At 46.4% G+C, this 70,789-nt stretch overlaps 1 protein-coding gene across 3 annotated transcripts; it reads left to right on the top strand.

Annotated features, from left to right (window-relative positions):
* The first annotated feature begins 18,936 nt into the window (after positions 1 to 18,936).
* TFRC (transferrin receptor) lies at positions 18,937 to 63,598 on the top strand. Of its 3 annotated transcripts, none has more exons than XM_039363801.1 (19): positions 18,937 to 19,023; positions 26,036 to 26,101; positions 31,543 to 31,753; positions 33,829 to 34,042; positions 35,057 to 35,191; positions 36,774 to 36,867; positions 37,095 to 37,217; positions 38,787 to 38,885; positions 42,386 to 42,525; positions 43,710 to 43,873; positions 45,997 to 46,116; positions 47,124 to 47,209; positions 47,845 to 47,908; positions 48,073 to 48,140; positions 49,944 to 49,990; positions 52,461 to 52,542; positions 54,860 to 55,102; positions 58,184 to 58,324; positions 60,602 to 63,598. In XM_039363801.1, exons 1-19 carry the CDS (start codon positions 18,952 to 18,954, stop codon positions 60,842 to 60,844), a joined length of 2,412 nt encoding a protein of 803 aa, XP_039219735.1. In that variant the 5' UTR covers positions 18,937 to 18,951; the 3' UTR covers positions 60,845 to 63,598. The 3 variants fall into 3 exon arrangements, with proteins under 3 accessions (XP_039219735.1, XP_039219736.1, XP_039219737.1); XM_039363802.1 differs by lacking the exon at positions 18,937 to 19,023 and adding an exon at positions 19,068 to 19,132; XM_039363803.1 differs by lacking the exon at positions 18,937 to 19,023 and adding an exon at positions 22,376 to 22,412.
* Positions 63,599 to 70,789: the final 7,191 nt, after the last annotated feature.

The raw sequence follows: 70,789 nt of genomic DNA, 5'->3' as shown, positions 1-70,789 counted from the left end.
TCTCTCCAGTAGTTAGTAAGCCTTCCTGATATACTAATTTCAGTGCATCTTCATCATTGTTCTTCAGATATTCTTCCAAAGCCATTTTTTCTTCTTCAACCATCTGATGTACTTGTAGCATTCCACGCCCACCTATTTGCCTTGGTAGATAAAGTCTATCAATGTCACTGCGTGGATGAAGGGCATGATTCATTGTCATTATTTTTCTGGTCTGCCTATCCATTGCTTTTAGTTGTGCTTGAGTCCAGTCCACTATTCCAGCTGTGTACCTAATGACTGGGATTGCCCAGGTGTTGATTGCCTTTATGGTATTTCCTCCATTGAGTTTGGACTTTAAGATCTTCTTCACTCTCTTGATGTATTCACCTCTAATCTTTTTCTTGACTTCAGTGTGCTTGATGTTGTCAGCTTGAAGGATACCCAAGTATTTGTAGTACTCTTCCTCATCCAGACTCTTAATGTTATTTTCGTGGGGCATCTTGATTCCTTCAGTTTTCACTATTTTTCCTTGTTTGATAGTAAGTGTGGCACATTTGTCCAAGCCAAACTCCATTACAATATCTTGGCTATATATACGGACAGTGTTGAGCAGCGATTCTATTTCAGATGATGTTTTTCCATACAGCTTCAGATCATCCATATAAAGGAGGTGGGATAGTCTGGCAGATGTTTTTGATGTTTGATATTATTATTATTATTATTATTATTATTATTATTGAGGATCATCGCACAGTCAGCCAAATGTTCAGACTAGATTTGGCATTTTGTCTACCTATCGAGTCCTTACCCAGGACCTGGGATAGGCAGATGTGGATGTTTGATGGTATTACAGATATCGTCGCAGGATGGAAGCAGTTCCTAGTAAGGTTGTTGTTGTTGCTGTTGTTGTTGTTGTTATTGTTGTTGTTGTTGTTCGGTTGCAGAGATGAATGGGTCACATGCACAAACGATGCTGCCTGTTTTTGCTGTATAAAACCTCCAAAAAATTCCACATCTGTGGCAATCAATCCCATCCATGAATTGCGCCTTTCCTGACAATCGTTCCAATCCAAAAAGCCGCGTTGGATTGATTAGGCATTAAAGCGAGACCGAACTTGTCCTGGAGAAGATCAGCCTGCTGTAACCCCAGATCCAAGCACAAAGGCAGCTGCAAATGAACCGGGGGTGCGGCTTTGTTCAAATGAGTGTGAAAATGTGCAAAGCGGGCAACAGACAGGTAAGGAGGTGAAGCCCTGAGGCAAGCTTGCAAACTCGGTTTGGTCGGTTCGTTAAGCTGGGAAACTTTTCCTCCAGCTTGCAAAACGTCTGGCGAAGGATACACAAGCCGAGCCCCTCCTGTGCCTTGGAGGCAAAGTCCTCGGTTACCATTTTTGATGCTCTGCCTGGCACGTACGTCTCCAGCGTAGGAGCAGCCCTCCTCATTCGTTGATTCCTTTTCCACCGGAGGCAATGCAGGAAACATAAACAGACAGGGTGTTCTTGCAAAGATGGCTTGCAGGATCGTCCTCTGTTCCAAAAACCAGAAAAGACATCTTGGTTTGCGAATCTCCAAGTGGGCCGAGCTGCTGCAGGGCTGATGAATGCATGGATGCAAGGGGGCATTCCTACCTGAGCAGGGGGTTGGACTAGATGACCTCCAAGGTCCCTTCCAACTTGATGATGATGATGATGATTACTATGGATCATCGCACAGTCAGCCAGATGTTCAGACTGGATTTGGCATTTTGTCTACCTATCGAGTCCTTACCCAGGACCTGGGATAGGCAGATGTGGATGTTTGATGGTATTACAGATCTCATCGCAGGATGGAAGCGGTTCCTAGTAAGGCCGCCTTTTGCAATTTGTCAAGGAAGGAAGGAAAGAAGGAAAGAAAGAAGGAATAAGAGAATAACAGAGTTGGAAGGGACCTAGGAGGTCATCTAGCCCAACCCCCTGCTCAGGCAGGATACCCTATATACCATTTCAGACAAATGGCTATCAAGTCTCTTCTTAAAAACTTCCCTTATTGCAGTGGTTCTCAACTTTTCTAATGCCGTGACCCCATAATACAGTTCCCCATATTGTGGTGACCCCCAAGTGGGTGTGGCCACCAATAAGAGGGAGTAGGTCAGCTAGGGAAAAGGGAAAAAAATGGCGGACAACGTGGTTTGGCGACCCCCGTGAAATGGTCGTTCAACCCCAAATGGGGTCCCGACCCACAGGTTGAGAACCACTGCCTTATTGGAAAAGGGAGGGAGGGAGGGAGGGAGGGAGGGAAGGAAGGAAGGAAGGAAGGAAGGAAGGAAGGAAGGAAGGAAGGAAGGAAGGAAGGAAGGAAGAACAAAGTTGGAAGGGATCTTGGAGGTCATCTAGCCCAGCCCCCTGCTCAGGCAGGAATCCCTATATACCATTTGAGACAAATGGCTATCCGGTCTCTTCTTAAAAACTTCCTGTATTGGAGAAGGGAGGGAGGGAGGGAGGGAGGGAGGGAGGGAAGGAAGGAAGGAAGGAAGGAAGGAAGGAAGGAAGGAAGGAAGGAAGGATAACAGAGTTGGAAGGGATCTTGGAGGTCATCTAGCCCAACCCCTGCTCAGGCAGGAAACCCTATATACCATTTCAGACAAATGGCTATCCAGGCTCCCTCTTCTCCGGGCAAGGATGCAGGACCCCGATTAGAGGATTCCCGGCACTGGCCAGCCCTGATAGAGTTGCATGTCTCTCCTCCTCTGAACCGACGCATTTTCCCTCTTCCTCTCCTACAAGCTCACTTAGCCGGTTGGGAGGGTGTGAACCGTGTTGTCTTTGCAAACTGGAGATAACATAGCCTTTGCCTTCTCTGTCCTCCCTGACTTTCTGGAACAGCCCCAAACCAGACGGGCTTCCCATTTGGATCAGGGGTCCCAGCTTACCTACAGCTAGTCCTCCATTTACAACCGTTCTCTCAGTGACCGTCCGAAGTTACAACAGCACTGAAAAAAGGGACTTTGGACCGGTTTTCAGGCTTATGACCATTGCAGTGTTCCCCAAGGGCAAGGGTAGGCAACCTTGGCTCTTTTATGACTCGTGGACTTCAACTCCCAGAATTCCTGAGCCAGCCATGCTGAGGGGAAAGGGAGAGGTTTCCAAGCTGAGCCATGCTGCCTCAGGAATTCTGGGAGTTGAAGTCCGCAAGTCATGAAGGGTCCACAGTTTTCCCCATGCTGGCTGAGGACTTCTGGGAGTTGAAGTCCACGAGTCATAAAACAGGGGTTGCCTACCCCTGTTCTAGGTGATTCAATTAAGTGGACAGAAATGTTGGGCTCAGTTGTGGACGTAAGCCGAGGACTACCTGTGCCACATCAGACAAATTCACTTAATGACTGCGGTAAGGAAGGTCTTAACAGGGGCAAAACTCACTTAACAACGGTCTCGCTTAGTGATGAAGATTGTGGCTTGATTCTGGTGGTAAGTCAAGGACTGCCTGTATAATTAATTGTTCTAATCAGTGGAACCACCTGCCTCCAGAAGCGGTAAATGCTCCAACACTGGAAGTTTTTAAGAAGAGACTGGACAGCCATTTATCCGAAATGGTGTAGGGTTTCCTGCCTGAGCAGGAGGTTGGACTAGATGATCTCAAAGATCCCTTCCAACTTTATTATTATGGATCATCGCACAGTCAGCCAGATGTTCAGACTGGATTTGGCATTTTGTCTACCTATCGAGTCCTTACCCAGGACCTGGGATAGGCAGATGTGGATGTTTGATGGTATTACAGATATCGTCGCAGGATGGAAGCAGTTCCTAGTAAGGCCGCCTTTTGCAATTGACTAATAGCGAATTTGTCAATGCCAATGGTGTTCAAGTGGTGCTCCAGTTGTTTTGGGATTGCACCCAAGGAGCCTATACTATTGGTACTACCCTTGCTTGCTTTTGCCACAGTCTTTCTATTTCTATTTGTAGGTCTTTGTATTTTGTTATCTTCTCCAGTTCTTTCTCTTCTATTCTGCTGTCTCCAGGCACTGCCACGTCCACTATCCAGACTTTTTTGTCTTTCTTATCGACAATTGTTAAGTCTGGGGTGTTATGTTGCAGGTGCTTGTCTGTTTGAATTTTGAAGTCCCAGAGCAGTTTAATTTTATCATTTTTTATGACTTTCTCTATTTTATGATCCCACCAGTTTTTGCTTACAGGCAAATGATATTTTTTGCAGATCTTCCAATGCACCATTGTTGCTACTTTGTCATGCCGCTGCTTGTAATCAGTCTGTGCAATCTTCTTGCAACAGCTTACCAAGTGGTCCACTGTTTCTTCAGCTTCTTTGCATAGGCGGCACTTACTGTCTGTTGCTGTCTTCTCAATTTTGACTTTGTATGCATTTGTCCTTAAGGCTTGGTCTTGTGCAGCCAGAATTAGTCCCTCGGTCTCTTTCTTCAATTTTCCTGTCTTAGCCATTGCCAGGTCTTGTTATTATCTGCTTTCCCAGCTATTTTTTTAATGTATTGGCCATGTAGTGCTTTGTCTTCCCATGCCTCTATTCTGTTCTTCATTTGGTCTTTCTTGTAGGCCAGTTTATATTATTATTATTATTATTATTATTATTATTATTATTATTATTATATTTGTTGGCTGAGAAATGCTGAAAATGAAAACAATGCATGCTGGCTGGGGGATTCTGGGAACTGAAGTCCACATTTGTTGGCTGGGAAATGCTGAAAGTTGAAAATAATGCATGCCGACTAGGGAATTCTGGGAATTGAAGTCTACGCATTGATGAAAGTTAGCCCAGAAGGAAATATTAAAAAGGGCAGAAAAATATATTTTTCCTCAAAAGGACTTTTTAAAACCAAACTTGGCCCCAAATCTATCTCTCTGCCCCAAGCAAGACTTTAGCCCTATACAAATGCAAATGTAAAACCATCAGAAAGTTGGAGCCAGAGCAATCAAGAAGACAAAAGAGAAGATCTGCATACCCCACCCAAACTCTAGGAGTCATTAGCCCCATCACCTGGGAAGCAGGATATGATAACAGAATTAAACCACAGATATCAAGGCCTAGACAAACACTCAGAAACAGTCTCAAGGTTCATGCCACAGGAACAGGAAACTATTCCAAACAAAAGGCTAGGGGGGGTATAAAACCTACTGCCCATGTGCTCAATCTCTCTCTGTGCCCTTCGCTCTCTTCTCTCCTCTGCACTTTCCTGAAGAACCATCTTTCTGCAATAAACTGTAACCTTCTTCCCAAAGCAGTCACCATATTTGCTTATTTATTCCCAGCTTGGATGAACCAGGATGAAGACTTTACTTCTAACAATTTGGCACCCCGAGATGGGACTCCAAGCTAACCTCTCCAATGGACTGAGACTGGTAAGCCCCATCTTGCCGGCAGCAGACCCCCTTGTGTCTGTGGATGGGTTTCCCAGGCCTTGCCCATGTGGAGCTAGGGTAGTAAAGGGAGTTTTGAGAGTTTGAGCTCAAGGGCTGCTTTGGGAAGAAGATGAAGGTGAGTACCTCTAAATTTTAAGTTTAAAGCCCAGGGGAACAAAGAAAATGTGTGTATTTCTGTTTGTGTGAGTGAGAAGACCTTTTTTTTTTCCCAATCACAATTGGATTTTGCTCCTTCTGGTCTTTCCTAGCCGCAGAAAGGATCTGTTTGATTGGCAGAACCTGGACAGCATGGGGGTTGGCCAGAGCACAGAACCTTTTGTTAGGGAAAAGGGAGAGTGTGTGAAAATGAAATGGAATGAGTGAATGAAATAATTGGATTTGGGCAACTAGCTGGTAAGGCCCTGTAAGCAAAGCAAAGTTAGGAAAGAAGTCTCGCAAGGAGACTTCGACTGTGTAGTGCCCTTTAGGGTAGGAAAGAAGTCTCACAAGGAGACTTCGACTGTGTTAGGAAAGAAGTCTCATAAGGAGACTTCGACTGTGTTAGGAAAGAAGTCTCACAAGGAGACTTCGACTGTGTTAGGAAAGAAGTCTCACAAGGAGACTTCGACTGTCAGGAAAGAAGTCTCACAAGGAGACTTCGACTGTGTAGTGTATAGAAAAAAATAGACTTTGCTTAGGGCTTTGCTGGGAAACCAATTTGGCTAAATAAAGGCACTTAAAAAGGAAAATAAGAAATAGTGATTCTCTCTCTCTATCTCTCTTTCTCTTCTCTATGCAACCACGTGGTATGTTTAAAATGTGTGCCTTCCCTAACTTGAGTTATCTGAAATTTATGGTGGGAATGACCAGGATGTGTAAAACTAAGACTTCTGTTCGCTTGTCTTTGTGTATATATGTTTGTCAAAGTCTGTGTGTGAGAGGTAAATGTGACTGTTAACTGTTTCAAATCCAAAGGAAAAAGAATTTTAAATTCTGCTAGAAATTCTGCTTAAAATAAGCCACAAAAAGGAAATACCTCACTCTGTTTGTCTGGCCAACAAACAGAGTGATGAAAAAAGAATTGTGTTTGTTTGTTTGTTTGTTTTCCTCTTTCTCTGTGTACGCTCAAGAACAGCCTTAAGTTACCAGGAGGGATTGTTTTAAGTTTATCTGTTGGAAAAGTTTCACTTGCATTTACTGTATGTGTTTTATCTATCCTTTCCCTGAAAAATGTGTGTCTATCTACAAGAGCCTTTTGAAGCTCAAGTCTGCTTGTGTGGGGAAATAATTTTCCTAAGTTACTTTTCATATCCTAAAACTTACTGGTGAAACTACTATGAAACTTTTCTGAAACAAATAAGCATTTTCTAATCTCTAAAATGATGTGGTCTATTTTAGAATAAATGTTCTCCTACCCTTGGCAAGTTGCACATCTCAAAATATTAGGCTTTTAAAATTATTTGGAGTTTTCAGCATTTTCAAACTGCCTGCAAGCTACCCCCCCTTCCAATTCTTTTCCTGCCCTTTGTTCTCCATACCTTTTGTCTGCCTCTCCTGGTAGAGTCCACCCAGAAAGCGGGGGGGGGGGGAGACCTTGTTCTTGTATCTTTCAGCCCTGAAACCCTCTCGCAAGCCTTTGGAAGCAGAACACACAGACCCAGATGCTGCCTCCATCCATTTGAGCCATGGAATTGAGTTTTGAATCCAGCCATCCACTAAAAAGCCACCATGCAATCTGAGTGGGGAACATCTTCCCAAGTCCTACCATTTACCCAGATGCCTGTGAGAGCTGCAGAAGGAAGGTGGTGCCATGTGAAGCCTCAGAAGAGAAAATTAAGACTGTGGGGAGAGGGCGGAAACTCATTGTAAACTTTTCTTTCTTGCCCCATTTGTATTGTAACAAGCCAGTTGAATGTATTAGTGGAGAGATGGCACTTGGGAATAGGTGGCAGAACAAGTACTGAACACCTTGGACTTCTATCTGGTGGGAGGGAAAATTTATCCAGAATGTTTGTATTGACTATTTTGTAAAAGTGCACACACACACACACACCATTCAGAACCATACTTGAGTCTATCCCCTCCACCTACCTTCAGTAAAGTTCCCCAGGCTGATTTTTGCTCTATTGCACCAAAGCTTTGTGGGACCAACTTACAACAGATTCCAAGGGGGAGGGAACCAAGCCCCCTCAGGTAATGTGCAATTCATATGCCTGACTAAGGAAGCAACAGGAAAAATCCCAAACTTCAGCCCTGAATATCTTGCACGGTGAGCCCAGATTGGGATTCCTAGAGCTCAGTATGTGCAATTTAAAGACAATTTAATAGCCTGGCAATTGGGCATTACAAACCTGGATGCACTGAATTAAGAGCTAAGGCAGGAAACAACCCTTGAAACTCGGCAGCCAGTAGTCATGTACTAAGGAGAACCATGGCTGTGAAGAATTTTGGGGGGTATGCAAACCTGACTGGAAGCTAAAGGTGATATCCAACATTTGAAAATGATTGGCACAGAATATTGGACACTATAAATTTCTATCTAACAAAATTTTGCCCTGACTTTTAGAACTTTATGGGTGCAAGCTCCCCTTTTGGGAGCCACTAAAGGGATCTTTTTCTGCTGCCTCCATTAATGTCTTATTATTATTATTTTGCTTAACAGTTCAAAAGCTTGTCTACCAAGTCTCCCTGACCAGATCAATTTTAATGTTGTGCCAATAAGTGTGTCATAAATACACACTTAAGGCACAAAGCGGGGGATTGATGAAAGTTAGCCCAGAAGGAAATATTAAAAAGGGCAGAAAAATACATTTTTCCTCAAAAGGACTTTTTAAAACCAAACTTGGCCCCAAATCTATCTCTCTGCCCCAAGCAAGACTTTAGCCCTATACAAATGCAAATGTAAAACCATCAGAAAGTTGGAGCTAGAGCAATCAAGAAGACAAAAGAGAAGATCTGCATACCCCACCCAAACTCTAGGAGTCAGCCCCATCACCTGGGAAGCAGGATATGATAACAGAATTAAACCACAGATATCAAGGCCTAGACAAACACTCAGAAACAGTCTCAAGGTTCATGCCACAGGAACAGGAAACTATTCCAAACAAAAGGCTAGGGGGGGTATAAAACCTACTGCCCATGTGCTCAATCTCTCTCTGTGCCCTTCGCTCTCTTCTCTCTGCACTTTCCTGAAGACCATCTTTCTGCAATAAACTGTAACCTTCTTCCCAAAGCAGTCACCATGTTTGCTTATTTATTCCCAGCTTGGATGAACCAGGATGAAGACTTTACTTCTAAGTCTACGCATGATGGCTGAGGAATCCCGAGTGTGCAAAACCAAGCATTTTGGGTAGGGAATTCTTTGAATTGAAGTCCACACAAACCGGGTGAGGAATTCTGAGAACTGAAGTCTCCCCCCCCCCCCGGCATGCTGGCTGGGGAATTCTGGGAATTGAAGTCCATGCATCTCAAAATTGCCCAGCTGGGCAAACCCTGCCCTAAACTGAGATAATTGCTAACTTATCAGTGGTGAACCAGAGGTCTCTGTGGAGGGAGGAGAACTTTATCGGTGAGCCCCCCCCTGAAAATTCACTCCTCAATTTGAGGAGATTCTGCCAGGGAAGATAAAGGATTTTCAGGCCCTGCCGTGGCCATTCTCGGTTTCATCTCCAAACGCTGCATGCTAATCCCAGCATAATTAAACTCCTAAACCTGGTTTGTGGGGGATCTTGGAGAAAACAAAATGTCGGATCAAGGAGAGAAAAGCTCGTGAGCCTTCAAAGAAGCGACTTAGGCTGATCCAAAACCATCTGAAATTCTCCCCATTGTTTTCCTCCCCCCCCAATTATAATCTCCAAAGGGGGAAAAGGGAACTGATGCCAAAGATGAACCCCCCCCCTTTGCTAAGGGGAGGGGGCAGAGGCAGGAAAGTAGCTGGCCAGGCAGGGTGTGTATGTGTGTGTGTGTGTGTGAGAGAGAGAGAGAGAGAGAGAATGCCAGGGAATGAAAACCGGAGATGCCACCCAGGTCGAGAAATCACAGCCTGAGTTTGCAAGCTGTGTTTGTTGTGTTCTCTCAGGCCCAGGACACAACAGTGTTGGACCACATGCGTGGCACACGGCCTGCGTTAAGCTGGGAAGGAAGAAGGCAAGCGGAATAAGCCAGGATTCAGAATTTAGATCTGTGGTTGGTTGAATCGTGGCTAGATGAACCATCTAGAACAGCCTAGAATGAAGGAGTAAAGGTAAAAGATGCTTTCCAGGTATATGACTGCCAGGGACCTGCTAGGAACATAGAATCGTAAGGCTGGAAGGGACCTTGGAGGCCATCTAGTCCAACCCCCTGCTCAGGCAGGAAACCCTATACTATTTCAGACAAATGGCTGTCCAGTCTCTTCTTAGAAACTTCCAGTGTTGGAGCATTCACCGCTTCTGGTGGCAGGTTGTTCCACTGGTTAATTGTCCTCACTGTTAAGAAATTCCTCCTTAGTTCCAGGTTGCTTCTCTGCTTGATTAGTTTCCATCCGTGGCTTCGTGTCCTGCCTCCAGGTGCTCTGCAGAACAGGTGGACCCCATCCTCTTCTTTGTGGCAGCCCCTCAAATATTGGAAGACCGCTATCCTGTCACCCCTGGTCCCTCTTTTCACTAGACTAGACCTACTCTGTTTCTGCAACTGTTAACAGAATAACAGAATTGGAAGGGACCTTGGAGGTCTTCTAGTCCAGCCCCCTGCTCAGGCAGGAAACCCTGTACAGTTCCAGACAAATGGCTGTCCAGTCTCTTCTTAAAAACCTCCAATGATGGAGCATCCACAACTTCTGGAGGCAAGGAGTTCCACTGGCTAATTGTCCTCACTGTTGGAAATTTCCTCCTTAGTGGTTAAGTGGATCTGGCTTCCCCTTTGACTTTTGCTGGTCAGAAGGTCGCAAAAGGGGGTCACGTGACAACCCCCCCGGGAACACTGCAACCGTCATAAATTCGAGTCAGCGGCCAAGCGTCTGAATGTGTTTCACCTTCACAGGGAGGCTGCAACGCTGATAAGTGAGAAAAGGGGTCCTAAATCACTTTTTTCAGGTTGTAAGTCGAGGACCACCAGTTTGGTCAATAAATGAATAAATAAATCAGCCTCTCCTTAGCATGCTGGGTGCACAACCACACCTGTAGAGAAAAAAGGGGGCTTTCCTTAGAAAACGGGAGAATTTTTGGCAAGATCTGGGTGTTATTTTTTTATTTCTTCTTCTTCACTGGAAGAAGAGAGAGAGAGAGAGAGAGAGAAGTGGAGAAGGAAGGAGAGCAGGCAGCCACCCAATGCAATATTTCTTCTTCCTTGCGTAATAGCCGGCTTGTTTAAAAGGTTATTTAAAAACTGGCGCAGCAAGATTTCGGTCCCAAGAGATCAATCTTAGATCAGGATTTCAAGTTTGCACCTGGTGGGCCGGAGGGTCAGCCCCTGCGTGTGCACACGCGCAACGTTCTCATGTGGGCTGGCTCGCACACACACGTGTCCTGATTTTATCGTGCGTTTGTTTGCATGCCGCCTAGAGCTCAAGGCGGCGAACAATCTCCTCCTCCTGTTTTCCTCACAACGACGACCCTGTGAGGTGGGCTGGGCTGAGAGAGAGGGACTGGCCCAAAGTCACTCAGCCAGCTTTCATGGCTAAGGTGGGACTAGAACTCCCTGTCTCCTGGTGATTGGCCCAAAGACACCCAGCTGGCTTTCATGGCTAAGGTGGGACTAGAACTCACCATCTTCTGGTGATTGGCCCAGAGTCACCCAGCTGGCTTTCGTGCCTAAGGCGGGACTAGAACTCACCGTCCCCTGGTGATTGGCCCAGAGTCACCCAGCTGGCTTTCGTGCCTAAGGCGGGACTAGAACTCACCATCCCCTGGTAATTGGCCCAAAGTCATGGAGCTAGCTGTCGCGCCTAAGGCAGAACTAGAACTCCCGGCTTCCCCGTTTCCAGCTGTTCAAGGAGAGAAGCAACCTGGAACTAAGGAGAAACTTCCTGACAGTTAGAACAATTAACCAGTGGAACAACCTGTCTCCAAAAGCGGTGAATGCTCCAACACGGGAAGTTTTTAAGAAGAGACTGGACAGCCATTTGTCTGAAATGATATAGAATTTCCTGCCTGAACAGGGGGTTGGACTAGAAGACCTCCAAGGTCCCTTCCAACTCTGTTACTCTGTTAAACTAAGCAAGGAATAGCAACAAATAACTCTTGCAGCTGTCTTGGCAAATACCACACATCAGAGTACGCCATACAATTACGAGCTTACCCCCAAATCTGCAAAACACCATTGCTGGGTGGCTCCACGAAAGCCCCAGATTAAGGCAAAATCTTTTTGTGGTGAAGCATTGAAATCATTCCATTTTTCACCAGCCTGGGCTTCTGAAGGAACATGTGTGGTATGGAATCCACTTCCAGCCTGGCAGAAAAGTGAGTGTTCCAGAAACCGAGTGGCCAACCCCGTGGGTGGATAAACACGTTCCGTTTGTTGGTGAGCAGCCATGGGTAATTCGGAAGAATTGCTTTTGATGGGCAAAAGTATTTCTTGCACACAAAGGCAGGGCAGAGGCATTCAGGGAGAGGAGAGGAGAGGAGAGGAGAGGAGGGGAGAGGGAGGGAAGGAAGGAAGGAAGGAAGGAAGGAAGGAAGGAAGGAAGGAAGGAGAGGAAGGTCGAAAAAGAAATGAGAGGAAGGAATGAACAAAGGAAGAAAGAAAAAATGAGGAAGCAACGAAGGAAGGAGACAGAAGGAGATGAAGAAAAAAGGAGAAGGAGATGAGAAGAGGAAGGAGGAGTATGAGAGGAATAAAGGAGGGAAGGAAGAAAGGAAGGGAAAGAAGGAAGGAATGAACGAAGGAAAAAAGAAATGAGAGGAAGGAAGGAAGGAAGGAAGGAAGGAAGGAAGGAAGGAGACAGGAGGAGATGAGAAGAGGAAGCAGGAGTGGGAGAGGAATAAGGGAGGGAAGGAAGGAAGGAGAGGAAGAAAGGAATGAATGAAGGAAGGAATGATCGAAGGAAAAAAGAAATGAGAGGAAGGAAGGAGATGAATAAAGGAGAGGAGGAGATGAGAAGATGAAGGAGGAGTGGGAGAGCAATAAGGGAAGGAAGAAGAAGTAAGGAAGGAAGGAAGGAAGGAAGGAAGGAGAGGAAGGTCAGAAGAAAGGAAGGAAGACATGAGAGGAAGGAAGGAATGAAGGAAGGAAGAAAGAAAGGAAAGAAAGAAAAAGAAAAAGAAATGAAAGGAAGGAAGGAAGGAAGGAAGGAGAGGAGGAGATGAGGAAGCAGGAGTGGGAGAGGAATAAGGGAGGGAAGGAAGGAAGGAATGAGAGGAAGGAAGGAATGAACGAAGGAAGGAATGATCAAAGGAAGAAAAATGAGAGGAAGGAACGAAGGAAGGAGATGAATAAAGGAGACAGGAGGAGATGAGGAAGCAGGAGTGGGAGAGCAATAAGGGAAGGAAGGAAGGAAGGAGAGGAAGGTCGGAAGAAAGGAAGGAAAACATGAGCGGAAGGAAGGAAGGAAGAAAGGAAAGAAAAAGAAATGAGAGGAAGGAAGGAAATAGAAATGAGAAGAGAACCAGGAAGGAAACGGGAACCAGACGTGAATCAGCCCGTTCTTATCGAACTAAATTCCTTTCCAGGCTGAACAGCTTCCTTCTCTGCCCCAGTTTATCACCTTTCACAAGGTCTCTCCGGCTGCCAGATGTGCTGACCGCCTCCAATGTGGCCTTGGCTGAGAGATACCCACTTATCCGGCCGTGAGCCAAGGCAGCAGCATTGGTGATAAAACAGTCGCACATCTTCGAAGCCATTTGCTGAATTCCCTGGCCACCTTCATGAAAAGCAGCACCGAAGCACCCAAGCGGACTCAGAGATGGGATAGTTTCCTGTCCGTGGTGAAGGCTGAGTTCAGAAATGCATCAGAACCAGAAGGTCCCTCCAGAACAATCCAATTTCTTGTCCTTTTTATGGATCTTGCTTATTTGGTTTTCTGAGGTTCATTAGTTTCTTTTTACAAAGCCCCTGAGGGCAGGGCAAGAAGCAACGATGGATGGGAACTCATCAAGGAGAGAAGCAACCTGGAACTAAGGAGAGACATCCTGACAGTGAGGACAATTAACCAGTGGAACTGCTTGCCACCAGAAGCGGTGAATGCTCCAACACTGGAGGTTTTCAAAAAGAGATTGGACAGCCACTTGTCCGAAATGGTATAAAGAGTCTCCTGCCTGAGCAGGGGGTTGGACTAGATGACCTCCAAGGTCCCTTCCAACTGTTATTCTATCCTGTTGTGGTTCTTTGAGCTCACACCATAGGTGTGTCTTGAAAAGACTTCACCTTCCTTTCTGACTGCCTGCCCTTGGGGATGCCTCTCATGCGCCAGCAATTCCCAGAATTCCTTAGTGTGTTTCAACTCTGACAACTTTAAGAGGGGTGCCTTTAACTCCAAGAGTTCCTTACTCGGTGTCTTTCAATCTTGGCAACGCTAAGAGGGGTGGACTTCGGATCCCAGAATTCCCTAGTTATTGTCTCTCAATCTTGACACCATGAAGACCGGTGACTTCAACTCCCAGAATTCCTGAGTCAGTGTCTCTCATCCTTGACAACTTTAAGTCAGGTGGACTTCAACTCCCAGAATTCCTCAGTAAGTGTCTCTCATCCTTGACTTCAAGACAGGTGGACTTCAACTCCCAGAATTCCCAAGTCAGTGTCTCTCAACCTTGACAACTTGAAGATAGGTGGACTTCAACTCCCAGAATTCCTGAGTCAGTGTCTCTCAACCTTGACAACTTGAAGATAGGTGGACTTCAACTCCCAGAATTTCTGAGTCAGTATCTCTCAACCTTGACAACTTTAAGACAAGTGGACTTCAACTCCCAGAGTTCCTCAATCAGTCTCTCTCATCCTTGAAAACTTCAAGACAAGTGGACTTCAACTCCCAGAATTCCCGAGTCAGTGTCTCTCATCCTTGACAACTTCAAGTCAGGTGGACTTCAACTCCCAGAATTCCCGAGTCAGTGTTTCTCAACCTTGACAACTTCAAGTCAGGTGGACTTCAACTCCCAGAATTCCCAAGTCAGTGTCTCTCAACCTTGACAACTTCAAGACAGGTGGACTTCAACTCCCAGAGTTGGCTGGCTGGGGAATTCTGGGAGTTGAAGTCCACCTGTCTTGAAGTTGCCAAGGAGGTTGAGAAACACTACTCCAGAGTGTTGAACCAAGTCAGCTGCTGGGATTTATGCTTTAGCTTAAAAAGCTGTTGCTAAACCATAGTTTAGCATGATAGGCATCATGTTTATTAAGATGGTAACCATTTCACAAGTGTGAAGGCTTCTAAGCCGGCTTAATTTCACTTCTGTGACCATCTTCTTGACAGCTCTCTTCACCTTCCCCGGCTAAATGGTGGTGACAACCCAAAACATCTGGGAGACACCTGAGTGTAAAAGGTGGCATTGTGCTGTTGTGAGATCTGCTTTTTGCTTGCACAATACAGGTGGTCCTCTAGTTACAACAGTTCGTTTAATGACCGTTCAAAGTTACAACGACACTGAAAAAAGTGACTTAGGATTGTTTATCACACTTAGGACCTTTGTGACATCCCCACGTGATCAAAATTGATCAGTTGTCAAAATTGCTTGGCAACTGATTCATATTTATGATGGTCCGTGTGCCCCGGGATCCAAGGTTCGGCGCCCCTGTTATAAACCATGATTTCATCTTGGAGACGATTTGATCTTTGCTGAAATCTACCAGAGACAATTTTAACCTTTCATCCTCTTTTATTTCTCTCATTTCCACCATCAGCAAATACCAAGAGGACCGGAAAACCTGAAGAGGGATAATTTCGGGGTCATAAAAGCTGAAATGTTCTCTGTTGCATATGGATTAAAGGCATAAGGGTTAACATTTTTAAGTATTCGTAAGCTTTTATATCCCAGGTTTATTTCCCCAGGAAAAAAAAATAGTCAGCCTAAACGTGTGGGTGGGAAGTTTAAATGCTGGACAGCTTAAATGCAACTTGCAAAGAGTGAGCTGGAAATTGGAGCAGAGCACGTGGTAGTTGCAAAGCGGATTAGGTCCTTCAGAGAACAATTCAAGTTCTCAAGAATCCAGCGTCTCTGCAGAAGAAATTAACTGGAGCAAAAGCAGGCCCCAATGAGCCCCATCTGTAAGTGCAGATAGTCCTCAGCTTACGACAGGTCATTTAGTGACCGTTGAAAGTTACAACGGCACTGGAAAAAAAAAGTGACATGGTATGAAAAGGGAGTTATGACCGTTTTTCACACTGGCAACCGTTGCAGCATCCCCATGGCTGCGTGATCAAAATCCAGGCGATAGGTGACAGACTCTAATTTATGACGGTTGCAGGGAGTCATCCGATCTCGTTCCGACATGCAAACTTAGTGGGGCAATCCAGATCCGCTGAACAGCCATCTCACGAAGGCAATGTTTCGCTTAACAAGCGTGGCAAGAAAGGTCGTAAAATGGGGCAAAACTCACTGAACAACCGTCTCACGTAGCGACAGAAATTTCAGATTCCATCATGGTCATAACTTGAGGACTCCCTGACATTTCTTCAACCTTTTGTCTCCACGGAATACAGCTATCCCTCCACTTACAACCACAACAGAGCAGAACATTTCCAGGCTAAGCCAGAAAGTTGTTAAGTGAGTTTTGCCCCATTTTACGACCTTTTCTTGCCATGTCTGTTAGGTGAATCACTGCATTTGTTAAGTTAGTAACAGGGGTTGTTAACTGAAGCTGGCTTCCCCATTGACTTTGCTTGCCCAAAGGTTGCAAAAGGAGACCATTCAAAGGTATAAAGGCGTTTAAAAAAGATGACTTACGACCATTTTTCATACTTATGACCGTTGCAGCATCCCCATGGTCACGTAATCAAAATCCGGACACTTGGTAACTGACACGTATTTATGACGGTTGCAGCGTCTCCCGGGGTCATGTGACCCCCTTTTGCAACTTTCTGACAAGTAGTAAGCTTAGTAATGGAAATGTTGGTCTGAATTGTGTTATTAAGTCACGGACCACCTATATCCCGATGGCTGTTATACTGAAAAGTTTTTTAAAAAATTAAGGTGTGGGGAAGAGGGAGAAAAGAGAGAAAAAAAATAACAAAGCTACAGCTTAATCAGTGGAGCAATTAAGCAGGGATTTTCCTGGGCTTCCGATTAAGACTTTAACTGCTATTTACAGTTTCTTTGCAGTTAGCAGAAAAGCACCTAGTTTTTTATTATTATTATTGTGCAGGAAATTGGGTGGTCTCAGATGATCAGACTCACCTTTGTATAATCAGGAAAAGCCCCGGCAATTTTCTTAGCAATAAAAAAGGGGAAATTTTTCCCAATTTTTTTTTTCTTTTTTCTTTTAGTCTTAAGGGTTCTCTTTTTCACCTGCGCATGGCTAATTGCACGTGCTAGATGAGGCCTTTTTCCCATACTATTATTGTGGTTGTGATGGTCCTTCCTCTTTCACTTCTCTTAAACTGGGTTTCAATTAATAGCAACTTTCAGTTGCTCAGTTCCTGCTTGCTGAATAAATGTGCCTGAAAGAGTTTTAAAGGCCTGAGCCTGCTTAAGGAAGCCTAGGCCCGTGTTTCTCCACCTTGCCCACTGTAAGATGGACTTCAACTCCCAGAATTCCCCAGCCAACTGTGCTGTAATTACATGAACGCTGACAAAAGCCAAGATTGTTTCACCCTGCATTCACACCACCCTGATGAAGACTTTTCCTTCAACAATTTTTCATCATGGTTCAGTCCAAGCCGGGAATAAACAACATGGCGACTGCTTTAGAAAGAAGGTTGCAGTTTATTGAAGAAGAGAAGCAGACAGAAAGATGGCTCTCCTCTTCAATAAACTTTCTAAAGCAGTCGCCATCTTGTTTATTCCCAGCTTGGACTGAACCATGTTGAAGACTTTTCCTTCAACAACCTGTCCCGTTTATCCTAAGGAATTAATTTCTGGGGTTCCCCCAAGACGTCCTCAGTCAGAAACATCTAGGCTGAGTTTGTTTTTGCACCACATGCTGAACGAGGAAAAAATAATAATAATAATACTCGCCAAAAGCCCACTGAGCATGTGATACGAATGCAGGGACTGAGTTTATGATTGACCTGGTTATACGTGCTGCCTGAAGCCAAACAGAGATATGCAATATTTGGATCCAAGGCACCCTTGTCCATTTTTTTAATCCTAATATTGCACACCTCTCTGGCCGGCACGTATACGTCCATTTTCTCGTAAACAGCAGGCGCCAGAGCTGTTTGTGACCCACAGGGTTTCTGAGTAAATTTTCAATGGAAGGGCTGGGTCCAAATATTTGGTTGCTTAGTGCAAACAAAGATTGGAAAAGCAAGCCCTGATGTGTAACCTTGTGGCGCCTTAATTGCGAGACCTTCGCGAGTCACCTTGCCAAGAGTTTGTTTGAAAGTGTGTTTGTGTGTGTTTTCCTCCCCCCAAAGTTGTTTCTCCTTGATCCTGTAAAGAGGGGGGGGATGATGTTCTGTTTCTCTGCTAATTGGGCCTCCAGGTTTTTGTGTTTAGAATAGGGGTATCCGCCTTTGGCAATTTTAAGTTGTGGACTTCAACTCCCAGAATTCCCCAGCCAGCATGGCTGGCTGGGGAATTCTGGGAGTTGGAGTCCACACATCTTATAATTGACAGAAACTTTGTTGCACTTCCCATGGGGCTCCAGCTGGCTGGGAATTTTCCAACTTTTAATTTAATTGAGATTAAAAAGAAGGCAGCCATTAGAGACATCATGGGTCTTTTGCAATCGGGAATGTTTAATCACTGGCTCTTTAATGAACGGCAGCTCATTCCTCTGTTTGTGTGTCCCTCCCAGCTTTTAATTAGTTACTTTGTGCAGCTGCACGTTTGGTTTTTGCAGCTGGTGAGGCATTTCATGTCTGCTTCTATAAAAACCCTTTTTTTTTCAGACTAAAAAAAATGGTGTATCGACATATTGAATGATCTCCCTCCCGCCTGGGAGTATTTCCCGCCTTTTTGCTTTGCTCCGCCCACTTCCCCAACCGTCAAAGGCCTCCTCCCGCCTCCTGATTGGCCGACTGGAATGCCAAACGAGACGAAGCCGTCCTTTTTCGTGAAGGAAGCCTTCTTGGGCCTGAGGTGATTTCTATCCCGCGTTTCTCGCCTCATCTGGTTCCCTCCCATCTCAGACACGCTGGAGCCGTGACCCACGTGTGCCCATGTGTCATTCTGACGTTATATTTCTGAACGTGAGGTTTAGATCTAATCTTCCCTCGTAGTACCCGCTCCCAGCGCCCACTCGTCAGCGAGACCGATAGGCCGGCAGGCTGCCAATCCTAATAGTCCCGCCCCCTCCATGGAACCCCCCCCCACACCCCGGGGGTTTGGAGAAGAGGGCGCGGAGGCGCGAGCGGCGAAATGAGACGCCCTAATTACCCCCTCAAGGTGACCGATTGGCCGGCTGGATGCCAATCCTAGCAGTCCCGCCCTCCGCGTGGAAGCTGCCGGCGGGTGAGGGGGGTTGGAGAAGGGGGCGCGGAGGCTGCCGCCAACCAGCGACAGGCGTTTGGCGCGAGCGGCAAAGGCGGCGCTCTGATTGGCTGACGCTATCGCTTATATGTGCGCGCCGCACCGAGGTTCGCGTGCAGTGGAGGGAGCACAGTGGAGGGTGTTCGTCTCGCTGCTACGGGTGAGGTTACGCAAGGGCGGGGCCTGCGGGTTAGGGCGGGGCCTGCTGGTGTCACGTAGGCCGCCGAGGGAGCGCGTTGTCCTTCGCGGGGAAGAACCGGCCGGGGAAGGTGAAACACCGCGCGCTGAGGAGGAGGAGGAGGGGGGGGGAAGGCTTTTTGGCATGCGTGCACGTCCGAATGCAAGCATGCCTGCATTGCATGTCTCCTTTTTTGCTGCAAGGCGTGTAAAGGACCAGCCTGGATAGGGGGAGCGAAGGAAGCGAAGCAGCTGCAAAGCCCTGGAGCGGCCTTGCCCCATGTGCTCCTGGAGAGGCCATTTTGGACGCCGGGAGGGGGGGGGTCGTCTCTTCAAGAAGAGCTCCTACCCCAAGACTGACCAGAAAGAAGACAGGCCTCTCGTGGAGCGCTTGGCTGACCGCCACGTGCTTTGGAGAGCACGTGGCTCAGCTGCGTCCTCACCTTGGAGGAGGGTGAGCCCGGGGACACCCAGTTGCCGCTCCTCTCCCTTCCACGAGCGAGACCTTCCCCCACCCCAGGAAGCACCTAAATATATATGACAAGCGCCTAATTTATATTATAGGCTCAATTTATATGCTGTGCAACGTGTCTCTGGGCGGCTTGCAGTGGCATAAAGCAACCTTGGCAATCTTTGAAGCCCTGGGGACTCCAACTCCCAGAATCCCCCAGGCTGGGGGGATTCTAGGAGTTGGAGTCCCCCAGGTTTTGAAAGTTGCCAAAATTGGACGCCCTTGGCATAAAGCATTAATATAACGGTGTAGAAGTGCCCAGAATGCTGCTTTGTGCCACCTAACCCTAGGGAAAAAACACTTTTTGGAGCTATATCCTGGGTTGATTAAAACTTGGGTTGGATTCAGGCGTGTTGTGGGAACCTGCCTTTGCTTTCCTTGCTGTGACATTGAGGCTCAAGCTCCTTCCTGAGCCACATGGTTGCTCCAGTGGCTTGTGGTGCTTTTAAAAGTTAAATTTCCTCTCCTGCCATAATGGCTCATAGCTTGCGGTGACCTCTTAGTCCTCTGATGGATGATGCAGAAATTAGACTCCCAATTTCTTGACAGCCCATCTCTGGAGACCCGAGTGAATGGCTCGCTTTTAAACTTAGCGGGGGGGGGGGGGGTTTGGGATGCTTGCTGGTGCTGGCTAGGTGGAGTTAAAATCCTGGAATTGCTTTTAATGGCTTAGAGGAGAGAAAGAAGCCTTTAGCTGTTAATTAGCACTAGGCTTTGGCGTTTGCTGCAACTTAATTGCAGTCATAGCTTATGGTTTTGCTGAATAGATTAACATTGTTGGGTTTTCCAGCCATGGTTTATATACTTGAAAAGAGTTTGAGAGCCACTTTCATTGTTCCCTCAGGCCAGGAACCAGGAAACTCTGAGTTCTAATCCTGCCTTAGGCATGAAAGCTGGTTAAGTGACTTTGGGGCCAGTCCCTTGGTCTCAACCTCTAACCTACCTTGCTGGCTTGTTGTGGGAAAAATGGGAGGGAGGCGCATTAGATACGTTTTCAACCTTGAGTTATTTATATAAATAATGAAGGGGATGAAAAACTAAACCCCATCAAGTTAATTATAAAATGAACTAATTTATGTCAAGTTTACATTACATTATAAAAAAACTAATTTCAAAAAATGACAAAAGTCCAGTTGCCTCTTGAAAAAGCATCTTTGGGATAATTTTAAAAATCTAACTACATCTTTGGTATTCTGTGCCCCCCCCCTCCTTTTTAATGTTAGAATGTTTTTAAAGATCAGTTTGTTTCTAATCAGAATGAAGGACTTTTGTCTTGGTTTATAATATTTTAGGAACTGTTTCTTGCTATGTGCCTATGTATATTTCCTTGTAAAAGAAAACAATTTAAGATTTTTTTTAAAGCTATGAATGACTCCCCCTGCGGTGTTCTTCCTAAGGGATTTGCTTGAGGGGGTTTGCCCAAACTCTTAATAATTATGGCTAAAAATATAGCAAACTGTAAATAGCAATTTTAGTTTTATTCCTTTCCTTATTCTTTCCATCATGTTGCTTGCCTTTTCCAGTGACTGCTTCCTGAGTCAGCACTTGAGTTGTCCACTATAACCTTAATTTTCCTTTTTAATCATTGCTAAGACTAGTTCCACACATGGGAGAAGCTGGTTTTCCTTATATGCACTTGATAACACTTGAATGGAAAATAGAATTCAGTGTCAATTCTGGAGTTGAAGACGGCGTTGTAGGGCGGACTCTAATTTAACAAACATAACAAATAGATCTGCACATGAGACTTGTTAGTTTATGTCTCCCCTTTAGGAAATTTATCTTTACCTGTAAAGATATCTTTACCTGTTACCAACTGGTAACATTACTTTAAAACATGGAGGAAGTAAATTGCTTTAGAACCTATGGAGGAAGTAGCATAAATGCTACATATGTGGTGTATACACACACACACACATACCCCAGATATGTTTAAAAATGCTATTGAGTATGCTTTCTTGGGTCCTAACACAATAGTAAAGTTTTATCGACAGAATTTTGTGCTTTTTATTTTAACAGTTTTATAAGTATGCCACAAATGCAATCAGATAGACTTTTTTGTATTTTGTTAAACTTGTATTAAAACAAAGGACAATTTGGGCAGGTTAGTACAGTATTAGAAAGCCCTGCATGGGTAAAACGCATTTGCTTTTAAAGATTTGTAAACGATTTTGTTAGACGATATCGTGTTTGAATTTAGAAAATTTGAATAGAAGCTCAGCTGAACCTGTTCATCTGCCCTTTCTGTCAGGTTTTTAGACAGCTGCTCTCAAATGTCAGATCATAATTTGGGTGCTTGTATAGAGCAGATAAAGGCATCAATGTGTGTGGGAAAGACCTTTGGTTGGGCTTAAAAGATATTGAAAACTTTTTTAATATTTTGAGGTGCGTAGGATTCTCTCTTTCTCCTGTGTTCTTTTTCCTTTCCTGAAATGACTTTATCTACATGCTTACCCAACTGAAGATTAACTTCTAATTGTTGCAACAGTCCTTTAAACTGGATAGATTAAGCCAGCTTCAGTAATTCTTTTACAAATGTGAAGTATTTGAATAAGTGTAGCTGCACATCTTACGATGTTCAAGCGGTAACCATTTCCTTTCTGCATAGGTGACTTGTATAAAAAAAAAAAACCACAGCCATTATCAAAGATAATTTTTCACAGACTGGTCAGTGATCCACGAACACTTTTTTTTCCTTATTTGTTTAAATGCAAATATAGTTCCTTATTTTCGCTAATAATCGAGGGGAAATAGAAAGAGCCACTTTGCCGCTTCCTCAGAAAGCAGTAATTTTACGTTTCTTTCTTGTTCAGATAATTAAGGAAGACCCCCACAAGCGTGAAGCTTTTTGATGCGTTCCAGTAAGTAAAGATAAATCGGAAGAGCTTATTACAACAAAAGAGTCTCTTCCATTTTTATTTATTCAGCTTTTATGCTGTGAAGTACTAGGCGGCCTCTCTGTTAACATTTGCTTCCTATCTTCTCCCGAAAGGCGGGGTCTGATTTGCCGCTTATCTCCTGCAGAGCAGCCCAAGTTATCCACAAAACATCCAGTTTTCCTTGAAGCGGTTAATCTGTTCTAGCCAGAACATGTGCAGGCACCCAAGAGCATGCCAAGGATTAAGATTTCTATCGTAGCCATGCAACTTCTTGTTCAACTGCAAAATACTCTTCATTACATCGACTCTAAATACGCAACTGCAGTGTTTTCACTTAACTGTGGCCAAAGGAAAAGTTACAGAACGGGGCAGAACTCGCTTAAAAATTAGCTTAGCAATAGAAAGGTTGGGCTGGACTGTGGTTATAAAGATTACCTGTATATTGCTGTCTAATGAGCGTTAAGGAAAGGGAAGCAAAGAGACATAAATTGTCGCTGTTTGCCTAAGGCACACTGTGAGATGATATAATTGCAATTTAATAATATAATAAAGTTGGAAGGGACTTTGGTGGTCAGCTAGTCCAACCCCCTGCTCAGGCAGGAAACCCTACACCATTTCGGACAAATGGCTGTCCAGTCTCTTCTTAAAAACGTCCAGTGTTGGAATATTCACCATTTCTGGCAGCAGGTTGTTCCACTGGTTAATTGTTCTAACTGTCAGGAAGGTTCTCCTTAGTTCCAGGTTGCTTCTCTCCTTGATGAGTTTCCATCCTTTGCTTCTTGTCCTGCCTTCAGGCGCTTTGGAGAATAGCTTGACTTCCTCTTCTTTGGGGCAGCCCCTGAGATACTGGAAGGCTGCTATCATGTCCCCCCTCGTCCTTCTCTTCATTAAAGTAGACATATCCAATTCCAGCAACCGTTCCTTATATGTTTTAGCCTCCAGTCCCCGATCTTCTTCGTTGCTCTTCTCTGCACTCTTTCCAGAGTGTCAACATCTGTTTTACATCGTGGTGACCAAAACTGGATGCCAGGTGTGGTCTTACCAAGGCCTTGTAAATTGGTATTAACATTTCAGAGTGATCCTGATTCTATGGTTTAAATTTAAAAGCAATTTGTGTTCTGAGCCATCTTGATAGTTCTCAGCTGGCTGGATGCCTTGAAATGCTGCGTCTGAGATGGGAAATGGGCGTGCATGCGTGTTTGTTCTCAACTGCTCTGTTTCTAGTGCTAATCCTGCTTTTGTCTAGATCTTTTAATCCCAAGCCTACATTTCTGTTGATTTTTTGATATATTTCCTGTTTAGGACAGTTTGTGGGAAATACGTCTCTGTACGTTTGGACTCACAGCTGCTCGGCTTTCTAAGTTTCTGTACAAATTACAATGGAAAATGCAATTTAGAGCTATTTAATAAATGTAGATTTTTGCTGACGGCCACCTCCACTATAAGGTGGTCCTCAACTTACGACCATAATTGAGCCCAAAGTGCCTGTTAACTGACATGTTTGCTAAGTGAGTTTTTTTCCCCGTTTTACAGCCTTTTTTTTTGCCACAGTTGTTAACTGAATCACTGCAGTCATTAAGCTAGTACAGGGGTCTTCAAACCTGGCCCTTTTCTGACTTCCGGACTTCAACTCCCAGAATTCCTCAGCCAGCATGGGGGAACTATGGCCCCCTTAATGACTCATGGACTTCAACTCCCAGAATTCCTCAGCCAGCATGGGGGAACTGTGGCCCTTCATGACTTGCGGACTTCAACTCCCAGAATTCCTCAACCAGCATGCCTGATTGTGGAATTCTGGGAGTTGAAGTCCATTAGTCATAAAAGGGCCAAGTTTGAAGACCCCTGAGCTAGTAGAATGGCTGTAAAGTGAATCCAGCTTTCCCCATTGACTTTACTGGTCAGAAGATCACAAAAGGAATCACGTGACCCCGGGATACTGCGACCGTCATAAATACGAGTCCGTTGCCAACCGGCTGAACTTTGATCACGTGACCATGGGGATGTCGCAACGGTCGTTAAGTATGAAAAACGGTTGTAAGGCACTTTGCACAAGCTTGAAGGGTCACCAAACGTACATTGTAAATTGAGGACTACGTGTGCCTAAGGCAGTGTTTCTCAACCTTGACAATTTTAAGGCATGTGGACTTCAACTTCCAGAATTCCACAGCCAGCATTGCTGGCTGTGGAATTCTGGGAGTTGAAGTCCACATGCCTTAAAATTGTCAAGGTTGAGAAACACTGGCCTAAGGCACTCGAAGCCTCATGCTTAGACTTCTCAGTCCTTCCAAAAAAAGCCCCTTTGTTGGCATTCCTGTCCTGGAGTACAAGAACATGTCTGCCCCCTTAAAAGTTTTGATTAATTTCTCTGGGTCGGGTCTTGTGTTCTGCCTCTCACCTCGAGAAGGGTGGTGCTGGCTGCAGGAGCGTTCTGCTTTCTGGCAATTATTGTTAGCAGAATGTCAGTAAGCCTAGCTACGACACTGAACACGATAATTCCAGCTAAGTCCTGGAAACCGCATTATTCATCGATAATGCAGTAACTGCAAAGAGCAGCTGGGTGTGGTTGCCGCATCTCTGTGGAGAATAGATGCCGTGTTCTAATACCATTAAACAAAATAACAGCGTTGGAAGGGACCTTGGAGGTCTTCTAGTTCAGAGGTTCCCAATCCCCGGTCTGTGGACCGGTACCGGCCTGTGGCCTGCCAGTAACCGGTCCGCACAAACAAGCAAAGCCCCATCCACGAGACGCAGGCAGCACACAAAACCACGCACCCTCCGGGCCATGGAAAAAGCTCTTTCTACGGAACCGGTCCCTGGTGCCCAAAAGGTTGGGGACCTAGTCCAACTCCCCTGCTCAGGCAGGAGACCCTATACCAGGGGTCCCCAACCTTTTGGACACCAGGGACCGGTTCCGTGGAGAAATGTTTTTTTCCACGGACCGGACAGTGCGTGGGTTTATGTGCTGTCTGCATCCCGTGGATAGGGCTTAGCTTGTTTGTGTGGACCGGTTGCTGGCATGCCACGGCCCAGTACCGGTCCATGGACCGGGCATTGGGGACCCCTACTCTATACCATTCCAGACAAATAGTTGTCCAATCTCTTCTTAAAAACCTCCAGTGATGGAGCACCCACAACTTCTAGAGGCAGGTTGTTCCACTGGTGAATTGTTCTCACTGTCAGGAAATTCCTCCTTAATTCTAGGTTGCTTCTTTCTTTGATCAGTTTCCATCCGTTGCTTCTTGTCCTGTCTTCTTCAGGTGCTTTGGAGAATAGGTGGACCCCCTCTTTTTTTGTGGCAGCCCCTCAAATATTGTCCTGTCAACTTTAGTCCTTTTCATTAGACACACCCAAATTCCTGCAAACTTGCTTTATATGCCTTCGCCTTCATGTAATCTAGTGTACAAGTTGTGCATCAAACTTTCATTCATTGTAATCTAATGTACAGGTATGCAGTACAGCTTGTACCCTGTTCGCAACCATCACATAAACACGCATTGTTACACAAATTGTAATAATTTCTAGAAGGCCTGGCAGCTGTACCCATTGTAAATTTGTTTTCATGCCAATGAAACGTTGCTAAGTTAACTGTGTTTTCTGACTTCTAGGTTCCGGTTAAGCAGCTGGAGGAATCTGGAATTATGAATCACGCCAGGAAAACAATATTTAACGTGGTAAGGACGTTGTATTTATTAGAATGAATATGCCTGAGTAAGATTAGAATGAAACTGTCTGTTGTTAACGTGGTTTAGCCCCATCTGTCCTTTGTTTTCAACCCATTGCTGTAGAGCAGGGGTCTTCAAACTTGGCCCTTTTATGACTTGTGGGCTTCAATTCCCAGAATTCCTCAGCCAGCATGGGGGAACTATGGCCCCTTCATGACTTGTGGACTTCAACTCCCAGAATTCCTCAGCCAGCATGGGGGAACTATGGCCCCTTCATGACTTGTGGACTTCAATTCCCAGAATTCCTCAGCCAGCATGGGGGAACTATGGCCCCTTCATGACTTGTGGACTCCAACTCCCAGAATTCCTCAGCCAGCATGGGGGGAACTATGGCCCCTTCATGACTCGTGGACTTGAACTCCCAGAATTCCTGAGCCAGCATGGGGGAACTATGGCCCCTTCATGACTTGTGGACTTCAATTCCCAGAATTCCTCAGCCAGCATGGGGGAACTATGGCCCCTTCATGACTTGTGGACTCCAACTCCCAGAATTCCTCAGCCAGCATGGGGGGAACTATGGCCCCTTCATGACTCGTGGACTTGAACTCCCAGAATTCCTCAGCCAGCATGGGGGAACTATGGCCCCTTCATGACTTGTGGACTTCAACTCCCAGAATTCCTCAGCCAGCATGGGGGAACTATGGCCCCTTCATGACTAGTGGACTTCAACTCCCAGAATTCCTGAGCCAGCGTAGGGGAACTATGGCCCCTTTATGACTTCTGGATTTCAACTCCCAGAATTCCTCAGCCAGCATGGGGGAACTATGGCCCCTTCATGACTTGTGGACTCCAACTCCCAGAATTCCTCAGCCAGCATGGGGGGAACTATGGCCCCTTCATGACTCGTGGACTTGAACTCCCAGAATTCCTCAGCCAGCATGGGGGAACTATGGCCCCTTCATGACTTGTGGACTTCAACTCCCAGAATTCCTCAGCCAGCATGGGGGAACTATGGCCCCTTCATGACTAGTGGACTTCAACTCCCAGAATTCCTGAGCCAGCGTAGGGGAACTATGGCCCCTTTATGACTTCTGGATTTCAACTCCCAGAATTCCTGAGCCAGCATGGGGGAAACTATGGCTGAGGAATTCTGGGAGTTGAAGTCCACAAGTCATAAAAGGGCCAAGTTTGAAGACTCCTGCTGTAGACAGTCCTTGGTTAGCCACCACTTGTTCAGTGACTGTTTAAAGCAGGGGTCCCCAATCCCCAGTCTGTGGACCAGTATCGGGCCGCACAAACAAGCAAAGCCCCATCAGCGGGATGCAGGCAGCATACAAAACCACGCCCCCTCCGGTCCATGGAAAAACCTCTTTTCATGTAACTGGTCCCTGGTGCCCGAAAGGTTGGGGGCACCTCTGGTTTAAAGTACAATAGTGGTTATAATTGGTCCTCCAAGTTCTGACCGTCTCAACGTTTCCACAGTCACATGATCGCAATCTGGGCACTTGGCAACTGGCTGGCACTTACGACAGTGGTAACGTACATGATCGTGTGTTTTTAATTGGAAGCCTTCCCTGCTGACCCGCAAGCAAAGTCAGTGGGGAGGCAGTAGGTTGTTGGAGAAGCCCACCCCATGCACTTTTCTCCAACCCCCCTGCGCCCAAGGAGCTGCCTGCATACCCTCCCCAAACCTCGCTGTGCTCATATAATAATAATATAATTATAATAATAATAACAGTAAAGTTGGAAGGGACCTTGGAGGTCATCTAGTCCAACCCCCTGCTCAGGCAGGAAACCTTATACCATTTCAGACAAAGGGCTGTCCAGTCTCTTCTTAAAAACATCCAGTGTTGGAGCATTCACCGCTTCTGGAGGCAGGTGGTTCCACTGGTTAATTGTTCTGACTGTCAGGAAGTTTCTCCTTAGTTCCAGGTTGCTTCTCTCCTTGATGAGTTTCCATCCTTTGCTTCTTGTCCTGCCTTCAGGCGCTTTGGAGAATAGCTTGGCTCCCTCTTCTTTGGGGCAGCCCCTGAGATACTGGAAGGCTGCTATCATGTCCCCCCTCCTCCTTCTCTTCATTAAATCAGACATACCCAATTCCAGCAGCCGTTCCTTATATGTTTTAGCCTCCAGTCCCCTGATCCTCTTTGTTGCTCTTCTCTGCACAGTTTCTAGAGTCTCAACATCTTTTTTACATCGTGGTGACCAAAACTGGATGCCGTATTCCAAGTGTGGCCTTACCAAGGCCTTGTAAAGTGGTATTAACTCTTCACGTGCTCTTGATTCTATCCCTCTGTTAATGCAGCCTAGCACTGTGTTGGCCTTTTTGGCAGCTGCAGCACATGGCTGGCTCCTATTTAAGGGATTGTCCACTAGGTCCCTCTCACAGTTGTTACTATTGAGCAAGGTACCCCCTATACTGTACCTGTGCATTTGGTTTTTCTTTCCTAAATGTAGAACCTTGCTTTTTTCACCCTTGAATTTCATTTGGTTAGATACTGTTATTTAACAAACTGAGTTGGAAGGGACCTCGGAGGTCTTCTAGTCCAGCTCCCTGCTCGCGCAAGAGACCCTACACCATTTCAGACAGATGGTGGACCAGTCCCTTCTTAAAAGCCTCCAGTGTTTAGAAGCAGAGGTCCCCAAGTGCCGATTTATGGACCGGGGGTTGGGGACCCCCTGGTTTAGAGCAGCCACAACGTCTGGAGGCAAGTCGTTCCATTGGTTGATTGATTTCACTGTCAGAACACCCATGCACCCTCTCTCATCTGGCATTAGCGCTCCAAACCTGACTGTACTCGGGGTGCCCCTTCTCCGCCCCCTGTACACCCCCCTGAGCCCTCTCCCACCCAGCAGTAGCCTCTTACCCGCCTACCCACCCAGTTAACCAGTGGAACAACCTGCCTCCAGAAGTTGTGAATGCTCCAACCCTAGAAGTTTTTAAGAAGAGACTGGACAGCCATTTATCTCGAATGCTACAGGGTTTCCTGCCTGAGCAGGGGGTTGGACTAAATGACCTCCAAGGTCCCTTCCGACTCTATTATTCTCCCTCCCTCCCTCCAATACTGGAAGTTTTTAAGAAGAGACTGGACAGCCCTTTGTCTGAAATGGTATAGGGTTTCCTGCCTGAGCAGAGGGTTGGACTAGATGACCTCCAAGATCCCTTCCGACTCTATTATTCTTCCTTCCCTCTCTTCCTTCCTTGTCCAATACTGGAAGTTTTTAAGAAGAGACTGGACAGCCCTTTGTCTGAAATGGTATAGGATTTCCTCCCTGAGCAGGGGGTTGGACTAGATGACCTCCAAGATCCCTTCCGACTCTGTTATTCTTCCTTCCTTCCCTCCCCCCCCCTCTTCCTTCCTTCTCCAATACTGGAAGTTTTTAAGAAGAGACTGGACAGCCCTTTGTCTGAAATGGTATAGGGTTTCCTGCCTGAGCCGAGGGTTAGACTAGATGACCTACAAGGTCCCTTCCAACTTTATTATTATGATTATTACTATTACCTGCAAGGCCTTTTCACTGGCTTCCCCACTGACTTTGGTTGTTGGAAGCCGGCTGGAAGTTTCAAGGAGGTGCCTGCTGAATGATCCACGATGCCCGCTTAACAACAGCAACGACATGGTATTTCACATTTTTGCCTACGGAGGAAATCCCACGCCCACTTGGCTGTTGTAACTCCAGGACCATGTGCAAATCAAGAGGTTCCTTCATTTGCAGGTGGCCCCACTTTGTTTTACCGTTTGCTTCCAATTACTGGATCTGTATTGGCTAACCTGCAAACTCGGTCTGCCGGTTTTTTAAACTCCCACAGGAAGCTAGCTGAGAGCATGTCAGCCCACAGTGTAGTTAGCGATCCCTTGACAAGCCCTCCAGGCAGCCAACGGAAGAATGAGGCAATCTCTGACTTTAACGCCAGCTTGATTCCAGGGCTGTTGAAATGTGTGAAGAAAGAATTTCCGCCCCTCTGCCTCCACCAGCACGACAGAAAGATAAAATAAGGAGAGACTGTGGTTTGTTCTAGTGGTGAAAGTACCAGGCTAAAAACTAGGAAACACTTGAGTTCTGGTCCTCTCTTAGCTATGAAAGCCGGCTAGGTGACTTTGGGCCAATCACCAGGAGACAGTGAGTTCTAGTCCCACCTTAGCCATGAAAGCTGGCTAAGTGACTGTGGGCCAATCCCCAGGAGACGGGGAATTCTAGTCCCACCTTAGCCATGAAAGCTGGCTGGGTGACTATGGGCAAATCACCAGGAGACAGTGAGTTCTAGTTCCACCTTAGCCATGAAAGCTGGCTGGGTGACTGTGGGCCAATCACCAGAAATGGGCAGTTCTAGTCCCACTTTAGCCATGAAAGCTGGTTGGTTGACTTTGGGCCACTCACCAGGAGGTGGGGAGTTCTAGTTCCACCTTAGCCATGAAAGCTGGCTGGGTGACTGTGGGCCAATCCCCAGGAGACGGGGAATTCTAGTCCCACCTTAGCCATGAAAGCTGGCTGGGTGACTATGGGCAAATCACCAGGAGACAGTGAGTTCTAGTCCCACCTTAGCCATGAAAGCCGGCTGGGTGACTGTGGGCCAATCCCCAGGAGACGGGGAATTCTAGTCCCACCTTAGCCATGAAAGCTGGCTGGGTGACTATGGGCAAATCGCCAGGAGACAGTGAGTTCTAGTCCCACCTTAGCCATGAAAGCTGGCTGGGTGACTGTGGGCCAATCCCCAGGAGACGGGGAATTCTAGTCCCACCTTAGCCATGAAAGCTGGCTGGGTGACTATGGGCAAATCACCAGGAGACGGGGAATTCTAGTCCCACCTTAGCCATGAAAGCCGGCTGGGTGACTGTGGGCCAATCACCAGAAATGGGCAGTTCTAGTCCCACTTTAGCCATGAAAGCTGGTTGGTTGACTTTGGGCCACTCACCAGGAGGTGGGGAGTTCTAGTCCCACCTTAGCCATGAAAGCTGGCTAAGTGACTGCGGGCCAATCACCAGGAGACAGTGAGTTCTATTCCCACGAAAGCCAGCTGGATGACTTTGGGCTAATCAAGAAACTGAACAAGACCAGAACATCTGGCTTTAAAAAAAACAACAACATACAAATTACACAATTTATGTATACAATTTTAAGATTTAAATCTTGAGGGAAGAGATGATTATTCACCAGCATCCTAAATGCTGAAAGAGGGAGCCAGGTGCACCTCTCTGCCTAGGGAGTGTACGCCCCAAGTGTGTCAAACCTCTGACAACGGGGCGCATCTTCAGAAGGGTCTCTCTCGATCTGAACAACGGGGTGGGGGGGAGGGAATTTGAGCGACCGTCTTGCTTAGCAGTGCAAATTCTGGATCCCGTTGTTGGCCGTAAGTCAAGGCCTTCCTGCTTAGCTAGGCTGGTGCCCTTTTGTGCAAGGAAGGGCGACCTTTTTCTCATTCTCCTGCCATGGCATCTCCTGTTGTCTAGTTCGGGGCAGAGCCCCTCTCGTACACCCGCTTCAGCCTGGCCCGGCAGCCGGACGGGGACAGCAGCCACGTGGAGATGAAGCTCTCCGCCGAGGAAGAGGAAGGCGGAGAAAACGGCGTGATCGACCACCTCCCCCCCAGGATCGGCAAAGCCCGAAGCCACCGGCACCTGTGCTGCGCCTGCGGAGGGGCGGCCCTGCTCTTCCTGATAGGTGAGGGGGAACAGGGGCAGGGCTGGGGGCTGAGGAACTGTAATGGAGACCACCAAGCTCAGAAAGCACCAAGGAGCCCATAGTCTTCCTTCCCTTCCTCCTCCTCCTAGCACTGATGATGCTATCTAGTTGGGCTATGAAAGGTCTGCAAGAAAGCCACGCTCAGAGAAAGCGCCAAGGGCCCCACAGCTACCAATGCACCCCCCCCCAAGAACAAATGAACCTTTGTCCATAAAACGCCTTCCTTTTTCATATACAGGTAGTCCTCACTTAACAACCACTTGCTCGGGGACCGTTCCAACTTACAATATTCGTCTGAATACTCTGATAACCCCCCCCCCAAGTCCTCCTACTTATAAGGGTGGTAGTTGTGGGATCAGCAACTGGATTGCCCTTACCAGGGTTATAAAGTTTTGCCAGCAGATGATCGTAATTTATGACCTTATTTGTTGTGTCCTGGAGGCTGCAAATGGCAATCCATCGATGTCACACTTAACGATGTTGCGGGGGGGTGGTGGTGGTGTCAGTTGGGGGTTTTTTCACGATTCACAGTAATGAGGGCTTTTGGAAGCGCCCCAATTTCCGTGGCTAAATGGCACAGTCATGTGACATTGCACTTAGGGGTGGAAATTCTGGTCCCAGTGAGCTGTCAACTCTGCTTAACACTGGATGTTCTTGCTTTGACAACCTATGGAGATGCAGCCTTTTTCTCTCTTATGCTTTACTCTTAGAGTTAGATGATACTGGGGAGGGGAGGGGAGAGGAGGAATGGGATGGGAGTTAGTTAGACATAACAATATTGTAATAGGGTGTGAATTCAGGGCTTTTGAAATAAAGGGATGGTAAGAAATGGCGGGGTTGGAGTAAAGGAGGGAAAGCCTGCATTTCAAGCTAATTGGGGAATGTGATTTATGACTGTTAATTGGAGGAGGGAATTGTGCGTTGATACTATGTGCTCAGGGGAGGGGAATCCAGTTTTTGGCTTTGACTATGTAGGTGCTATGCCACTCGAAGAAAGATTCTTTAAGGTAAACAATGCCTCGAAGTTCTTTGAAGAGTTTCATCAGTCGGAACCATGACATGAGCCTTGCTAAATGAGCGCTATCTAGTAAACGTTTTAAAATAATAATCGTGGAGTCCTCAATAGAATCGTGCTGTTATTAGGTGGGTTGTTGTTACAGAAATGGCTCGTATTTACCATTTTCATACTAAGGAAAAAAGGTGAGAGTACAATTCTATTAAGTAACTGAACCGCATTGAAAGAAGTTGGAAGTCGCTGCTTTTTATTTCTTTTTTTTCCCTTACATTATCCCTTTTCCCCTATTGGCCATTGTCTTTATTTTCATTTGTATTTTGGATTTTTAAAAAAACCTTTCAACAATGTCTACAGCAGTGGTTCTCAACCTGTGGGTCGGGACCCCATTTGGGGTCGAACGACCATTTCACGGGGGTCGCCAAACAACGCAGTCCGCCATTTCCCCCCCCCCCCCTTTTCCTTAGCTGGGCTACTCCCTTTTATTCTGTTGGCTTTTGAAAGCCAATCGAAGAGACTCTCTTGAATAGACTCTAATTCTATTGGCTTTCAAAAGCCAATAGGAATTGTCCAGGCTATCTCTGCCCTGTTGAGCCCGCCAAAAGTCCCATTCTGCAAACGGTGCTGCACCAGTTGAGTAGTCCTCGACTTAGGACCGGTTGAGTAGTCCTCGACTTACGACCGGTTGGGGGGGGTCACGGCATTAAAAAGGTTGAGAACCACGGGTCTACAGAGTTTCTCAATCGTCGCAAAGGTGCTTTTTTTTCCCAAAAGGCAATTGGACTTCCTTGGAGTTTTTTTTAATTATTATTATTATTTTCTCTCCTTAAAAATCGTCGGCTTCTTGTCCAAAAAGCTTCTTCGCTTCTAACTTCGGAGGAAGTTTCTTGGATAAGAAGCAAAACGGTTTCTAAGACCAAAGCCAAAGAAATCCAGCTGCCTTTTAGGAAAGGCACCTTTGTGTGGGAATGGCGCTGTTCTTGTCAGCGCTGCGTCTTCCGGCAGGAAATCCTGACGTCTTCCAACTGCTCTCCTTCGGCAGGGTTTTTGTTTGGCTACATAAGTTTCCGTGCCCGGATGCCACAAGTGGCGACGTGTAGCAACGGGGCCGGGTCCTCGAGCGACGGAATCTTCCATTCGTCTGAATACTCTGAAACCAGCAACAACGCCCCATCCGATCCAGTGCTGTACTGGGGTGACTTGAAGAAGTTATTGGCCGGTCGGCTCGCCAAGGCAAAATTCCAAGACAAGATCCGGTAAGGATTTCCACAAAGCCCCTCGAAAAGTTTTTCTGATGAAGAAGAAGGTTTCAGCGTGTGGACAGCTGTGGGTCTGGCTACGTGGGAGGGAGGAAGGGATCTTGAAGGTCTTCTAGTCCAACCCCCTTGCTCAAGCAGGAAACCCTATAGCATTTCAGACAAATGGCTGTCTCGTCTCTTCTTAAAAGCCTCCGGTGATGGAGCACCCACAAGTTCTGAAGTTCAGTGATTCATTGTCCTCCCTGTCAGGAAGTTTCTCCTTAGTTCCAGGTTGCTTCTCTCCTTGATTAGTTTCCATCCGTTGCTTCTTGTCCTGCCTTCAGGGGCTTTGGAGAACAGCTTGACTCCCTCTTCTTTGGGGCATCCCCTGAGATACTGGAAGGCTGCTGTCATGTCCCCCCTCGTCCTTCTCTTCCTTGAATTAGACATCCCCAATTCCAGAACAAGACGGGGAAAGATGGCTGCAGCTAAGCCAGGGGTAGGCAACCTTGGCTCTTTTATGACTCATGGACTTCCAACTCCCAGAATTCCTGAGCCCGCCATGCTGAGGGGAAAGGGAGAGGTTTCCAAACTGAGCCATGCTGGCTGAGGAATTCTGGGAGTTGAAGTCCACCAGTCATGAAGGGGCCATAGCTCCCCCATGCTGGCTCAGGAATTCTGGGGGTTGAAGTCCATGAGTCATAAAAGAGCCAAGGTTGCCTACCCATGAGCTAGGCCAGTGTTTCCCAAACTTGACAATTTTAAGGCATGCGGACTTCAACTCCCAGAATTCCACAGCCAGCAATGCTGGCTGTGGAATTCTGGGAGTTGAAGTCCGCATGCCTTAAAATTGTCAAGTTTGGGAAACACTGAGCTAGGCTCATTGTAGAGATGATAGCGGTGACCAAAAACGGATGCAATAGTCCAAGCGTGGCATGTTACCAAGGCGATCTAAAGGGGGTATTAACAGTTTGTGAGAAGTTGTGGGTCTGACAGAACTCCTGACTTCCGGTTGATTTGCGTATCTTTCAGGTCGATGTCCTCCGGCAGTCACGAAGCTGGCAGTATACGGGATGAGGTTCTGGCCAATGACATCCACGAACAGTTTGAGTCATACAAGTTGGACAAAGTCTGGGATGATGAGCATTATGTCCGTCTCCAAGCCAGGTAGGGAGGGTTTGATTCAAGATTTCCCAGGGTGGGGGGGGGGAGTCTTCCTTTCCTTGCCATTTGGATTCCCGATCTAATGAGCAAGTCTCCTGAAAAATAAATCACCTTAGGAAAGAGAGCAGACATGTCAAACTCGCGACGTCGTGTGATGGTTTGATTGTTGCCGGCAATGGGGTGGGCGCGGCTTCCGGATGACATGTCCGGCCCGTGGGCCAGCAGTTTGACACCCCTGGTCTAGAGGTTAAGAGACCAGGCTAGAAAGCAAGAAATTGTGAGTTCAACTACCAATTTAGGCATGAAAGCCGGCTGGGTGACTTTGGGCCAATCACCAGGAGACGGGGAGTTCTAGTCCCGCCTTAGGCATGAAAGCCAGCTGGGAGACTTTGGGCCAATCAGCAGGAGATGAGGAATTCTAGTCCCGCCTTAAGCATGAAAGCCAGCTGGGAGACTTTGGGCCAATCACCAGGAGACGGGGAATTCTAGTCCCGCCTTAGGCATGAAAGCCGGTTGGGTAACTTTGGGCCAATCACCAGGAGACGGGGAGTTCTAGTCCTGCCTTAGGCATGAAAGCCGGTTGGGTGACTTTGGGCCAATCACTAGGAGATGGGGAATTCTAGTCCCGCCTTAGGCATGACAGCTGGCTGGGTGACTTTAGACCAATCACCAGGAGATGGTGAGTTCTAGTCCCGCCTTAGGCATGAAAGCTGGTTGGGTGACTTTGGGCCAATCACCAGGAGACAGGGAGTTCCAATCCCGCCTTAGGCGTGAAAGCCAGCCAAATGATTTTGGGCCAGTTTGTGTCTCAGCCCAACCCACCTCACAGGATGGTGGTCATGGAGGAAATAGGAGGAGGAAGTTAAGTTGGATATGTTTGCTTCCTTGAGTGATTTGTAAAAAGTACTAAAGGCAGAAGAATAAATAAAGGGGCACGTGCTTCCTCTGTGTTCCTGTTTAGGGGTGCACCAGCCTTCGGCGGCGTAGGAAATTGCATGGTGTCTGGAGAATTACTGGGAGCTGGTCCAGGTGTCACAATTACATGATCACAATTACTGACATCCTTGCCAGCTTCCCATAGTCAAAGTCATTGCGGAAGTTGGCACGGGTGGTCTTCACTTAGTGACCCACATGGTCCTTGCTTAATGACGGCAGTTGGGATTGGTGTCGGCAAGCAATCCGGTCATCCGGCATTGCTCTTTACGACCAGGTTTGCTACAGTGAGGGTATTTCTAATTTCTAATATTTTTTTCTGTTTGCATAGCTTTTTAATCGGTGGAAGCCATCCAGAGTTAATGTACCGTACTTTCCGGTGTATGACGACTTTCGCAAGCGTTAAAATCGGCGCCGAAGTCGGGGGTCGTCTTATACGCCGGAAATAATGGTAGTTTCTGGCATATAAGACGACTTTCTAGGCATGCGACTCGGCGCTGAAGACGGGGGTCGTCTTGTACGCCGGGTCGCCTTATATGGTGGAATATACAGTATTTTACATAGACAGCCTCGTCGATTGAAATAAATATTTTAAAATGCAATATTTTGAAGCCACGTTACTGTTTTTTGTTGTTGTTGTTTGTTTGTTTAGTTCTTCAAACGTCGTTTCTTTGGACGATGCTAGAAACACAATCCTGGACGCCTCCAGTGCTTTTGTAGCCTACAGTAAAAACGGGGAGATTTCGGTAAGTCTCTCCTACGAGGCTCGGCATTTTTCCCAGCTTGGTACCGTCAAAGAAGATGAGAAAAAGTTTCACACGTGTGCACACCGGCCAGCCATTTGCTGCAGCCCGCTGGCCAAGAGCCCACGGCCCGATCCCGGACTGCGGACCATAGTTTGGGGAGGGGGGACCCCTGTCTTAGAATGCTTGACGGTGCTCTGTTGGCTAACCAAGCTTCTTCTCCGTTCTAGGGCAAGCCGGTTTTTGCCAATTATGGCCTTAAGGAAGATTTCAAAGCCCTCCTAGACAAAGGTATCGTCGTGAATGGCATGGTGGTCGTTGTGAGAGCCGGCCGCATCACTTTTGCCGAGAAGGTAAAAATGGTTTACCAAGTTTAGAAACAATCGACCTCCTTCACAGAGTGATTCTGGGCGGTGTACAGATAAGACCTAAAAACCGTGTACTTAAAACACAAAGTGGATTAAAGCATGGATGAAATGTTTTAAATGTCCTGGTTCCGACAGATGAAACTCTTCGAAAGAACTTTGAGGCATTGTTTACCTTAAAGAATCTTTTATTTGGGTAGCATAATATCGGCACTTACATAATGGAAGCCAAAAACTGAATTCCCCTCCCCTGGGCACATAGTATCCAAAGCATAATTCCCTCCTCCAATTAACCGTCATAAATCACATTCCCCAATTAGCTTGAAGTGCAGCTTGGCCAATTCCTTATCAGCTCTGGTTACAATAACCTTGATTCTCACACTAGGTTTAGTGTTGTTATGTCTTCTGGTTCCGATAACCTTGATTCTCACGCTAGGTTTAGTGTTGTTATGTCTAGCTGGACTCTCTCATTCACACACACCCCTTTCCCAGCATCATCTAACTCTAAAAGCGAAAGATAAAAAGATGGCTCCATTTCCATCTGTCGTCAATGCAAGAACATCCAATGTTAGCAGCGTTGACGTTAAAATTCAGAATTAAAAGGCGGGGGAGTCTTCTTCAAGGCTGCCTGCACCTAGGAGGGCCCCAAGCGAGTCGCCAGAGTTGGTATGCTATGAACAGCGGAAAACGTGACACTCTTTCTCCAAAACATGAACAGAGTGTAAAAGTTAAGAAAAAACCAGCTGAATAGCAAATTGGATGACGTTTCCAATAGTTGGTATTCTCCGTTGCCCAATCAGGTTACCTAAAAAAACGATGTGAAGGAGAAAAATTCTAGAAGACACATTTTGTGAGGCTCACTATGCCTTTCTCTTGGTTAACAATACGTCCTATTGTCAACGAAATTTAAAAAAAAAAACGGGGGGAGGAAAAACCCCTGAATTAAATAAACGCCATAAAATAAGAGCTAGCAAAATAAATGGCAGAATATAATATTCGCTTCTGTTGTCCTTCATTAATACAGTACTCAGGGGTCCCGTGCTTGATTGTTTCCTTGTCTGTGTTTCATTACTGTGTGCCACCACTTGGCTGCTTTTCCACCTCCTAGTAAAAACACCTCCTATCTCTTCTGCTTATTTGAAGGATTATTCACAAGAAAGATACATTTTGGTTTGGAGAAAATGGATAGATTATATTCAGAATAAATATGGGACTAAAAAGTTCCATTTATTTTATGAATAAATTTTAGAATATTGTTATTATTATTAATAGTTTAGTATAGTGGAAATTTTATGATATTGTATTGTTTATAAATTGGGATTTTAATTTGTTTATATGATTAAGCTTATTCTCAAATTGTTTACTTTGTGGTAAAAGAGAGTTAAAGCACATTGTATTTGTTTATCCATATAGTTGGTTAATGTTAGTTAAATTATGATTATTATATTTACTACCTTGTATTCAGCTGGGGGAAGGGGGGTGGGTGGGTTTGGGGTATATTTTGTAATTTTTTGTAAAACTTTTCAATAAAAAAAACAAACACCTATCTCCTTTTAGGTTGCCAATGCCGAGGCACGGGGCGCTCTAGGCGTGTTAATCTACCCGGATCCTTTGGACTACAAGAACCTTGGAGAAACGGTGGCCCTGTTTGGACATGTGAGTTTTGAACCCTTCTTGTGTCAGTCAACTTTTCTAAAGCATCTTTTGAAGCAGGGGTCTCCAAACCTTGGCCACGTTTTAGAGCTGTGGACTTCAACTCCCAGAATTCCCTAGCCAGCCACGCTGGCTGGGGAATTCTGGGAGTTCAAAATCCACAGCTTTTAAAAGTGGCCAAGGTTGGACACCCCTGCTTTTAAGGATGTTTGGGAGGGGTGGGTCTGTTGAGTAAAGCAGGGGGGGAAGGGGGAAAGGGGGATTTGCACTTTCTGCTTGAGGCCTCAGTTTCTTGGTGGCTCCCCTGTTATCTGGCCAGCAGCTGCCTATCTATTGGGCTGTTCCAGCTGCTTCTTGTCCCTGCTGGTTTGTTTGTTTGTTTGTTTGTTTGTTTAGAGCAGTGTTTCTCAATCTTGGCAACTTGAAGAGGGGGGGGGACTTCATCTCCCAGAATTCCCCAGCCAGCATGGCCGCCCACTCCCTTTCAATGAATGATTCTAGGTGGCTTACACAAACTGATGATGTTATGCGTTCAGCCTTCCTTCCTTCCTTCCTTCCTTCCTTCCTTCCTTCCTTCCTTCCTTCCTTCCTTCCTTCCTTCCCCCTCCCTCCCTCCCTCCCTCCCTCCCTCCCTCCCTTCCTTCCTTCCTTCCTTCTTTCCTTCCTTCTCCCTCCCTCCCTTCCTTCCTTCCTTCCTTCCTTCCTTCCTTCCTTCCTTCCTTCCTTCTCTTTACCTTCCTTCCTTTGTTCTTTTCTTCCTTCCTTCCCTTTACCTTCCTTCCTTGCCCCCCCTCCCTTTCTTCCTTCATTCATTCCTTCCTTCCTTCTCTTTACCTTCCTTCCTTTCTTGCTCTTTCCTTCCTTCCTTGCCCCTCCCTCTCTTTTTTCCTTCTGTTTACCTACCTACCTTCCTTCCTTCCCTTTACCTTCCTTCCCCCTCCCTCCCTTCCTTCTTTCCTTCCTTCCTTCTCTTTACCTTCCTTTCTTGCTCTTTTCTTCCTTCCTTCCCTTTACCTTCCTTCCTTGCCCCTCCCTCCCTTCCTTCCTTCTTTCTCTTTACCTTCCTTCCTTTCTTGCTCTTTCCTTCCTTCCTTCTCTTTACCTTCCTTCCTTGCCCCTCCCTCCCTTTTTTCCTTCTCTTTACCTTCCTTCCTTCCCATTACCTTCCTTCCTTGCCCCTCCCTCCCTCCCTTCCTTTCTTCTTTCCTTCTCTTTACCTTTCTTCTCTTTTCCTTCCTTCCTTTCTTCCTTCCTCCCTCCCTCCCTCCCTCCCTCCCTCCCTCCCCTGGAGCACACCCACACTGTCAAATGTTGATGATGGTGATGTTATCTCTTCAGTCATATCAAGCTCTTGGTGATTCTCTGGCCCAGCTGCTCTCTCCACCTCTTTCAATCTTGCACTCCTTCTTTGAGTTGTTCGATGCTCCGGTGGGTGTCAGCTTGGATAGTATCCAGCCCCTGTTGTTCTTTGGTGGCCTGGATTCCTTTTACTGCTCACTCTTCCAAACATAATTGCTTTCTCCAGCGAAAGCAATTATCTCCCCCCCCCCCCATGACACAGCCAAAATAAGGGAGTTTTGCCTCCCAGCGACACATCTAGTGTAATGCACTCCAGAGACTTGCTTGTTGGTCACTTTCAGTGTCCAAGCACCACAAAATTTTTTAAAAAAACCCCAATATACAAAGTCAAAACAATAACTCCACCCCACGCCAAGGTTGTCTTAGAATTAGCATTTCTGCCTGCTTTTCCCCCCCTTTTTTCCGCTCTCCTGTTTGGGAATCACATCCTTCAGAGTGGAAGTCTCAGGGCTGTGATGGTCTTAATATAACAAAAGTCTTTTTTGGGCTCAAAGAGGGAAATAAAGTAGTTGTGCAGACAGTCCTTGACTTAGGACCACGACTGACCCCAGGTTTCTGCTGCTAAGTGAGACAGTTGTTAATGTGAGTTTTGCCCCATTGGATGATCTTCCTTGCCACACTGCTGTTAAGTTAGTAACACAAGCAAAATCTGCTTTTCCCCATTGACTTGTCAGAAGGTTTCAAAAGACGATCAAATGACCCCAGGACTGTGCTAAATACAGCAGTGGCCAAAATTGTGGAAACCTTTTGGGAAAAGTGTATTTTTGAGGTCTGATGGCTATTAACACCACCTTTTTTTTTTTGCGAGCAGTTCCATAAAATTCTATCTCAGTGGAAAGATAATTTAATCAGGAACGTGGAAAGATAATTTAATCAGGAACGTAATGCATCAAAGCTTGTTCAACTCTCTGTACTGTATTCTATGAAAAGTTATAGCCAAAGAACCAGAAAAAGGTAGCCCAACTTGCTTAGGTTGATCTCAGGTAGCTTTCCTTCATCGGATCGTAGCCAATGAGCGTGAGTGTTTAGACAGTCAATCGGGTGTCATCTTGTTTTGGCCATGAGCCAATCAGATCACAGTAGGATCCGGTTATGGATGTCATGTATTGAAGCTGAGAGGAGGACCTTGATCAGTGTGTTAACGTGATCGCTATCAAGCTGGTTGTCAACGCTGCAAATGTTGCATATTCTTGCTTTTGACAATATGCAAAATTGTCTGGTAAATATGGGGTTAATAAAGAGCAGGTGTGGGGGGTAAAGCCAGGGAAAGAAAGAGGAAGAAAACATTTGACCTTCACACTAATTGGATGATGTGAGATAGGAGGGCTAATTTAGGGAGGAAACATGCTGATAATTTAACTCGTGTTTCTCAACCTTGACCATTTTAAGGCATGTGGACTTCAACTCCCAGAATTCCACAGCCAGCAATGCTGGCTGTGGAATTCTGGGAGTTGAAGTCCACATGCCTTAAAATTGTCAAGTTTGGGAAACACTGAGTTAACTGCTCAGAGGAAGAGAACTTAGATCCTAGCATCCCTCCCTTGTGCCTGTGCCGACATTTTGTAACAATAAAAGACTTTTAGGAAAATCAATGCCTGGCAGTTCTTTGAAATGTTTCATTAGCCGGAACCATAACACTGATTGGGGTTTTTTTTTTTTGTTGTTGTTCTTTCATTCAGTGAGCTTGTAAAACATCATAAAATTAAAGTCATGGAAAAAAGAGCTGACTGGTTGCCCAGAAAGTGATGTAAAATAGCATTATTAAGTGAAGAAGGCTGCAGTTATAAAGAAATTGGAAGAAAAATGGGTGGAAAGGTAACCAACCAGAGGTGGCGTTTCTACTGTATGCTTTTCCCAAAAGCTTTCCACAATTTTGGCCACTACTGTATGAGTCAGCTGCCAAGTGTCTGAATTTTGATCATATAAGCGTGGGGGTGTCGCAACGGCCGTAAGTGTGAAAAAATCGTGTCCCTTTTTCCAGTGCCTCTGTAATTTTGAACGGCCAGTAAACAAATCCTCTAGGCCAGAACTGAGCAAAGGAGACTTTAGAGACGGTGGTGTAAGCTCCATGAAGGACGTGGAAGGAAACTCCCAATTTATCTCTTCTCCTTTTTTGGTAATTCCCGGGAGTTCTTGTCTTTCAGGCTCACCTGGGTACCGGGGACCCATACACCCCTGGATTTCCTTCCTTCAACCATACTCAGTTCCCCCCCATTCAGTCTTCGGCTCTGCCCGGCATCCCCGTCGCGAGTATTTCACGCTCAGGCGCACAAAAATTAATCAGGTAACTGGCCACCAGTTGGCAAAACTCTTGTAAGTAGATTTGGGTGTCGCTGGCACCGAGCTCCGTTGTTTCAACTGTTGCCTCTTCCTCTCTACACGAGAACCAGAACATTCAGGTCAGGAAGAAATTCCATCTGTTGGCAACAAAATCATTTCTGTTTTCCAGAAGGCCAAAAAAAAAAAAAAAAGATTAAAAATGTAATGTAAATGAATGTAAATCACACAGCAGTTAAAAAACTTAGGACAGGGGTCTTCAAACTTGGCCCTTTTATGACTCGTGGACTTCAACTCCCAGAATTCCTCAGCCAGCATGGGGGAACTATGGCCCCTTCATGACTGGTGGACTTCCACTCCCAGAATTCCTGAGTCAGTGTGGGGGAACTACGGCCTCTTTATGACTTGCAGACTTCCACTCCCAGAATTCCTCAGCCAGCATGGGGGAACTATGGCCCCCTCATGAGTCGTGGACTTCAACTCCCAGAATTCCTCAGCCAGCATGGGGGAACTACGGCCTCTTTATGACTTGTGGACTTCAACTCCCAGAATTCCTCAGCCAGCATGGGGGAACTATGGCCCCTTCAGGACTTGCAGACTTCAACTCCCAGAATTCCTCAGCCAGCGTGCCTTGCTGAGGAATTCTGGGAGTTGACGTCCACCAGTTATAAAAGGGCCAAGATTGAAGACCCCTGACCTAGGACCACAATTCAGCTCAAAGTTTCTGTTGCCGAGTAGAGAGAGACATTAAGTGAATTTTGCCCCATTTTTACGACTTTTCTCGCCACCGTTGTTAAGCAAATCTCCGCAATTGTGAAGTTAGTAACCCAGTTGTTAAGTGAATCCGGCTTTCCCCCCCCTTTGACTTTGCTTGTCAAAAGGTCGCAAAAAGGGGATCGTGTGACCCCCCCGGGGGACACTGCCACCATCTTAAATACGGGTCAATTCCCAGGCGTCTGAATTTTGATCACGTCACCCTGGGGACGCTGTGAACGGTCGTCAGCGTGAAAAATGCTCCTATGTCACTTTTCCCAACCCCTGAATGGTCACTAAACAAATGGTTACACCTGCATCCTGTTCCTCAAAATAAGAAATGGGAGCTTGGTGGTTTTGAAGATGCCTGAAGGTGTCGCAGGATGTTGGGAAGCACACCTCAGTGTGTTGAGTAACGAGTTCCGGTTCTGCTTTCAGCGTCCTGGATGGATCGGACTGTCCAACCCCATGGCAAAACACAATCTTTCGCAAGTGTGCAACCTCTCCGTCGGGAACGAACGTGCGCCTCAGAATCAACAACCTCCTGGTTGAGAAAAAAATCCTGAACATTTTTGGCGTCATTAAAGGTTTTGTGGAACCAGGTAAGGCTCGCGACGTTTGGAAAGACGGTTGAATTTGAGCTCTGCGTTCTGGGCATGCTATATCTGGTCCTTTGTGGGGGATTTTTTAGTAAAGATTTTATTAATTTTCTGTTACATACATATATTAATTTTTCAACCAACGTGCTGTTTGGATTTAAAAACACTTAATACATATTCAGTTCCTAATCCTTCATTCTTTCCTCTAGCACAGGGGTAGGCAACCCAAAACACTCAAAGAGCCACTTGAACCCATTTCCCACCGAAAACAAAACACCGGGAGCCGCAAAACCCTTTTGATATCTAAAATGAAGATAGCATTGCATATATCCTTTTTTACCTTTATTATAGGTATATATCATAAAGGTAAAAAAAGGATATATGCAGTGTTATCTTTATTTTAGATATCAAAAGGGTCTCTGTCTGTCTGTCTCTCCCTCCCTTCCCCCTTTCTCTTTCTGCCCTTGGTCTGCCAGTCCTCTTCCCCCACTCAGTGTGTGTGTGTGTGAGAGTGAGAGAGAGAGAGAGAGAGAGAGAGAGGCACTTGCGCTTCCCCTCCCTCTCCTCTCTTTTTCTCTCTTTCCTCTCCCTCTCTTCTTTCTCTTTCCTCTCCCCCTCTCTCTTTTTCTCCATCTCTCTCTCCCCCTCTCTCTTTCCTCTCTCTCCTCCCCCCTTCTCTCCCTCTCTCCAATCTTCTCTTCACCTGGCAAGCTGGCTTCAAACTGTTCTCCAACAAGCTGGCTCTCTCCTGCCCTTCCTGCTTCCTGCGGAGAGGCAGCAAAGGGAGGAGCCCCGCCCAATAAGCTTGTCAGCTCCTCGAACAGGGTGAGGCCACTCTCTTTTTTACACACACACACACAGAGGGGGGGAGCTCAAGTGCCTCTCTCTGTCTCTCTGCAAATGGCAGAAGAGGCTGGGAGCCGCAGAAGGCTCAAAGAGCCACATGCGGCTCCGGAGTTGCCAGTTGCCGACCTGTGGCTCTAGCCATTGATAAAATAAATCCCAAAGTTGGTAATATTCTGTTCCTTCTTTATCTTTCAGTCTCATAGTTAATCTGTCCATCTCCGCGCATTCCAATATTTTTCTGATCAATTCTTCCCCCGGTGCTAATCCTTCATTTTTCCAATATTGCGCAAAAATTATTCTTGCTGTTGTGACGTGTAAAATCAAATATAGGCTTGGTTTGTTAATCTTTTCTGGCATTGTACCTAATAAGAAAAGTTCAGGTTTAAAATCAACATGTTCTCCCAACATTTTTTCTAACCAAGCACGTATCTTTTTCCAGCAAACCTTGGCTTTGCCACATGTCCAGCAAACATGACAATAAGTGCCCGAGTTCTACTTACATTTCCAGCATCTGTCTGACATATTTTTAAACATTTTTGCTAACCTTGCTGGTGGTGGCAAGTGCCCTCTGTAAAACATAATTTTTCTTTATACGATGTTGACGTCAATTTATAATTTCTCTCCCATAACTTTTTGCCACTTTTCTAGTTCTGTGTTGTAGGCAAAGTTTTTCGCCCATCTTATCATTGTTTCTGTAACTCGTTCGCTTTCAACAAAAAAAAATTATACATTTTCTTAATTAATTTCTCATCTGAAGTTAACAAGATCTTATCTATCCAGTCCTTTGAGGGGGTCACTGAAGCCACAGGGCAGAAAGATCCCCCCCAAATCAAAGCATCCCCCCAAATTGGCTGTTCAGCCTCTCCAGGAACATCACAGGCAGTCCTCAATTTACGACAGCCCTGAAACCCCAGATTTCTGTCGCTAAGCAAGGCAGTTAAGGGCGTTTTCCCCATTTTACAACCTCCCTCGCTTCGATTGTTAAGCGAGCCGCCAAAGGCCAGCGAATCCTGCGGTCGTTCAGCGAATCCAGTTTACCCGTTGACTTTGCTGGTTAAAAAAAGTGTCTCGCTTAACGACGGAAATTTTGGCCTTCGTCGTGGGTCGTAAGTCAAGGACTACCTGTCAGTGACCGGAGTCAGGCCGTATCCTGGGCCCAGTACCCCTTCCAGAGCTTTCCACTGCCCTATTGACCCTCATCCTGCCCCTTTCTGGCCGTCCCAGCCCTCCCTGCCTCTTTGCCCATTTTTGGCGTCGGTTAAAGCCGCTTTCTCCTGCAGATCGCTATGTCGTGATCGGAGCTCAGCGCGATGCCTGGAAAACCGGAACGGTGAAAGCCGCAGTCGGGACGGCCCTGTTGCTGGAGCTGGCCCACACCCTCTCCGAGATGGTCAAAACCGGTGAGGCTTTGGAGGGAAATGGACCAAGGGTGGGGTGGGGGGAGAAAAAGTCTGTGGTTGTTTGGGCATGATGGAACCAAATACAATCGCTGATTTCTCTCTCTCTCTCTCTCTCTCTCTCTCTCTCTCTCTCTCTCTCTCTCTCTCTCTATCTATCTATCTCTTTCCTTCTCCCTTTCCTTCTCTCTCTCTTTCCTTCTCTCTCCCTCTCTTTCTCTTTCCTTCTCTCTCCTCTCTCCTTCTCTCCTCTCTCTCTCCCTTTCCTTCTCTTTCTCTCTCTTTCCTTCTCCCTCTCTTCCCTCACTTTTCTCTCTCCTCTCTCTCTCTCTCTCTCTCTCTCTCTCCTCCTTTCTCTCTTTCCGCTCTCTCCTCTCTTTCCTTCTCTCTTTCTTCTCTCCATTTCCTTCTCTCTCCTCTCTTTCCTTCTCTCTCTCCTCTCCTCTCCCTTGCCTTCTCTCTCTCTCCCTTCTCTTTCTCTCTCTTTCCTTCTCTCCCTCTTTCTCCTCCCTTTCCTCTTCTCTCTCTCTCTCCTCCTTTCTCTCTTTCCGCTCTCCTCTCTTTCTTTCCTTCTCTCTCTCTCTTTCCTTCTTTCTTCCTGTTTCCTCTCTCCCTCTCCTCTCTCTCTCTTTCTTTCTCTCTCCTTCTCTCTCCTCTCTTTCCTCTCTCCTCTCCCCTCCCTTACCTTCTCTCTCTCTTTCCTTCTCTCTTTTCTCCTCTCTCTCTCTCCCTTCTCTTTCTCTCTCTTTCCTCTCTCCCTCTCTCTCCTCCCTTTCCTCTTCTCTCTCTCTCTCTCCTCCTTTCTCTCTTTCCTTCTCTCTTCTCTCCCTTTCTTTCTCTCTCCCTCTTTCCTCTCTCCCTCTCCTCTCTCTCTCTTTCCTTCTCTCTCTCCTCTCTCCTTCTCCTCTCTCTCTCTCTTCTTTCCTCTCTCTCTCCCTTCTCTTTCTCTTTCCTTCTCTCCCTCTCCTCCCTTTCCTCTTCTCTCTCTCTCTCTCTCTCTCGCTTTTCAGATGGCTACAAACCTCACAGGAGCGTCATCTTTGCCAGTTGGAGCGCCGGCGAATTCGGAGCTGTCGGTGCCACGGAGTGGCTGGAGGTAAGGGCTGGATTTTTAAATAAATAAATAAATTTGGAAACCCTTCCGTGCTACAGAGCTGCTTTTTGTGAGGTTTTTGCCCTCGCCAAAGTCAGGACATGCTTCCAGGTTGAAAGGATTAGACCAGGGGTAGGCCACCTGGGCTCTTTTATGATTCATGGACTTCAACTCCCAGAATTCCTGAGCCAGGATAGGGGAACTATGGGCCCTTCATGACTCGTGGACTTCAACTCCCAGAATTCCTCAGCCAGCATGGCTCATCTTGGAAACCTCTCCCTTTCCCCTCAGCATGGCTGGCTCAGGAATTCTGGGAGTTGGAGTCCACCAGTCATAAAAGAGCCAAGGTTGCCTATCCCTGGATTAGACAGTGACATCCCTGGATGCCCAGTTGGGGGGGGGCTCCTTTCCTGCCCCCCATAGGAGCTGGGGTAAAGGACGAGAGCTCAGCCCTGCCCCATGGCAGCGCTGGGGTTTGGAACGCAGCTCTTGCCCAGCTGTTTCAACTACTCCAGCCACCGTCCTCCTTTCCTGTGAGAGGAGCGGCTGTATAAACTGGGTCAATAAATAAAGGAATCTTAGCTTGTAGAAAGAGTTTGCAAATCGCACTTTTTTCTTTTCTCTCTACACCCTCTCAGGGCTACGCCGCTTCGCTGCACCTGAAGGCGTTTGCTTACATCAATCTGGACGCAGCCGTGTCAGGTACGTGTCTGGGCTAGTCGGTAAAGGTTTGAATTGGGAGTGAGCCAGGGTGCCAGCAACGTCTCGGCTCTTCCAATCGGCTCTGAAATCGGGCGGCCTTTGTCGTATTGCCGTCTCGGTAGCTCAGAGGCTCCGGAGCTGAAGCCTCTCTTTCCATCCCGCAGGGTCCAGGGCGTTCCGCTTCTCTTCCAGCCCCTTGTTGAAAAAGCTCCTGGAGGAAGCCGTCACAGAGGTGAGTAGGGCTGGCCTCCTTGGAGCTCTTCTGGGGAAATAACAGTAAGTGAGCCAGGCAGCTGAGGGTGCCTCTCATCGCCCCGCAGGAACGAAAGGAAGATCTGCTGATCCCTTGGTCTGTATTGGATTGGCTCATTTTTATCCTGCCTTTACTGATTTTATTGTAAAAAAGCTCAAGGCAGCGAATATGTCTAATCCTCCTTCCTGTTTTACCGTAACAGTCTTGTCGAGTGGGTGGGTGGGCCTGAGAGAGAGGGACTGGCCTAAGGTCACCCAGCCGGCTTTTATACCTAACGTGAGACTAGAACTCACCGTCTCCTGGTGATTGGCCTAAAGTCACCCAGTTGGCTTTTATACCTAACGTGGGACTAGAACTCGCCGTCTCCTGGTGATTGGCCCAAAGTCACCCAGTTGGCTTTCATGCCTAAGGAGGGACTAGAACTCAATCATCTCCTGGTGATTGGCGAACAGGCACCCAGCAAACCTTTGAGCCTGAGGCGGGTCTAAAATTCACTGTCTCCTGGTGATTGGTCTATATTCAGCCAGTTGGCTTTCAGGCCTAAGGCAGGACTAGAACTCACAAGTCTCCTGGTTTCTAGCCTGGTGTCTTCAATAGTAGACCAGACTGGTTCTTGTAATGGGTGGGTGAGTGGGATGGATGGATGGATAATTAGATAGATAATTAGAGATAGATGGTAAATAGAAATGGATAGATAGACAGATAGGGATGGATAGATAGGTAGATAGATAGACAGACAGACAGATATGGGTGGGTGGGTGAGTAGACAGACGGACAGACAGGCAGGGATAGATAGATAGATAGATAGATAGATAGATAGATAGATAGATAGATGATATAGACATAAATGGTAGAGATGATAGATAGGGATGGATGGAGAGAGAGAGAGAGAGATAGATAGATAGATAGATAGATAGATAGATAGATAGATAGATAGATAGATAGATAGATAGATAATAGGTACATAGATACAAAGAGATGGATAGATATATACATACATACATACATAGATACATAGGGATGGATAGATAGAGATAGATAATTAGATAAATGATAGACAGATATAGACATGGTAGATAGGGAGGGATGGATGGATGGATGGATGGATAGATAGATAGATAGATAGATAGATAGATAGATAGATAGATAGATAGATAGATAGATAGATAGATAGATACCGTATTTTCCGGCTATAAGACGACTTTCTAAAGCATGCAAATCGGCGCCAAAGTCGGGGGGGGTCGTCTTATACGCCGAGTCGTCCTATACGCTAGAAAATACGGTAGATAGAGATAGATAGATAGATAGATAGATAGATAGATAGATAGATAGATAGATAGATAGATAGATATAGGTACATACATAGATAAAAAGAGATGGATAGATACATACATACATAAATACATAGGGATGGATAGATAGAGATAGATAATTAGATAAATGATAGATAGATATACACATGGTAGATAGGGATGGATAGATAAAGATAGATAGATGATAGATAGATAGATAGATAGATAGATAGATAGATAGATAGATAGATAGATGATAGATATTATACACAGAGAGACTTCACTTTCCCTAAGCTGTGCTGTTGAACACCTGTTGCTTTCTGATTTAAGAGCAGCAACAGTAGCAGAAATTTTCAGGCAAGGGAGTGGGATTTGAAATTGAGCCACAGAACTTTAAGTCTTCAGGGAAAGAGGGGGGGCTGTGGATTATCCCTGTTATGGAAAAAGTCTGATGCAGTTCTCTTTCTGTCCCCCCCCCTTTTTTTTTTAGGCCACCTTTTTGCCGCTCAATCTCCGTGCTGGTTTTGCAGGCCAAGAGTAAGTAAAGCTTTGTCTCTCCCCCGATCTCCTTGTGGCCGTTAGGACTCCTGCCTTGCCGCTCACCGTTCCGAGAAGCAGCTAAAAACTGTCACTGATAGTCAGATTTTATAAAATATAAGTGTTCCCCCCCCCCCCGAGAAGTCTCCGAGCTTTCTGGCCTTGCCTGCTGCATTTGCAAGGCTTCGCCATCGCCCCATCTCCTGTGTCATCCCCTCTGTCCAAGCGCAAGGCGCATATCCTAAAGGTGCGTCTCCCTTAAACCAGATTCTGTGCTGAGCTTCTCCTAGCTACTACTCAACATTCAGACCACTTTGAAAATAAATATCAATGCTGCTGCCCTTCCGTGGCTAGATCACCTAGAGCAGTGGTTCTCAACCTTTTTAATGCCGCGACCCCCAACCGGTCGTAAGTCGAGGGCTACTCGACTGGTGCAGCACCGTTTGCAGAATGGGACTTTTGGCGGGCTCAGCAGGGCAGAGACAGCCTGGACAATTCCTATTGGCTTTGGAAAGCCAATAGAATTAGACTCTATTCAAGAGAGTCTATTCTATTGGCTTTCAAAAGCCAATAGAATAAAAGGGAGTAGCACAGCTAAGGAAAAGGGGGGGGAAAATGGCGGACTGCGTTGTTTGGCGACCCCCGTGAAATGGTCGTTCGACCCCAAATGGGGTCCCGACCCACAGGTTGAGAACCACTGACCTAGAGACTGGTAGTTGAACGCAGATCTTCTTCACATTTATCTTTTATTGGGTTCTACTAATCTAGATTAAATGTTAATCTATCTTGCTGGTCCACATGTGACGTACCGTGCGCTAAATAAATGAAATTTAAATTTGGCAGGTTGCGGGAGAGCTGCTTCTATAGCCTCTTCCCACGTGAAGTTTCCTCCGTTACAAGGCCTACTTTTCAGGCGAAAAATAAACACCCTGCCCCACACGTCACAGCGAGTCTTAATTCTGCTGTGCCTTTTTTTTCCGAAAAGTGAATTTGAAGGAGCATCGAAGGAGAAAACAAGCATGTTTTCCTTCTCCGTATAAATAAATAATATGGCGAAAACTTAGTTTTGTGCAATCCTGGCCCTAAGCTTGTTTTCAGATTGCTAGGATGTGCTGGAATGCAGCATAGATCAGTGGTTCTCAACCTTTTTAATGCCGCCACCCCCCAACCGGTCGTAAGTCGAGGACTACTCAACTGGTCGTAAGTCGAGGATTACTCAACTGGTGCAGCACCGTTTGCAGAATGGGACTTTTGGCGGGCTCAGCAGGGCAGAGACAGCCTGGACAATTCCTATTGGCTTTGGAAAGCCAATAGAATTAGACTCTATTCAAGAGAGTCTCTTCTATTGGCTTTCAAAAGCCAATAGAATAAAAGGGAGTAGCCCAGCTAAGGAAAAGGGGGAAAAAATGGCGGACTGCGTTGTTTGGCGACCCCCGTGAAATGGTCGTTCGACGCCAAATGAGGTCCCGACCCACAGGTTGAGAACCACTGGCATAGATAGTCAAAAACTTCAATCTAAAACTTCTTCACCCAGCCCCCAAAAACCACGATATTGTTGCTTCCTTGTAACTTGGTTATTGATGTATATTGGTGGAGTTCTGATGCCATAGTTTACTGATTAGATTTCTCCCCCCTCCCGCCACGTTTACTACTTTATAAGTTACTCAAGAGTGAGAGCAGACATCGTGCTCATTCCTCCTGTTTTCCCCACAACGACCCTGTGAGGTGGGTTGGGCTGAGAGAGGGATTGGTCACCCAGCCACTTTCATATCTAAGGAGGAACTAGTACTCACCACCTCCTGGTGATTGGCCTTAAGTCACTTAATAGCTTTCATGCCTAAGGCAGGACTAGAACTCACCGTCTCCTGATGATTGGCCCAAAGCCACCCAGCTGGCTTTCATGCCTAAGGCGGGACTAGAACTCACCGTCTCCTGGTGATTGGCCCAAAGCCACCCAGCCGGCTTTCATGCCTAAGGCGGGACTAGAACTCATAATCTCCTGGTGATTGGCCCAAAGTCACCCAGCCAGCTTTTGTGCCTAAGGCGGGACTAGAACTCACCGCCTCCTGGTGATTGGCCCAAAGTCACTCAGCCAGCTTTCATGCCTAAGGCGGGACTAGAACTCACCATCTCCTGGTGATTGGCCCAAAGTCACTCAGCCGGCTTTCATGCCTAAGGCGGGACTAGAACTCACCGCCTCCTGGTGATTGGCCCAAAGTCACTCAGCTGGCTTGCATGCCTAAGGCGGGACTAGAACTCACCGCCTCCTGGTGATTGGCCCAAAGTCACTCCGCTGGCTTTTCTGTCTAAAGCAGGTCTAGAGTTCTCTGTTTCCTGGTTTTTAGCTGAATGCTTTCACCATTAGGCCATCCTGGCTCTCTGAAAAGTTATAAGGCCGTGGCTGAAAAGTGTTTCTCTTTCTCCCCCCCCCTCCTCTTTCTTCTCTCCTCCCCCCCCCCCCTAAATCCAGAGTTCCATTTCGGGTAGATGACGCAGCCAGAGCGTTCATCGCATGTTCAGGGATCCCAGCCATCTCCTTCAGCATCAACAACGTGAGTTCTGAACTTGCCCTTCAGCTGCAGTAGCTTTCCCACCGCCTCTGTTGACGTTGGGAGTGTGCAAACTGCCTTCAGAATTTGGTGTGTGTGTCTTGCTGGGTCAGTGTGTTGGGCTTCAGAGCATTTGCTCTCTTCCCATCGAGCAAACGCTTTGATGAAGAGTCTAAGGCCGGGGTGTCCAAACGTGGCCACTTTAAGCCTTGTGGACTTGGCTGGCTGGGGAATTCTGGGAGTGGAAGTCCACAAGTCTTTAAGTGGCCACGTTTGGAGACCCCCTAATCTAAGGGGATAGTCAAAGCCAGTGATGACAAACAAAACAAATGTCAAAAATTTAGAAAAGAGAAACCGTGGCTTACACACCGGATGTCCTTGACTAGCAACCATTTGTTTAGTAGCCGTTGGAAGTTACAGCGGCATTCGTCTCCCAGCTACCCACGACATGAGTGTTGTCAGAGCGTGCACAGTCCTATTGCGCTGAGATAACCCAGTAGTAAACACAGTAAACAGTGGTCTACATTAAATGGTGGTTTATCTTATACTATCTACAATAGCATGCACCGGGAACAATATACATACATGTGTTAATACAGCAGGATCCAACACACAGCAGTTATGCAGCAGGAAACGGAAGAGAGAGCACACACATGCGGAGCTGTCCCTTTTATACAAAGCTCTTAAAGAGACACAGGCCCAGCTGGCTCTTAAAGGGACACAGACCCTGCTGAGATATTCCCAGTCATTATATCATACATCTTACATTAGGCAGTTAGCTTCTAAATCATTACTTTTGATTCTAAGGTTGCCTGGAGGCTCAACCGTCTGTGGTGCTGTATATTGATACCCTTCTCTGAGAGTTTGCAAAAAAAAAAAAAAAAAAAACCCGAAAAAACCCAAATACCCATCCTCCTGAAACAGCTGTTGCATGATGGGAAGGCACATTCTTTGTCTAGTATTGTAAATGAATTTATTTGGAAGCCTATAATCTTTTTCTCTGCTGGGAATCTTTCAGAGGGTGGGACATAATTTTGCCAGAGGTTTTGAACATATTTGTGTTCAGCTATGGAAAACATGTTGAGATGGAAAAGATGCTGAGACTCTAGAAAGAGTGCAGAGAAGAGAAGCAAAGAGGATCAGGGGACTGGAGGCTAAAACATATAAGGAACGGTTGCTGGAATTGGGTATGTCTAGTTTAACGAAGAGAAGGACGAGGGGAGACATGATAGCAGGGTTCCAGTATCTCAGGGGTTGCCCCAAAGAAGAGGGAGTCAAGCTATTCTCCAAAGTGCCTGAAGGCTAGATAGAAACTAATCAAGGAGAGAAGCAACCTAAAACTAAGGAGGAACTTCCTGACAGTGAGAACAATTAACCAGTGGAACAACCTGCCTCCAGAAGCGGTGAATGCTCCAACACTGGAAGTTTTTAAGAAGAGACTAGACAGACATTTGTTTGAAATGGTATAGAGTTTCCTGCCTGAGCAGGGGGTTGGACTAGATGACCTCCAAGGTCACTACTACTTCTTCTTCTTCTTCTTCTTCTTCTTCTTCTTCTTCTTCTTCTTCTTCTTCTTCTTCTTCTTCTTCTTCTTCTTCTTCTTCTTCTTCTTCTTCTTCTTCTTCTTCTTCTTCTTCTTCTTCTTCTTCTTCTTCTTTCTTCTTCTTCTTCTTCTTCTTCTTCTTCTTCTTCTTCTTCTTCTTATCGATCATCGCACAGTCAGCCAGATGTTCAGACTTGGCTTACCTATCGAGTCTTCTGGGATAGGCTTACTATCGTCGCAGGATGGAAGCAGTTCCTAATAAGGCCGCCTTTTGCAACTGACTAATAGCGAATTTGTCAATGCCAATGATGTTCAAGTGGTGCTCCAGTTGTTTTGGGATTGCACCCAAGGAGCCTATGACTATTGGTACTACCCTTGCTTGCTTTTGTCACAGTCTTTCTCTTTCTATTTGTAGGTCTTTGTATTTTGTTATCTTCTCCAGTTCTTTCTCGTCTATTCTGCTGTCTCCAGGCACTGCCACGTCCACTATCCAGATTTTTTTGTCATTACTACTACTACTACTACTACTACTACTACTACTACTACTACTACTACTACTACTACTACTATTATTATATTATGCTTGCTTCTAAGTACCAGCGAAGCAGCTAGAAAACAGGATGCTTCCTTATAAGGCTCAGCTCACAAACTCCTCTATTTTTCTCTCTTCACAATCCGTTGCTACTCGGATTGGAGGCAAAAACCAGGGCGCAGAAAAAGACACCACTCTGCGAGGCACGGCTCACTGTTTTTTGTTTGTTTGTTTCTCCTTCGAAGGGCCTGGGCACCTATCCCTACCCCTACTTTGGCACAGCCGAAGACAGTCCAGACAACCTGCTCTCGGCCTTCGGCAACAGCGACAACCTGATGGAAAACGCCGTCCGCCTGGCTGCCGAAATTGCCGGCCGGTTGGCCCTCCGCTTGACCCACGACCGGGAACTCTATCTGGACTACAAGAGCTACGACAGCTGGCTGCACAATTTTGTGGCCAAACTGCTCCCTTACCAGAAGGAAATGAAGGTAAAGGACGGGAGACGGTTTGTTACAGCAGTTGGTCCCCAACCTCTGGCCTGCGGCCTCTTGGACGACGGGCCGCAGAAACAGCTGGCCGGTGCCCGTGCACGCTCCCTGCCACCCACGCTGGTGTCCGTGGCCCCGGGCACGAATGAAACCGCTAGTGCCGCGCCGATGTAGACGGCCCTGTTTGTGTTCACGCGTGTGCGCGCACCAATTTGGAAGCTGCTCTCCTTCCCTCCGGGCCACGAGCCCGGAACAGTTGGAAACCTCTACGCCAGTGTTTCCCAAACTTGACAATTTTAAGGCATGTGGACTTCAACTCCCAGAATTCCACAGCCAGCATTGCTGGCTGTGGAATTCTGGGAGTTGAAGTCCACATGCCTTAAAATTGTCAAGTTTGGGAAACACTGCTCTACGCTATAGGAGTGATGCGGGGGGTAGTAGTGGTGGTAGAACAGAAGATACAGCAAGAGGGCAGGACCCCCATCTCTAGAAAGGTTAAAAAAAAAAAAAATGAAGGGGAAGTGTGTTGGACTCTCCGCTTTTTTTTTTTTTTGTAAATTTTTTTTTTTATTTTCAATTTTACATTACATTTATAAAGAGTACTTCAGATAAAGAATAAAATAAAAGTTTATACACACAACTTTCGGTATTGCTCACCCATTTCCTCCCAAACCGCATCCACCCTCTAACCTCTTCTCTCACTTCCCTCTTTTTCCTCACTCTCCCCTTCTCCTCCACCTTCCTACTTACTTCTCCCCTTCCTCCTATCTTCTCACTCGGGATGCAATCCAGGGGAAATGCCCGAGCAATTCCTCTCTCCAAATTAAAACATCAATATTATATACAATAAAACTATTTCTACTTATCTGAGCTATTTAACCTTCTTCAACCCATCCTCCCCCCTGCCCCCCCCCACTTTCCAGAGCCAAGTACAGGGTTATACAAACATATTAAACATAATTATACAATAACCAAAATCATACTAACCCTTAACTCCCTTCAAACTTTAACATCATAATTTTATAAACAATTCCATTACTCATAAAATAAGTGACCCTTTGTAGTTCCATATTTCTTCTGAACATATTCTATCCATCTTCTCCATACAATAACATATCTCTCTTGTGAATGGTCCTTTAAATAAGGTTAAAAAAATAAATAAAGGGGAAGTGTGTTGGACTCTCCGCTTCTTAGCCGAGGGAGTCAGCCAATGTCCAAAGAAATTTTCTGTGGTCGTGTGGCAACGCTGGCTCCTCGAACACGCTTCCCTTCCCACCGAAGTGGTACCTATTTATCTACTCGCATTTGCGCGTTTGTCAACTGCCCGGTGGGCAGATGCCGAGGCAAGGAACCGGGGGCTCACCTTGCCGTGCGGCGCTCAGATGTCAAATCCGGCCTGTTCATTTGGACAACATCTTTTAACCGCTGAGCCATCCCACCTGCCTATAGAAAGAGGGAGGGGGTGTTTATTTGCTGAATTTATATGGCGCCCGTTTCATCGTCCAAGTAACTCTTAGGCAGCTTAGAAGGCCAAAAGCAAGTACAAAGTGTATTAAAATGAAACAGGTTGGATCAGTGAAAAACCAAGATGCATTCTTCTGGAAATGCTCGGGTATCAAAAAAAAAAAAAAAATGTTTATCTCATGTGCTTGGCTGCTCTCTGATCTGGGTGGTTTTCTTGCAGTCGTTTCATGACCCAAGTAGGCAATATCATCAGTGCTAGGAGGACGGGGGGTGTGTGTCTTTCATGCTATCTGAGTTGGGTGGTGCTCTTGCAGACATTTCATGATCCAAGTAGGGAACAATGTCAGTGCTAGGAGGGGAGGGGGTTTTGAAGAGTGGAGGAGGAGGACTGTGGGGTCCTGGGTGCTCTCTGAGCTGGGTGGTTTTCTTGCAGATGTTTCATGACCAAACTAGGGAACATCATCAGTGCTAGAAAGGGGGGGGGTTGCCCTGATGATATAACCTAGTTGGGTAATAAAATGTCTGCAGGAAACCACTAAGCCCAAGAAGAGCATCAAGGAACTCCAAAATACCCTGCGGTCCTGGGTATCTTAGCCAGGAGGGTGAAGGTTCGTTTTCCGAGCTGGAGGGTTGGTTTCTGAACATTTCATTATCAGGCTGGGTAACTGTTGGGGCTACACTGGAAAGATTGCCAAGTTTACGTTACCAGACATTTGGGCAGGATTGAAAGAGTAGAGTAGAACATAAAAAATGAATAGAATAGAGAATGGAATAGAATATAGATTGTGGAATAGAAATAGAATAAGGATAAAAGAGAACAGCAGAATAGAACAGAACAGAACAGAACAGAATAGAATAGAATAGAATAGAATAGAATAGAGGAATAGAATAGAATACAAAATGGAATAGAATCGAATATAGAATAGAACTATGAATAGAATAGAATGGAAAATGAATAGACTAGAATATGAACTAGAATAGAATAGAATAACCTTGGCTCTTTTATGACTCATGGACTTCAACTCCAGAATTCTGGGAGTTGAAGTTCATGAGTCATAAAAGAGCCGAGGTTGCCTACCCCTGGACTAGACTATGGAATAGAATTAGAATTAGAATAGAATAGAATAGAATAGAATAGAATAGAATAGAATAGAATAGAATAGAATACAAAATGGAATAGAATCGAATATAGAATAGAACTATGAATAGAATAGAATGGAAAATGAATAGACTAGACTAGACTATGGAATGGAATAGAATATAGAATAGAATAGAGAATGAAGAGAAAGGAATAGAATAGAATAGAATAGAATAGAATAGAATAGAGAATGAAGAGAAAGGAATGGAATAGAATAGAACAGAACAGAAAATAGAATAGAATAGAGCTGGAAGGGACCTTGGAGGTCTTCTAGTCCAGCCCTCTACTCGAGCAGGAGAACGATACCATTTCAGACAAGTGACTGTCCAGCCTCTAGCAAGAGTTTGTGTCTGAAATGCCAACAATCCTGGTTTCCCGCCCCATGGTTAATGCCTGACGAAGCCTCAGGTAAATTGCCGTGCAGCTCCGTTGTGTGTCCTGGTTGCTAACCTAGCGGTCTTGTTTGTCTTCTGCTGCAGAAACTGGGTTTGGACATTCAGTGGCTCTTTCAGGCCCGTGGAGATTTTACCCGCGCCACAACTGCTCTGACCCAGGATGTGAAAAACACAGACCTCGACGACCGGGACGCGTCCCGTCTCCTGAATGACCGGCTTATGAAAGTGAGCTTTTTTACAGTTTTTCTTTTTCTCTCTTGCTAACGACGGTTCTCCCTGAACGAGCTGGCTAAGCTTATGCTTTGCTATTGATGTTGGTTGCCTTAAGTATTCAGAAGAACGGAATAGAGTTGGAAGAGGCCTGGCAATATATATGCATCAAAGAATAATAATGGAGCTGGAAGGGATCTTGGAGGTCTTCTAGTCCAACCCCCGGCTCAGGCAGGAGACCCTAGATCACTTCAGACAAGTGGCTGTCCAGTCTCTTCTTAAAAACTTCCAGCGTTGGAGCATTCACCGCTTCTGGAGGGAAGGAGTTCCACTGGTTAATTGTTCTCACTGTCAGGAAGTTTCTCCTTAATTCCAGGTTGCTTCTCTCCTTGATGAGTTTCCATCCGTTGCTTCTTGTTTGCCTTCAGGTGCTTTGGAGAATAGCTTGACTCCCTCTTCTTTGGGGCAGCCCCTGAGATACTGGAAGGCTGCTATCATGTCAACTTTAGTCCTTTTCATTAGACGTACCCAGTTCCTCCAAACTTCCTTTATATGCCTTATACATTAAAGAATAATAACAGAGCTGGAAGGGACCTTGGAGGTCTTCTAGTCCAACCCCTGCTCAAGCAGGAGACCCCATGCCATTTCAGACAAGTGACAGTCCAGTCTCTTCTTAAAAAACCTCCAGTGATAGAGCATCCATAATTTCTGAAGGCAACTTCTGTTGCACTGACTAATTGTTCTCCCTGTCAGGAAATTTCTCCTTAGTTCCAGCTTGCTTCTCTCCTTGATAGATAGATACCACCTGCCAGGGGCCAATGTACCACAGATGGTACACGTACCACTGGTTGAAAAGCCCTGGTATAAGGTTTCCTGCCTGAGCAGGGGGTTGGACTAGATGACCTCCAAGATCCCTTCTAACTTTTTTTATTATTATTATTATGGATCATCGCACAGTCAGCCAGATGTTCAGACTGAATTTGGCATTTTGTCTACCTATCGAGTCCTTCCCAAGGACCTGGGATAGGCAGATGTGGATGTTTGATGGTATTACAGGTATTGTCACAGGATGGAAGCAGTTCCTAGTAAGGCCGCCTTTTGCAATTGACTAATAGCAAATTTGTCAATGCCAATGGTGTTTAAGTGGTGCTCCAGTTGTTTTGGGATTGCACCCAAGGAGCCTATGACTATTGGTACTACCCTTGCTTGCTTTTGCCACAGTCTTTCTATTTCTATTTGTAGGTCTTTGTATTTTGTTATCTTCTCCAGTTCTTTCTCGTCTATTCTGCTGTCTCCAGGCACTGCCACGTCCACTATCCAGACTTTTTTGTCTTTCTTATCGACAATTGTTAAGTCTGGGGTGTTATGTTGCAGGTGCTTGTCTGTTTGAATTCTGAAGTCCCAGAGCAGTTTAATTTTATCATTTTCTATGACTTTCTCTATTTTATGATCCCACCAGTTTTTGCTTACAGGCAAATGATATTTTTTGCAGATCTTCCAATGCACCATTGTTGCTACTTTGTCGTGCCGCTGCTTGTAGTCAGTCTGTGCAATCTTCTTGCAACAGCTTACCAAGTGGTCCACTGTTTCTTCAGCTTCTTTGCATAGGCGGCACTTACTGTTGCTGTTTTCTCAATTTTGACTTTGTATGCATTTGTCCTTAAGGCTTGGTCTTGTGCAGCCAGAATTAGTCCCTCAGTCTCTTTCTTCAATTTTCCTGCTCTTAGCCATTGCCAGGTTATTATCTGCTTTCCCAGCTATTTTTTTAATGTATTGGCCATGTAGTACTGCTACTATTATTATTATTATTATTATTATTATTATTATTATTATTATTATTATTATTATTATTATTATTATTATTATTATTATTATGTCCCGCCAGTCCTTCTTTTCACTAGACTAGCCAAACCCAAATCCTGCAACCGTCCTCCATACGTTTTGATCTCCAGGGCTTCAATCATCTTAGTTGCTCTTCTCTGCACTTTCCCCAAAGTCTTCTTTGTTGTTTAGAACAGGGGTCCCCAACACCTGCTCCATGGACCGGTATCGGGCCGCGGCATGCCAGCAACCAGTCCACACAAACAAGCAAAGCCCCACCTGTGAGATTCAGGCAGCACACAAAACCACGCACGCGTCAGTCCACGGAAAAACCTCTCTCCACGGAACCGGTCCCCGGTGCCCAAAAGATTGGGGGACCTCTGGTTTAGAAGCGTTGCCGGGCTGTGGAATTCTGTCTGTTGAAGCCCAGACCTCTTTAAAATGGCCCAAATACTTGCTTTCCTTTTGCAGGTGGAGTACCTGTTCCTCTCCCCTTACGTCTCCCCCAAGGATTCCCCTTTCCGCCACATCTTCCTGGGCTCCGGGTCCCACACCGTCCAGGCCCTGCTAGAAAACGTCGGCTTCCTCAAGACCAACGCGAGCGCTTTCGACGAAGACCTCTTCCGGAACCAACTTGCCCTCTTGACGTGGACCATCCAGGGAGCAGCGAACGCCCTCTCGGGCGACGTTTGGGACATCGACAACGACTTCTGAAGACCTTGATCCCCCCCTTCCAAAGACTGCCCACCGATCTCTCCCCTCCCTACCCTCTTTCGCCCAACCCGTTGCACCCTTAACACCTCCCCTTTAGCTTTTCAGCAGATTGTTTTAGAGGCCCCCCCCCCAATAAGATAAGATGAGGCGTTCAAAAGCGTCTCGGGAGGAGAGATTTTAAGGCGCAAATCAGTGACCCTGTCCAGCGTGCAATCCGCCGGATTTCTGGGTGGTGTTGTTTTTTTTTTTTTTTAGAATAAGTGAACCATCCGCGTCGGGCTGGACAGAGGCGCGCGGAAGCCGTCCACGTTCCAGTTGGCGTTCAAACTCCCGTGAAGCAAAAGGCCTAAATTGGTAGCACTCAACTGCTTGGGGAAAAAAAAAACGGAGAGCCGAGTTCGAATCTCCCACCTGAAAAGCCTTTTTCCATCATCAGCTCGGGACGTGGAGCCTTCTGCCTTCTGTGTCCAGTTCCCCTCCGGCTGCTTAACTCGGGGGGGGGGGGGGATGAGGCCGACCAGGATGGGTCCTGGCGGCACGATTTAGGAATTAGCAACGGGAAGCCCTTTTTGGGGGGGGGGAGCCGTGTTGTGTTTGTCTTCTTGCTTTGTGGCCCGCCGGGAAAAACACCCACAGAGTCTTTCCGTGTCGGTCGCACTGGGAGGGTCGGGTTCAGCCGGACTCGGCCCTTGAAGATATTTATTAGTTATTTATTTATCAGTGACAGTGTTCACTATAAATGCTATTTGTGTTCTACCGAATATAATTATCGGAAGCAGTGACTTCCATAATTATGACAGTTATACTGTCGTTTTTTTGATACAGTTAATAAAAAGCAGCATCTGCTAACCGTGAGGAAACTGGAGATTGGGGCCCTTGGGGCCTCCTATGGCCGGCCTGCAGGATCGGCGGTCGAAACATCTGGAAATAATCATCATCATAATAATAATAATAAAAAAGTTTTAGAAAAGGGGAACCGGATTTCTCTCTGCTGCAGCGTGGCAGAAGCTCACCTGCGTGGAGAGGGTCTGCAGCCGTTGCCTCTTTCTGGCACCCAGGAAGGGGTAGGAAGAACACCCCTGCACCCTCCAGATGTCACACTTGGAGCAGCTGTGCCACAGCTTTACATTCTGGCCACCGGCATGTGCCCGTTTGGACACCCACGTTGGTGTCGATCCCTCTGAATTGTTGCTCAGCTCTGCACAAGAGGCAGTTGGGATCTTGCGCACTAGATTACTGCCGGTCCAGAAGTGACCAGCAACTGCAGACCCCCCTTCCCTTCCCCACCTGGACTTCAACTCAGCCCCCCGCCCTTTCCCGCCGAGGGCTTGTCACCAACTGCAGAAAACCCTCCAGTCCTGCAAGGGAGGGGGGGTGAACGACGACCCCAATCTCCAGTCCCGCAAAGTTATTGTTGAGTCCCATTATCGGGGGCAGGGTCTCCCATAATGTCCAAGAACAAGGTAGCTTTTGCCTACCAGAGTGTTATATCGGAGGCAGTGACCTCCATTGCACTACGGGTGTGTATAATTATCGGGGACAGTGTTCCCCATAATTTGTTTTTTTTAAATCCCCACGCTTGTCGCCAGCAGAGCGTGGTCGTTAGTATCTAACAATGAATTAATCGAACCTGGTACACTTGTCTCTTGTCTGTCTCTGGGCTGGCTGGGAGGGAGGACCTGTTTTTGGGGGGGGGGGGTTGATCGTAGCTGAGCCTGGCTTAGCCAGGTTTCTCCTGCTCACCCCCCCCCCAGTGCCCGGCAGATGCCCACAGCTCAGTTGCTCTGGCTTAGCCCCTCTTTTGCCCTGAAATGGCCACTTCTCTCTTGACCAGGAATCCTGGCTTGTTTTCCAAACGGCTGGAAGGCCTGCCAGACAAAGCTAGACCCTCTTCTAGCTTTGCTGCGGGCTCAAAAAAAGCCCACCGGTGCATTTCTTAAGGGCATGGACAAGCCTGGGCTTTTTCCAAATCTTCATAAATGTCTTTTTTTTCTTCTCTCTTTCTCTTGTTTGATAAGCTTCTAGTGATTTCAGCAAGTGGTCTGGGTGAATGTATGTACGGGAATCGCTTGTGATTAGAGGAATGTTCTGAGCAAGTTGGGAATGGGCCAGGAAGAACTTGGAAAGCCAGTGAGAGGTGCCGTGTGGTTGTTGTTCCCACCTCTTGTAGCCTAAACCTCTGATCAAAATAACCCGTGACTTTGAAGTGACATTTACTTGCCCTGGCTTCCCCAAAATTATCGCTGCTTTTGTTTTCTGCTGCTTGCGGGGAGGGCAAAACAACACAATCGCATTTATACACCGAAGACTGACTTGAGGGGGAGAATTCCAGCCGTGCTTAACTCTAAATACCTTGGGGATTTTTGGCCAGCCGGAAAGATGACGGTGGCTCCCCGCTTTTAATCCGTCTCTGGGTGTCAGTCATTCGGTTCAAATCAAAGGCTGTTTCCTTTCAGAGCTTCTCGTTTGCCTGGAAAAAAAAAAGTTGGCTTGGTAAGCTTCCCGTGCGAGGTTTCCTTCTCTGCATTTCATAAAGCATGGCGTCTCCTTTGTGTGTTGTTTCCATAGCACTGCATGCATCCTGGGTGCGTAAAAAAAAAGCACTCAATGTAGTTGTGAAAAATTACAGGTGTTGTCCGTTCATCCTGATCGGCTGCAACTTTCTCTAGCGTTAGAGACCGCTGTCTTGATGGCAATCACTGTTTGAAAAAGTGCAAAACCCTTCATTAAAAAGAAAAAGAACCACAACTGGCAGTTTGGAGAATGTGATTTATTGTGGGATGTTTGCTATGGGGTGGTGGGACGGTGGGTGACGTATCTTTGCAATAAAGGTGGTCCTTGACCGACGACGGTAATTGAGCCCAAAATTGAGGTTGCTCAGTTGAAACATTTGATAAGTGAGTTTCACCCCACTTGGTGGCTTTTCTTGCCACTGTTGTTAATCGCAATTGTTCAGTTATGAACACAGCCGTTAAGTGAATCTGGCTTCCCCATTGACTGCTTTTCAGGGGGTCACACAAACCCAGGACACTGCACCCGTCATAAATATGAGTCCGGTTGCCAAGTGTCTTTGAATTTGGATCGCGTGGCCCTGGGGATGCTGCAACGGTTGTGTGAAAAAAAAAAAACACGGTCATTTTCTGTGCCATTGTAACTTTGAACGGTCACTAAATGGACTGTTGTAAGTCGAGGGCGAGCTGTCGTGCTTTGCAACCCAGGAAGCAGAACACCTTTGCTGGACCATCCAAGCCTATGGAGGAAAAAAAACATGGGTGGGTGAGAATGAGAAGGACATCGTGGGAGGGGAGGGTCTCTCCAAGCCTTGAAGAGAGCCAAGGGTGCAAATTATTTTTATTCCATCGTCTGGTTTGCCCCCAGGAGAGAGCACAGGCCAAGCACATCAGTGGATCCCAAATCTCTTGGATTTGGCCAGGCTTTCTTTAGCATATGGCAGGGCTTTTCACCCATTGTACCCCTTTTAGGATATGGCAACATCCGAGGACCACCAGTCGCCTAGCAAGGTGTCAAAAACTTGACCAAAAAAGGAAAAAAGTGATGAAGTACGGGTAGTCCTCGACTTACAACAGTTTGCTTAGTGACTGAAGTTACAATGGCACTGAAAAAAGTCCCCTGAGCCACAGCCAAGCAAAACGCCTGCCCGCCTGGCGACGCTCTTCCTCCTATCCGAGGTTTTCACTGTTGTGAGCATTTCTGTTGAGGATTGGCAGCAGGGGTGGGGTGGGGGTTGTTTGGTTTTTATTCCCCCATCTGCTGGATGGTTGCAGTAGGTTTTGGTCACTTCATAAGACCCTCGGACACTGTGACCGTCATGAATCAGTTGCCAAGCATCTGAATGTAAATCACAAGACCCTGGAGAGGCTGCAACATTCCAGCTGATTGGCGCTTTTTCGGGGCTCAGCAGAAGCGTCAGGATCAGTGCTGAGTTCCAGCTGGAGCCTGGTGCTGATCCTGGCGCTTCCGCTGAGCCCTGACAGCCCTGCAGCTCCAGCCGTCTCTCGCTCAGGCTTGTGCGATGCTACCACCGGTTCAGCTCATTCCCCTCCCCTGCTACCCCTTTTCTAGGATGGCCACGTACCACCTGCCAGTGGCCAATGTACCACAGGTGGTACCCGAACCACTAGTTGAAAAGCCCTGGCATATGGCATCTCATACATGGACTTGCAATATATACATTAAAGAATAATAACAAAGCTGGAAGGCACCATGGAGATCTTCTCTAGTCCAACCCCCTGCTCAAGCAGGAGACCTTAGACCAGCGGTTCTCAACCTGACAGGACAATTAACCAGTGGAACAGCTTGCCGTCAGAAATCGTGGGCGCTCCATCCCTGGAGGTTTTTAAGAAGAGGCTAGCCAGTCACTTGTCTGAGATGGTGTAGGTTCTGCTTGAGCAGGGGGCTGGACTAGAAGACCTCCAAGGTCCCTTCCAGCTCTATTCTGGTTGGTTGGTTGGTTGGTTGGTTGGTTGGTTTGGTTGGTTGAAATGATCTAGTTCAGTGGTTCTCAACCTGTGGGTCGGGACCCCATTTGGGGTCGAATGACCATTTCATGGGGGTCACCAAACAACGCAGTCCGCCATTTTTCCCCCCCTTTTCCTTAGCTGTGCTACTCCCTTGAATAGAATTAGATTCTATTCAAGAGAGTCTAATTCTATTGGCTTTCCAAAGCCAATAGGAAGTGTCCAGGCTGTCTCTGCCCTGCTGAGCCCGCCAAAAGCCCCATTCTGCAAACGGTGCTGCAAGTTGTCTGCAGCAAAGGCGAACTGTCTGGAAGCTTCCACCCCTCCCTGCTGAGCAACTACTAAAAATGTAAGGAAAAGAGGGCAGGGGTGGGAGGTGGGAGGCCGGCGGGCGCAGGGAGGGTTGCTGGCGCGTGTGGGGCCTGGCGGGTGCCTTACCTCCCTTGGGCTGGGCCAGCTGGTGGCCCAGCCGGTGGTCGGCTTGCGCCGTCTCTGCTGCTTGCCAGCTATGCCTCGGCCGGTGCAGGGGGCGGCACCACGCATGCGCGGCGCTCCCGGGCAGGGAAAGTCCTCGACTTACGACCGGTTGGGTAGTCCTCGACTTACGACCGGTTGGGGGTCGCGGCATTAAAAAGGTTGAGAACCACTGCCTTAGACCATCTCAGACAAGTGACTATCTAGTCCTGCCTTAGGCACCAAAGATTGCTGAGTGACCTTGAGCCAATCACTCTTCTCAGCCCTGCCTACCTCACAGGGTGGTTGTGGGGAAAATAGTATTAGGAAGGCGTATTAGCCGCCTTCAGTTACTTATAAAAAAATGAAGGTAGGGTGTCAAATATTCCAAGATGGATATACATATACTCATACACGGATATCCTTGGTTATTGTTAACGCTGCCCAAAGCCATTTGCTGCCTTTTGATCTCTCCATGCCTGAACAAAGCCATTGTGTGACAGTTTGATTTCCAAAATATAATCCCCCAATCTTGCCATTTTTGGGGACCCTGGGCTTCTCCCACCCTGCCAGCCCCTGTCCTGCCTGTAAGATCGCTTTCCTCTTAAGATGAATGATTTGGAGAAAATAAGCATTTTGAAGATAAAAACAGGACTGGCCCAAAGGTGCTTTTTCAGGAGGCAACTGTGCTGGAAATGTGTGCGCACACACAGACACACACGCAAAGAGACATGATAGTAGTATTCTAGTATCTGAGAGGCTGCCACAAAGAAGAGAGGGTCAGCTTGTTCACCAAGGCACCAGAGGGCAAGACAAGAAACAATGGTTGGAAACTAATCCAAGAGAGAAGCAACCTGGAATTGAGAAGTTTCCTTACAGTGAGGACAATTAACCAGTGGAACAGCTTGCTACCGGAAATCGTGGGCGCTCCATCACTGGAGAGGCTAGACAGTCATTTGTCTGAGATGATGTAGGTTCTCCTACTTGAGCTGGACTAGAAGACCTCCAAGGTCCGCTCCAGATTCTATTCTTATTCTATTCTATTCTATTCTGTTCTATTCTATTCTATTCCTTTTCTCTATTCTATTCCTTTTCTCTATTCTATTCTATTCTATTCTATTCTATTCTATTCTATTCTATTCTATTCTATATTCCAATATCTATTCTATTCTACTTGTAATTCTATTCATTCTCCTATTCTATGCTATTCTATTCTATTCTATTCCTTTTCTCTATTCTATTCTACTCTATTCTATTCTACTCTATTCTATTCTACTCTATTCTATTCTATTCTACTCTACTCTACTCTACTCTATTCTATTCTATTCTATTCTATTCTATTCTATTCTACTTGTAATTCTATTCATTCTCTGTTCTATTCTATTCTATTCTATTCTATTCTATTCCTTTTCTCTATTCTATTCTATTCTATTCTATTCTATTCTATTCTATTCTATTCTATTCTATTCTATTCTATTCTATTCTACTCTACTCTATTCTAGTGTTCCTGTGAACACAGGAGCAAGTCTACCAAGCTAAATAGCTTCAGGCTGGACAGCCAAAAGAGCAACTATCTCTTGTTGATGCCTGGAGGGAAAGCCAAGAGACTCCGTGTTTGCACGGAAGAAAGAGAATACACAACACGAGATTTCTGAACATCTGTACCCCTTCTGGCACATCAGCATCACCCCGGCATCTGCCTGGCAGGCAAGACGCCGGGAACGCTGTGCCGGAGGAGAGAGGCAGAGACCTGTTGCTGTCTCCTTGCACACGGAGAGCGGCACAAGCTGCACGTACGAGCTGTGAGCCCTCTTGACTTCCCAGCGGCTTCGGCAGATGGCAAAGCGCGCCGTCGCCTTCCTTCTGAAGAGAATGGAACAATCGCTTTATTTTAGTCGCTTTAAATGTACACTAATCAGCATACATTAAAGTGAGGTTTCGTGGCCCGCCGCTCTCAAAGGGTAACCGCTCCAAGACAAGACTGCATGAACATGACCAAAAATAAATAACCGAAATGAATTATGCATATACCCCACATACACACACATATGTGGCCCAGAGAAACGACACGGTCCAGCTCGGATGGGTACACATACGTGGCGAGAAAAATGGATCTTGCAAGTTTGGCATAGGGAAGACAGCTGTTACAGAATCTGGTAGTCCTGCTGGAAATATAAAACGAACAGAAATAAAATAGGAAACATAAAAAGCCCAGAAATGGTTTTCGGTTGATAAAACCAGCCACGCACCTGTGTGGTTGAAAGAGGCTGTCTGGGGAGGGTGCCAAATCCGGACAGACTTGCTTGAGCAACAAGGGGTTAAAATGTAAGGGTGCCATCTGCTGCCATCTAGTGAACATCCAGGATTTGGCACCCCCCCAATAATTTGGCGTGGAGTTTGCATTGAGGACGCTTGCAAGCTGGATCAGACTGGGAGGTGACTCCAAGTGGATTTATTCAGGAATATTTCCAGGGTGGTTGTTTTTCGGAAAAGTCACCTGGAAAATGGGTTGATCAGAAAAGAGAGTTTTGTTTGCTTTCATTTATAGTCTGCTTTTATTGTCTTTATAAATAAACCTCCGTTTGGTTATCTGTGACAGACACTCGCAGATACAGAACTTTTATTATACACAGGAGAAAACTACAACATGACATGACTTTTTGACATAATCGCCACTCAAATTGAGGCCCTTGTCATAACATCTTAAAAGGTTTGAAATAATAATAATAATAATAATAAGGCCACTTTTTGCAATTGATTAATGGCATTGACATTGACAAATTCGCCATTAGTCAATTGCAAAAGGCGGCCTTAGTAGGAACGGCTTCCATCCTGTGATAATATCTGTAATACCATCAAACATCCACATCTGCCTATCCCAGGTCCTTGGGAAGGACTTGATAGGTAGACAAAAATGCCAAATCCAGTCTGAACATCTGGCTGACTGTGCAATGATCAATAATAATAATAATAACAACAACAACACTTGAACACCGTTGGCACTGACAAATTTGCCATAATTGCAAAAGGCGGCCTTACTAGGAACCGCTTCCATCCTGCAACGATATCTGTAATACCATCAAACATCCACATCTGCCTATCCCAGGTCCTGGGTAAGGACGCGATAGGTAGACAAAATGCCAAATCCAGTCTGAACATCTGGCTGACTGTGCGGTGATCCATAATAATAATCATAATAATAATAGTTGGAAGGGACCTTGGAAGTCATCTAGTCCAATCCCCTGCTCAGGCAGGAAACCCTATACCATTTCGGACAAATGGCTGTCCAGTCTCTTCTTAAAAACTTCCAGTGTTGGAGCATTCACTACTTCTGGAGGCAAGTAGTTCCATTGGTTAATTGTTCTGTCAGGAAGTTTCTCCTTAGTTCCAGGTTGCTTCTCTCCTTGATGAGTTTCCATCCGTTGCTTCTTGTCCTGCCTTCAGGTGCTTTGGAGAATAGCTTGACTCCCTCTTCTTTGGGGCAGTCCCTGAGATAATGGAATACTGCAATCCTGTCACCCCTCATCCTTCTCTTCGTTAAACTGGACATGCCCAATTCCAGCAACCGTTCCTTATATGCCTTAGTAGTCATTGCTCAGCGCCAAATCTGGGCTATGGGGATGTGTGTGATCAAAAACATCCCAACGGAACTGCTTCAAAGGTTCTGGTGTGCATCTAGCAGCGTGCGGGCTAGCATTGTCGTGAACCGAACACCACACCGGAAGTCAGCACGCTCCGACACTTGTTATGGATGGCTCGTATGAGTTTTCGTAACGTTTCACAGCAGACGTCTGAATGGATGGTTGAACCGCGCTCCATAAACTTTACTAGCCGTTACTCCTTTGGCATCTTCACATTGGGCGGGATTTTCTACGGCACCCCTTCCGACGCGGTGTCGGTTCACGACAATTCTCGCCCGCACACCACTAGACGCACCCAGGAACCTTTGAAGCAGTTCCATTGGGATGTTTTCGGTCCCTCCCCCCTCCCATAGCCCAGATTTAGCGCCAAGCGACGACGACTAAGGAATTTCAAACCTTTGCGAGACGTTATGACAAAGGCCTCGATTTGAATGGCGCTTATGTCGAAAAGTCGTGTTGTGGTTTCCTCATGTGCATAATAAAAGTTCTGTATCTGCGAGTGTCTGTCATGGATAACCAAAGGGAGGTTTATTTCCGACTTGTCCTCGTGATTCAAGGCAGGGAACATGTACAACACTCCTTCCCCTTTTATTTTCCCCACAACAACCCTGTGAGGTGGGCTGGCTGAGAGAGAGGGACAGGTCCAAATGCTTTTGTGCCTAAGGCTGGACTGGAACTCACCGTCTCCTGTTGATTGGCACAAAGTCACCCAGCCGTCTTTCATCCCTAAGGCGGGACTAGAACTCACAGTCTCCTGGTGATTGGCCCAGAGTCACCCAGCCGGCTTTCATGCCAAAGGCGGGACTAGAACTTACCATCTCCTGGTGATTGGCCCAAAGTCGCCCAGCCGTCTTTCATCCCTAAGGTGGGACTAGAACTCACAGTCTCCTGGTGATTGGCCCAGAGTCACCCAGCCGCCTTTCATGCCTAAGGCGGGACTAGAACTCCCCGTCTCCTGGTGATTGGCCCAAAGTCACCCAACCGGCTTTCATGCCTAAGGTGGGACTAGAACTCCCCGTCTCCTGGTGATTGGCCCAAAGTCACCCAACCGGCTTTCATGCCTAAGGCGGGACTAGAACTCAACATCTGGTGATTGGCCCAGAGTCACCCAACCGGCTTTCATGCCTAAGGCGGGACTAGAACTCAACGTCTCCTGGTGATTGGCCCAAAGTCGCCCAGCCCACTTTCATGCCTAAGGCGGGACTAGAACTCACTGTCTCCTGGTGATTGGCCCAAAGTCACCCAGTTCACTTCCATGCCTAAGGTAGGTCAGGTCAGAATAGAGCTGGAAGGGACCTTGGAGGTCTTCTAGTCCAGCCCCCTGCTCAAACAGGAGAACCTATACCGCCACAGATAGGTGACTGTCCAGTCTC

The sequence above is a fragment of the Crotalus tigris genome, unplaced genomic scaffold, assembly GCF_016545835.1.
Source record: "Crotalus tigris isolate CLP2741 ecotype Arizona unplaced genomic scaffold, ASM1654583v1 scf7180000019599.1365583, whole genome shotgun sequence".
NCBI classification, from domain to species: Eukaryota; Metazoa; Chordata; class Lepidosauria; order Squamata; family Viperidae; genus Crotalus; species Crotalus tigris.
This window is presented reverse-complemented; position numbering and strand designations above follow the sequence as displayed.

What these genes read in the sequence shown, in the direction of transcription:
- TFRC (XM_039363801.1), top strand. Translation starts at nt 18,952, where the DNA reads ATGTGCGCGCCGCACCGAGGTTCGCGTGCAGTGGAGGGAGCACAGTGG. An exon ending in TCTGGACGCAGCCGTGTCAG is followed by an intron (nt 47,909 to 48,072) that starts GTACGTGTCTGG and finishes TCCATCCCGCAG; the next exon opens with GGTCCAGGGCGTTCCGCTTC. An exon ending in GCTGGTTTTGCAGGCCAAGA is followed by an intron (nt 49,991 to 52,460) that starts GTAAGTAAAGCT and finishes CCCTAAATCCAG; the next exon opens with AGTTCCATTTCGGGTAGATG.